Source organism: Strix aluco, chromosome 3 (assembly GCF_031877795.1).
Source record: "Strix aluco isolate bStrAlu1 chromosome 3, bStrAlu1.hap1, whole genome shotgun sequence".
Taxonomy (NCBI): Eukaryota; Metazoa; Chordata; class Aves; order Strigiformes; family Strigidae; genus Strix; species Strix aluco.
The window spans coordinates 123,294,449-123,366,537 of NC_133933.1; positions in this window are offsets into that span (position 1 = coordinate 123,294,449).

Sequence of the window (72,089 nt, forward strand, 5' to 3'; positions counted from 1 at the left end):
TGTTCAGAGAAAGAAAAGCAAGTCTTGATTTTCTACAGTTCATATGCACACTAAACATTTTAAATAAATAAATTGCTATAAATAATTAAATTACTGCAAATATTACTATTTGCAGAGAATTTTGAGGTATTCGGTGATTATTAAAGAAACTCCTATTCCTCTGAACCCTTGCAAGGTGCCATATTAGTGGAGAAGAAACCTTTTTAAAAAATAACATTGTCCTTTCCCACAAAAACTCAGTAGTGTTTTTTCCTTTGGAAATGTGTTTTTCTCTCTCTTCTACCTGCCTGTGTTACATGTTCCATCAAAAGTGAGAGAGGAGTAGTTCAGTTCTTCCAAGAAGAGTGGTCATACATCTTCCTTATAGATGTACACGATTAGGTAATAAAAATCAATTCAAATGTTTCCAAAGTAATCAAATAGCCATTGGTTGAATTTTCACCTGACAGCAGGAAAGTATAATGTATAGCAGAGTATAACACAAAGTGCTGTGTTTTATAGTAGGAATACACGGTTGTTTTTCACTGAAACTAACTCCTTTCCGAGATAATTACCTTGTTTATTTACTAATGATCACTCCAGTTACAAAGCTATGTCTGCTCAAAACATAGGATTTTCATAAGGAAAACAGTGCTCTTAATTTCAGAAGGAAATTTTATATCTTTCTCTATATTTAGAAATCGTTAAACAAATGATTTGTCAAATTGCATGTAATAGATTTACTTTTATTGATGTTGATCTTTCACAATATTGGGAGAGAAAAGTAATAAAGATGAAATCTGTGAAAGATGCCAAATGGAGAACATTTATTTCTATGTTTCCTAATTAAACAAGCTTTGTAAGTAAACAGTCCTAAACTTTATCGCGACCTCTTCTTAGTCAAGATGAATATACTTATAAGAACTGCCATAATAATCTTATTTAATACTCTCTCTGGGCCTGTTATATAAAACTTTAATGAATAATTTGTCAACACTAGACATAAATCTCTCTGCTGATGCATATCTTAATCTTTTTCATAATTTGCAGGTCAAAGTCTATTATGCTTAATGCAAAAAAATGTATCTGAGCAATATTAAAGATACCATATTCAGACAGGTTTATTGCACACAGATGCACCCATTCACACCGGATGTTTCTCATTATTAGCAGATATATATATATTTGCAATAGTAGATTCAAATTGCACCTTTTCTTTCATTACCCAGCTGCATTATAAGATTTCATGGGCTACATTTAATTTATTGCAGCTCTTGTTATGCAAAGAAAGCATCTACTTAAAAAAAATCTACATATCAGATTGTATAGAGACTTCATACTGGGAAAGAGATTATTAAAACATGATTTATGTTTCTGAATCTGAAGTAAATCACCTGATTGTGAAATAGTTTCTAAAAGAAGCTAATTTCTCTTGCTTGTTTTTAACATATTGTAATCTAAATTAAAGGTAAGTTTTCCTGCATTTTGTGACTTTGCAATGCCATTTCGCAAGCTTCCTTTTAATCTTGGTGTTGCTGTAATAATTTTGTTTATTTCTTGTTCAGTGTTCCCATTTAATCCTTCTTTTTTTTTGGTCTTTCCTTTAAATAGACTGAAATTAACAGTGTCCCCTGCATTTTAGGTTATTTTACTGATGTTTTTGCACCAATTAATTTTGCTCAGAAAACTTTTCAATTAAACCCCTGGTGATAGGAGGTGGAATTCTCCAACACTAATCTGGAAATTCCACCTCCCAAACACTGGGGGGTTAATTGAAGGTTTTTCTGTGGAAAAAATTGATTGGTGTATAGCCAATCAGTAAAATATCATGAGACTGTAAGGAATATTGTTAACCTTGGACTATCTAAGGAGAATAATATTGTTTTATTTGAAAGAGAAAAAAAAATCACAAGAAACATTTGTCATACTGCAGAAAAAAATTTATTAGTGAGCTCCAAGACAAATTCTCATTGCGTTTTAACACAACACCTTCCTGAAATGGCTCTCTAATTTCAGCGAGGCATGGTGTGTCCCTGTGCTCCTGTGGGATGACATATGTGAAAAGGACAGTGCTTTAGTCCAAGTCCTTACATAGTGTTAATTGGCAAATTGGCTTCTTTGCCTTTGATCTATAGATCTATGGAGGTTAAAAGCAGTGAAGGTTCTGTTCCCAAAACAGCAGTTTTCAAAGCATTAAAAAGTCCCCTCCAGAAACCGTATTTGCCTCAGACTACAAGCAAAATGGACAATGTCACAGCTCTGAAGAAACTTTGATAGGTTTATTGGGTGGTATGTATGATACAATAAAATCACAGGAACTGGGAAAGATGAGGACTTTGTATTGAATAAAAAAGGATCCTTCAAAACCGAGGAGTAGGAGCTCTAACATTATTGAAATATATTCTATTAAATGCAAAATAACATTTATTCCCCAATCAATAGGCTCCTTGTAAATCATATCCTAGTGTGAATGAATTTCATAGATTACATTACAAACTCTTGATATGCATCTGTCATTCTTTGCAGATCTGCTATTTTAGCTTAATACATTGATCAGCTGACGGAATATGGATTCAAAAAGAACTATATTCTTCCATTGATTTTCTTGTAGTTTGATAGCTAACCAGAAGTAGATTTGCTTATTCTGATCCACTAGGCACAGTTTCTAATAAGTCTTTTACCTGTTTTTCAGCCATTTCTGAAAAAAAATTTTGGCAGGAGTGAGGGAGGTGTCTTATTTTTTGCAGGTTTTATGAGTGTTTTGCTGGTATTAAATGTATAAACAGCCTAGAACTCTTCACCCTCAGCTGATGAATTAACAACAGATTGGAGATATGCTTCTTGCTCACTCTGTGACCCCATGATTTGCATTCCTGTCTGCACAGAGGGGCCAGTAATGGGAGGAATGGAAATACATTCTCCTATAATACCCCACAGCCAGGTGGCTAATGTGTTTATTCATCATGTAGATTCAAAACCTTCCAGGATAAGAACCTAATCTAAACTGCTGTTCAGAAGGAAAAAGCTACTGCTACCACATCCTCCTTACAAGGAAGCTTTGACCTGCTGTCCACTTCACTTTCATTTTCCAGTTTTATGGGAGCACCCAACTCAGACCTCCCAAAGGCAGGGTTTCTGGTGGTCCTTTGAAGCTTTATCGTTTACATTTCTTAATGCCATGCATTTCTCACTGTTCAGCATGGTGAATGTTGCTAATCTTAGTAGAGACACCAAATAACCTCCTGTCTATGTATAGAGACACCCTAAGGAATGTGCATCAGCCTGATGAGTTCCTCTCCTGGAGCTGAGCACTTAAGGGTGGCAGTGCTGATTACCACTTCATACAGCAATTTTCCTATCAGTGGAATGGGCAAAATCAGTATTTTTCATCTAGTATTCCTGCTAACTCATATTGCCAAAATCTTTTTTGCTATGGAGGATTACTTCATTACCAAATTGCTCTGAGAAGCACTTCCTACACACATTGTGCAATTCATGTTTTGAGAACAACCAGACTTGATGCTGAGAGTGGGAGGTTTTGTAGAAGCCAAGCAGCTGCCAAATGTGGAGGTCAAAAAATATCTGGAAAACTACCAGTGTACAATCACTTTTTTGTTGAGGCATGAAAATTTTATTAAAGGGGTTTTCCACCTTACCTTTGCAAAGTGATGCATGTGTTCTTGACCATTCTCTTGTTTTAGAAAAATCCTGGAAGATGACAGCCTGATAATCCCACAGCCATTCAGTGAAACACTGGAATTTATATCAGCTCAGAAGTCTAAGGAAATAATTGATGATTCACTAAATATACTTCAGTAACAGTAGTTAGAACACATGAGGAAACCATGATATATTAGTATCTCAAAATCCATAGAAGTGATCATATTTCTTAAAATGCTTCAAAAGTTATTCAGGATATACAGTTCATTAAACAGGCTTCTCAACACAATCCCTGATATATACATAAACAATAATGTGTATTCAATAAATATTTAGCCATCCATCTCCCATTATCATTCAATGAGAAGAGGTTGTCAAATTGTTTTTCCTCCTAAGAAATCCCAGAACCCTGTACTTCAAAGAAGGGAGGAAATTATGTAAAGACATTTGTGAAAATGATCATTAGCTTGCATGATAACAGAAATTCACATCATGTTTCTGAAGAGATGCATCATAACATCTGAAATGTTGAATAAAATACATTTCAGATGTACGCTGAAGTGAACGTAATAGATCTGATTCTTTCATTTACTTGGACTGCTTTCTCCACTCATGTTAAATTTATGGTTCAAGGTAAAAGCATCATAAATAAAGTTACTTCTAATCAATCAAGTTCAGTCATTTTTTTCGCTTTGATATCCAGATTTCTTTTTGATGGATTTCATCAAGATATCTGCAATCATTGTCTACAACTTTTGAAAAAGAAAAATACTCTTATCACTAAGCAGTGGATTTACTCAACTTATATTCACCATAAACCAATTGATTCCAGGTTTATTACAAAAATATAATGAGTATGATTCAAATTTATAAAAATATTTGCATATATATTTAATCTAAAATACATGACCAGCTAATTCTGGTTCAGCCAAAGTTGCCTGTCCCAAACACCATTTTCCTACATACTCAGAGTTCATACTTACTACCCTGATAAATACACCTTGCAGCTGCCTGCAGATCTTGTGTTATACTTGGAAGCTCTTCTCTGTAGAAGTGTTTCAAATCTGGACCCTTTGTTCACAAAACTTACTAAGTTATCTCTGTGGTTGTCTTGGTTTGAGCTCAGAGGGCAACTGAGCACCATGCAGCCGTTCACTCCCCACCTTCTCCACAAGCTCTGGGAAGGAGAAAATAAAGCAAAAGGCTCAGGAATCGAGATAAAGACAGGGAGGAATACTTAACGGTTCTGGTCATGGGCAAAAAACAGACTCGCTAGGGAAAGAAAAAGAACAATAATTTAATTCAAACACTACCAACACCGCTTAGCAGAGTAGGACAGTGAGGAGCATTTCAAAATCCCTTCTTCCTGGGCTCAGCTTTGCTCCTGATTTTTCTAACTCCTCACCCCAAGTGGCACAGGCATCAGGGAATGGAGGGGTTGTGGTCAGTCCCGCCGCTACTTCCTCTCAGGGGGAGGACTCCTCGTACTCTTCCCCTGCTCCAGTGTGGTGTCCCTTTCACAGGAGACAGTTCTCCATGAACTTTCTCCAACATGAATCCTTCCAGAACACAGGCCACAGCTCTTCCCGAGCTGCTCTGGCGTGGGTCACCTCAACATGTTGCAGTCCTCCAAGTGCCAAACTACAACCATGAGGGCTTCCCACAGAGTCCTGGCCTTCTTTGGATGCAGCCATCTGCTCTGGCATGAGGTCCTCCACAGGCTGCAGGTGGGCATCTGCTCCACCGGTGACCTCCATGGGAGGCAGCGGGGCTGCCTTGCCATCTCACCATGGGCTGCAGGACAGTCGCTGTGCTGGCGCACCTCCACCCCTTCATCCTCCTTTCTTTCACTGACCTCAGTGTTCACATAAGTGTCCTCCTTGTAACTATTCCTCACAGCTCCAATTCCTCCTCCCAGGTTCCCCTTCTTAAATATGTTATTGCAGAGGCACAGCCGCCATCGCTAATGGGCTCAGCCTTGGCCAGAGGTGGGTCCAACTTGGAGCCGGGGGAGCTTTGAGAAGCTTCTCACAGGGGGCCACTGCTGTAACCCCCTCCTCCACTACCTAAACCTCACCACAGACATAAACCCAGCACAGTTCTAGAGAGGGAAAGCTTGAGGGGTCATGGGTTTTAGCACTGCAGAGGAAGATAGGAATTCTGGAGTAAATTTATCCCTATCTTATTACCAAACATACATGTTTTGCACTGCTAAACTTCAGGATTTTTCCCAGATAACTACAAACTGTACACTTGAAAACACAATGCTGCAATCAATCAAGCATGAGGCTAAGACTGAACAGAACACTGTTCCTTTTTGCATGGTGTTAATTTAAATTGTACATCCCATACCACTTATTTGAACTCCAATCAATATTTAGTTCTCTTCCAATTTGTTATTTTGATTTTCAAGCTACATTTATTTGACATCATAAACCCAGAATAATTCAGATGGGAAGGGATGTCAGGGGTCATGTGATCCAACTTCCTGCTCAAGGCAAGGCCAACTTCAAAGTTAGATCCAAATTCAATGTTAAATCAGGTCCCTCTGACCCTTGCTTAGCCATGGATGGATATTCCACAACCTCCCTGGGGAATCTTTTCCTCTTCTTACACCATTCATTGCAAAAAGAAAAAAAGGAAATAAAAGTCTTCCTAATATCTAAGCAGAATTTTCCTTGCAGAAAATTGTGTCTGTTGCTTCCCATCCTACCACAATGCACCCAAAAAATATGGCTCTGTCTACTCTGCAACTTCCCACCATGTATTCAAGACAAAAATATGATCTTCCTTATACGATAATACAATAATCTGTATTTCTCAATCTTCCTCCACCTCTTCTTCCACAACCAAAATTTTATTTGAGTGATTGTAAAAGAACTTTTTTTATACGTTTTTGCAAAAAAGCTTCCAGATGTATGAAACCATGATGTATTGCTTGAATTAGGTATAATTTAAAAGTTAGCTATAATTGCTCAAATTCAAGTACATAAAGGCTCTGTGATCAAGAAGCTGTTACTTCTGTGAAAAATAAAAGGTATTTCTAAAATAAAGATACTGGTTTGTTTTGTTTTGTTTTCAAATAGCTCTATGCAGTTATTCTTTCATATGCAAAAATGACGTGTGATGAAATACACCTGAGAGTGTCAGCTCATTGTGATTTTAATTTTAATAAAAATTGTAATTTCCAAAAAGCAAACAGCAAGTGACTGTTAATGTAAGACCAGTTACAATTAGATATTCTCAAATGTAAATTTCTTATCAATATTTTAGATGAATATCTCTGGCTATGTTTTTTAAAAAGGTTGTATTTGAAATTCAAATCAAAGATAAGTTAGCTGACTTCCCTGAAAATCTCTAATAAACAATAGCAAATTTATTTTGCTATTGTCAAACAGAATTAAGCAGACACAGACAATATTGTTATTTTGCATTTTCAGAGGTAAATGTAAAGTAACATATGGTGATGAGCTTATTATTTTCTGGGATATAAAAATTGTTCCACTAAATAAAAACATCTTGATTTCACCTTACTTTTCAGGTTGTCGTTTTCCATTACTAATGTTGTAACAGAGATATAATCTAACACCATTGACTGTTTTGCAGAAAGCCTTTATTAAATGTTACAGCAAAATAACAGCTATTTTCATTGACTGAAAATAGAACAAATCATACTTAATCCAAGCAATCTTTTAGCAAATTCATTCAAACAAAAATCTACCATCATTGAACCACTGTTACTGAAGCCATCCACTAGAACATGTTTTTTTTGTTGTTTGGGAAAAAAAAACAAACCACCTTATGAAACTTGCTATTGTTAACAGTCATCAGCCATTTTATCTTTCATTTTAAGAAGCACAACTAAAATGGACAAAGCTGTGGTCACATTTCTCTCTTATTTTAACTATGTATTGTGAGACCCATCAATAATGAAGAACAGCCATCTAGACTTCCATGTTCACCAGTTAATGTCCTTGTACATTTCTAACAATCCTGCTTCCTTGTTGCTTGATGACAGAAAATAAATCAGGATCAATCCATTCAAATGATATTACAATATATATTCCTATGTATTTATACATGAATTAAAATTATGAGACTGCAATAGTAAAAGTAAACATGAATAAATAGCTAAAAGTTAAAAAGGTAAACTGAAAGGCTTATAATAATATCAATTCTACCTCTGTGTCTATAACAAAACTACTTTGTAATCCTTAGGTAACTAAAAGCAACGACAATAAAGACAACTTGCATAAATTATTAACCTCATCTACAGAATTTTATCACAGGAAATTAAATAAAGCTTTGGAGAAAGTTAATTATTTCACTATTTTGGTACTAGAAATAAGTTATTTTTCTATTCTCTGAACTGCAGTATAAAGAAAAAAAAAGGTTATAACATTTCCATTTTACATTTCAGTTCTGGTAGAATGTACCAAGAAACCTATCTCTAGCTTGTACTTCTGAAATCCTACAGGACAGATGTTAGAGGATCAGCCTGGTAGACAGCAGGCTGACAGCTTCTGATAACAAGTCACAACTGATGACCTCAGGTTCCTCTGGAGTCTACGCACAGAGGTCATGTTAACATGCATGGCCCAGATCCACAAAAGTATTTACTCATCTAATCCCCATTTGGATTTCTAATTTGCTGTTGAAATCCATGGGTAGTTAAGGACCCAAATGTGAGTCTCTGTGGCTCCCTGGGAGCTCTGAGGTGGAGCAGCTGAGCTGGTCTAGCAGCTCCCAGCATAGGAAGATTATCTCCCACCTCTTCCCTCCAGGTGTCTAGCCACTGACTGACCCCTTAGTGAACTGACTCAGGTCATTAGGTATGTAGAAAAATACGAACCTTTTTTTCCTGTGGAGTTTGTTTTTGTGTTGTGTGTGCTTGTGGATTTTGGTATTGTTTTGGGGTTAGGTTGGGTTTTTTTTTTCTATTTCTTTTACCAAATCACAACCTTTAATAAATGAGTTTAGGGGTCTTTCTTTTACTGTTGTTCAAACTGAGAAAGCTTTCTTTCTGGCATCTTTTCCTTGTGAACTTGAAAGCTGCTCAAACACATAGATATGCATAAGGTTACACTTTCACACCCTCTAATTAGGGAATAAAATGGAGTATGTGTCTCAGATCACAAAAAAAGCAGAAGGCGAGATTGTAAAAGGGAAATGAGGCACTTGTGATGACAGGGTGTTCACAAATCTTTGACTCTCAAAGTCTTTTTTACCAGAACTTCAAAGCCAGAGATGCTGCTGCACTGTCATCTTTATTTCACTCTTTCCAGGTGAAGAAAGAATGGTCAGAAAGCTACTGATACTGTGATCAGTCTTCTAACATATCTTCTTCTACCATGTTGCCTGCTGATGCTAGGAGTAAGGGTGTCATATCCCTTACCTTCACTTATCAGGTTTTCTGTCTTCATTTTTCCTTCAATTCCTCACACAAAGTGGGGATTAAATTTACAGTAGGGGCATGCTACTTCTCTTCCTAGAATTGAAGCAGAACATCTCTAAGACACCTTGACTCCAGGAACAGTCATGCCTAAGTGAGCAGTTGAGGAAAATACTCACTACATTTACCACAAGGAATGCACACATGCATGTGTGAAATATAAATTGAGAAATACCGAATAGGGAAAGCTGGCATGACTGGACAAAGCAAAAAATTCTGTGATGACTTCCATGAAGTTAGGAATCTATTTGTGGTACGCTCTTCATGTAGTGAGTGAAGAAACGTTCCTACAGAGCCAGACTTTATTAAGCAAAATGCCTCTCTGGAAGTATCCAAGCCCCTGAACTGAGTTTTAAGAATTTAACCACTCATTAGGAAAAATATTGACTAAAAATAGATGTTCATATTATAAACCTCTATACCTGAGATAGTTGTCAAAATTAATATCATAGTGAATAGAAGGAAAGTGGTACTTTCAAGGTGTGTTTCATCTCTTCTTACTATGGACATCTACCATAGGTTAGATATATTGCCACCCCACATATATTTTTCTCTACAAACAGAGTCTGAGGTGACGAACTGAGATACCGGTGTTAGGCAGGATGAATCCTACCGTCTGTAGTAAACAGACAATCTGGTATTTTGATATTTGGATATTGAATGTGTTCACACAGCTCTGTTTAGAGAACTATGCCTATATACGAAGTGTATATTCCCATCTACACAACTTCCTATTTTTCTATATACTTCACTCTAATTATACTGTAGAATAAGGGACAATGCTGGGGACAGAGATTTTATTTCCATAATATTTATTACCATGGGATATCACTGAGGCCAAGAACACGGCGGGATCAAAAGGAAAAAAAACCAAAACAAAACAGGATAAGTAGCTATATGGATAACAAGAACATCTGCAATTATATTAGATTAAACAAAAATTCATAAGGGATATAAACCTTCATGCTTCAGAGCATAAGCTAATCACTAACTGATGGGAATTAAGAAACTTCTGTTATGGAGAGGTTAATCCTTAATTGCTCACTACAGTATTTCTTGCAACATCATCTGAAGCAAATAGCACTGGCACTGGATACTAGACAAAACAGACAATTAGTCTGATGTTATATTGTAATGTCTATCTTGCTGTCTTGTGACTGTAATGTACAAAATGCAAATCCATGTTTAGCCTGGTTTCCTAAAGAAATGAAGCTTACACAACCACACTATCTGCTATCTGCTATACCTGCCTAATAACTTCTGAATCCATTTGCCAGTTTCAACATTTGTCATAGGTGCTGAGGCCTGGAGGATAATAAATTTCTGACACATTCAGCAAAGTTGGAAGCTTGGCCAAAATGAAAGGCCCAAATTATCGTCCCACTGTCAGGAAATCTTCAGGAAGAGCTCAACATCAATTTGGTTGGTTGGCCTGTTGTTAGCCAACCATCCCATTAATCCTGGCTGGCTGGCCAGCCTGTACACCACTCAGAAGAAGCTTGTTCATGCCGTCTCCTTCACTGCCAGGAGTTAGAGGAAACAGGAGCAACAGGACAGTGCTGATGGAAGAGGTGGAGGTTAAAGATGCAGATGTGGGTGGAAGGAACATCTGAAGGGCTAATGGGCATCTGAACAATAGAGGCAAAATAGTAGAACTCTATGGTGAACAGATGAATGGATATAGAACAGCAACACAGAGAAGATCTGAGTTCATTCTTTTTTCCTTTGTTCTTTCAAAAACTTGTTTGAATGTTTGAGAAAAAATATGTCTGAATCATAAAGGTGACATAAGGCAGTTCTGAATGAGTCAGTGCACCCTCAGCCTTCTCAGCATCTTCTCCCCTACCTTACTCCCTTTATTTCTGCATCAAAAAAGGGAGATCCATAGTGACTCTGATACTTTTATGCATGAACAAATATTCTGTCCTCCCTTTTTCCTCTCCACAAAAGATATATGCCATGGATCTACCTTTAATTTCTGCTCAGCACCCACAGACAAAAAGCTAATACATGAGAGTTTGCTTTGTTTTGCTTCATTCTCAAAAATTGTACAATTAAACATGGTCATATTCCTGTACTCAGAAAGGAAGATAGGAAAGCCAGTAGTAGTACGACCTCATTTAAAATAGCTTGAGGGCTCTTCTAAGTTACAGCATTTTTATGAGACCACTGAAAGACTCTCTTTCTGCTCTGTTATTCATTCTGTGTATGTCCATCCCACAGGGTTGACAAGGTATTTGTGGGAATCAGCTGTGCTGACTTTATACAAGTAGAGAACTTCCCTCTGCTGGGAGCACTCTCCACTTGCAGATGAAATGCATTCACTGTACTGCAGAGCAGCGCAAAATGATTAGAGCTGAACCAAGACCTTAACTGACACTCATTATTACGGTATGTCTACACTGTAAGAAGATGTGTGATTGCAGCATGTATCAGCATATTCACGCTGCCTTTAATTTAGCCAGTGAAGATACCATGACATGGAGCTTGAGGCTGAGTTTTACAAGTCTGTTAAAGACCATTCTTATACGGTTCTTATACTGTATGTGCATATGTGTGCATATTTGTTTATATGCACGTATATATATCTATATGTAAAGGTATATATTTGTAAATATTTACATAGAGTAGACTAATAGCAGAAAATTAAATCAGGTCCAGGCACAGGCAATGTATTCAGATGTCCATTGTAGTAAATTACTGGAAGGGCTTCTGGTACAGTTTTGTTCTGAGATCTAGCACAATTCCTCAGCCATGTACAGGAGTTAATGTGGCTCAAGAACTGCAGCTAATAGGCAGTTTTCATCCATCTGTTCCCCCGTATCCCCAGTTTTGGAGGCTAACAGAGTATGGACACAGCTAGGATATGGCAATTGGCCTAAGGGTAGCAGAACAAGCTCCAACACTCTTTTATTGGCATGGGTGCAATCAGTGAGAGGTGGACAGTCATGGTCCCCAAAATGACTAAAAAATAGTTATCCCTGATACACCTATATGCTCCACAGGTCACTGTCCTAATGACTGAGCAAGCAGATTCTTGGCTAGGTGAGGCACTGGTGGCAATTATATTGTTCTCCTCTTTCCATCCATGTGCATTCAAAGGATTTTATAATTAGTATTCCCTGTTTGCCTTAGATCCTGGCTGTCAGATCACCATTCTCTTATTTTTCTCTGTGGCAGAAAGATTCCTGTAAGATGCTTAAATAACACTTCCAAGAAACAACTCGAGGTGTGGGCAAATTTAAATGGATCATCATTAGATGCAGGAGTGAGTTTGCTGATCACTCTTCAGGATTTTGTGTAATACTTGTCCCTGTAACCAGGCTTTTACAGGAGAAAATGGTGGAGAGAGGAAGGTTTCTGTAAAGAGTATATGGGTATACAGTGAAAAGACAGCTTTCAGAGTTGATCCTATTCAATAAATGTCATTAATTGCCTGCTGCACAGATATGGTATACCAGGAAGAAAGAGGGAATTGGTTAATTTGGGGAAGAAAGAATATATTCCTATATATATCTTAAGCATGAGGTAAAAGGAATTCAGCACCATCCCTTCAAGAGCACTGAGAGCGGTCCTTACTTCTCCCTGAGTAGCTAGGTTGGCAGTCTTCAGACAGGAGGAACAACACTCTTGCCAACTGTCAGTAACAAATTAAAAAAATGACAAATTCAGCTTTAATAGAAACACTTGCACCGGGGAGAGCAAATAGCCAAGGAACATATGTACAAATTTTAAAGCATATGGGCTTCTTGCTCTCCTAGTAATTAATATAATACTGTGAGTGCATTTATGTTCTCTCTTTCTTCCTCAGTAAACTGTGTATATAGGAGGCTGTTGGGGACATAATTAACACTTGCTGCTGTTATACATTATAAAGGACACTTGAAAGACATGTATTGGTAACTGGATGCATTAAATACCAGAAAGATATAATAGAGCAGTAGATCCTGAAAAAGAAAAACATTATTAAAGAGCAGATAATATATCCTTCAAAATACAAATCACCCACCCAAAACTTATAAACAAGAAACCAGAAAATTACAGGAGAGAGCTTGACTCAGGCTTTCCCTTGCAAACCACACATCCCATTATTCTCTTGTAATGTTATGTTTCAGACGAGTGAAAACTGACCACTATTTCTAGAGAATCCATGGACAATCTGTGCTCTGTAAACATATCTTACCCATCCTACAGAAACATTTAACCTAATCTTAGAAAAAGTAAAAAAAGTGCCTTTATTCACCGTGCGTTAGATTACTTCATGATGTGAAAGAATTCCTGAGATGTTTCTGAGGTGAGAATGATTAAATGAGAAAAATAGAAAGAAATTTCTATGTAGAAACTGAAGAAACCATCACCATTTTAAACTAAACAGGAGATGAATTAATGATAAAGAAAAGTTAAAGTCTGAGTTTGAAAAACTTTCTTTTAAAGAGAGGATTTAATTAAGAATCAACCGCAAATAGTACTTGCTTTAGGGTTTTTAATAGCTTGACATATACAATTTTTAAAGAAAGAGATTTTTAGTTTAATTCAAAATTTTATCTGATTCCAGTAATTTTTAAATATGTGTATCATGAAATCTACTTGTCTAAAAATTTGGGGTTTACTTCTCTATTTCCTATACCACCTCCACCCTTCCAGTCCAAAATACTGAAGAGGGGACTTGCACTTTCCACACAAAGTTTTCTGGTTTTAGTTTCTCTTCACTGCAATTTGCAACTCTTTCTTGAGACTAGTAAAAGTCTGGACTATCAGAAGAGAAAATAAGATTTTATAACTCTGACTTTTGGAACGGTCACCCCGGACAATTGGAAGCATTTCAGAATAAGAGACAACCATTAAATGAAAGAGTTTTGGACTGGCCAGGTTATAACATAATTGTCCATAAGAGGATTTCTCATTCTCTTTATCTGAAGTGTTTGATATTGGCTTTCTGTCAGAAATATAGTATCAGACTACCTGGACAATATTTGCTATAGTATAGTAATTCCCATGGCCCTGTATCATCCTTCAAAGTTCACAGATTCCAGGTACACATGCATTTCTTATAAAAATAGACTTAAAAATGCCTAGCACTGTTTCCTAATAGTAGACTTGAAAAGTGCAACAGCAGTGTTTCTGATCACTCTGCAGATTTTTGTAACTTTTCAGGTTGGGGGGTAGCAGCAGAAAGAGTTACACAGAATGCTCACAGACAGCAGGGTGATGGGTTTTACTGCCACAGTTCCGAGAACATGTATAGCACACATGAATTTAGATGCTATTTTGATGCAATAACATCTGTTTCTGTTGAAAAATATTTCTTTTGTCTTCCACAACCATGCTACTCCCACTTTGTCAAAGACTGAGGGAAATAGTTTTTACTCATCCAGAGTGCAATAGAAATATGAGGTTTTGGTGAAAAATAATATTTGGAAGAGTACTAACACCAAGTTCATTGAAAATATTCAGAACTGTAATGCTAATATTTGCATCTCCAAATTCAGTGTTTATAGGCTCAAATATTCTCCAATATTTGCTTAAAACTGACTATTATCACATGCATTCTGCCATTAAATTCACTTTATAGAATATTCACGAAAGACAAACACAAAGGAAGTAAAAAAGCTACTGCGGAGAATTCAATTATTTTACTTGAGTGTATACGCACAGAAATATTTGGTAAGTATTCATTCAATATTGGCACCCATTGCTATGTCAGTAAATCAAATCACCTTTAATCAGCACCATTAAAACACCATCACCTTTTCTTTGCTAATTTATAATTGTAGTTCTATTTGCTATATTAGATCAGTGCTCAGTTATCACTCAGGAGCAAACAAGATCCATTATTACATCATTCTTAATGAAATGTGAAACTGTTGCACAGATAGTGTCAGTATAAGGATCAGAAGCCATGGCATGTGAGAGTTGTCCTCCTCGACTTGACAGCTGGAATAGAAAAAGTTAGTTATGTTTAGGTGAGAGTATAGGTACCTTCTTTTTCATCTTTGAGAAACAGACTTGAGCTTTCCAAGTTAATGAGAAGAAAATGAAGTGACCTTGAAAATAGGAAATTAATATTATTGAAAGAACATAATTGTCTCTTCTGGAAACAGGTGACAACTAGCACTAGCAACAATCCAGTGAGATCCTTGAGTTGTTTCAGCATTTATACTCTGTAAGGCCAGAGTAGTGAAGTATAAAGAAAAATATCTGTATGAACTTGTTAAAACAAGGAACTCTGAAACTAAACCACTCTGCAGAGATATTGGGGGAAAAATAGTTTTAACTGATAAATGGAGAGTTAACAGACTAGTTGGGATACATCTTCTCAAAATATGAAGAAATTCTAGAAACTTTCCGAGTTTTGATAAATTAGCAATTTTATTAGAAACAGATTATATCTCCAAAAACTTTCCGACACTCTAAATACATGTTCTCTCTCTGAAGATCTCTTTTGTGACTCCACTGTGCTCTAGGGATGAACAATAAAGCATCTCTTCTCCCTTCAGCCTGCTACTTTTAATGCTTTTGAATCTAGCCCATGCAGTGAAAATGGCCTTTTGCCTTCTTTAACTTTCTGCAGTTCATCAACTGACTGTTGCAGCATAATAGGTCCCCCTGCAAAGAAAGGTGCTAGAGAATTTGGGACTATAAAGATGGAACCTCCAGACAGTCATTCAAACAGGCTTGCTAAAGACCAAGTCTTTCACGTTACTACCAAATTACCTGGCATCCCAAGGGGCTCAATTTAACAACAGTGATCATCAAGTCAGTTTATTGCTACCTTCTCTCTGGAAGTTGAAAAAGCTCTTTCCTCTTTTCTTCTGTGAAACTCTTTAGCTTCAGAGTATCTGGTTTAACAAGCTCAGCTCAACATGGAATTAGCTATAGATGTATTTCTTTATTCCTCTCCCCTCTGCCTTCCGAAAATCTTATTAAGGGGGTAAAAGCTATCTGGGATTAACCACTGCCTCCCAACAAAGAAAAATTTTAGGAAAATACTGACTTAATAATTATTTTGCAACATGCCAGTTGCCTTATATGTATTTGTTTATTTGCTTTTTCTGTGCAGAATTTTGTCTGTGTTTACACAAGAATCTCAGCCTTATGACTCTCAAAGGTTGGACTTTGAAAAACTAAAACTGTTCTGTCATAATTAGGAAATTGAAATAAAACTAAACTGAATCTCACTTCACTAAGGACACAGCAGGTGGCCAGAACACTAGCTACTTCTATCATTTTCTTGAGAGTATAATAAATCCTCTAATCTTTTAGACCTATGAGACTGTTCTTGTGTATTTCAGTCAAAACAATTTCTCATCTAGTTGCTTTTAACATCACCAAAGTTTGCTAGATTTTCATTATATTAAGTATCACCTTGTAGCATTGTCCTGATCCCTTTATTTTTTTTAAACCATGAGGAACCCTAGGGTATATGAAATTCAGCAGAGTAGCATGCATACAATATACACCTATGATTGGAGGCAGGAGCTGCCTTATTTTACTAGCAAAATCAACTCAGCAGCACAGAAGTAGCACACTCCCAGACGTAAGGATAAGAGACCTTCCTCCAGGCTATGGATTATAGCTCATGTATTTGGGTTACATTAGCATTTCACACTATAGAGGCTTGATTCAGCCATAAATTCCACCAGTGTAACAGAGGATGAAGGGTCTGAAGCTACAAAAAGTTTACCCAGCATGGCCTGCACTCCCTCCTCACTAGTCTGGCATGGAGGGATGTACCACAGCTGCAGAAGTACAAGTCACAGACCAAAGGAGTACATGCCTTCAGCATGGATCCTGCCTCTTCACAAACACTCATATACTCAAAGATATCCAAACCCTTTACCTCAAGGCTAGGAAAAAATGTTTTTAAATGAGCAGGGCTCCATCTATATCACACGTTGCTGACCACCAGTGCTTGCTTCTAAATCCTTGAAACAGTGGAAGTATGTTCCTCAAGAATATATTCCCTTTCCTTTCTCCCTCTGGTTCAGCAAACCATGCATGTTTCAGTCTAGAGGAATAGGATGTCATGTCTTTGCTTACCTCACATATCTTTCCATTTCTTTTTCACCACTGAATCAATCTGACCTGTGCATTAGAAGGGGCAGTGCCCGATGAACAATGAAGTTACACAGCAGTGACTATGTTCTTCACCCCGTACACTCGTGCTGCACTCAATGAGGACTCATAGAGAAAATGAGATTACTGCTTCCCCCCTTCCCCTCCCAAACTTCCACTTATCAAATTTGCACCTGGGTTTGCTCTGGCAGCATAAGACCATTGTTGCATTCTATCCAGCAGGTACTGTGAGGTGCTGATTATAGCGTTTGGGATTGCTTCTTTTCCTGTTCTTCCTGCAGGAGGGGGAAATGTTATTTGTAAGTGAACACAAGAAGTAGTAATTAACTGTTATATAAACCTAATTTCAGCACTGGAAAACATAATAGCAATCTTTATATTCATTTCCCTGTTATCAAGATTTCAGACTGCTGAGATGCATTTGGAGGGTGTGTATATACCAAGGGGTAGCACAGACAGTCTGCCCCAGGGCCAAGGATGGTGGGAGCCAAGGAGGCTATAGCTCTGGGGAGCACATGAGTGGTGGGACTGTCCTGGGAATGCTCAAAGACATGGATCCATAGCCCTGGAGCAGACGATTTTGGCATATGTGCCCTGAAGCCAAAGACCCTGAAAACTGATAGTAGCAATGAAGCTGACAAGTAACATCAAATTCAATGAGCAGCTGCACAGTCTGAAGAACTTTTGATTCATCAAAACTTGAAAAAAACTTGGATTTACATACATATTAAAAAAATTAAATAGATGAAATGACATTTTATTGAGACTCAGAAACCCTTTTTATGCCTTTGTGAGCCTGTATCTGTTTAATGGATTTAAATACAGCTTGCATCTCCTAATTTTCTGTTTTCCGGACAAAACATTTTTTTTTCTCTTTTCCTGACAATTTATCTTTTTGTTGTCTTTTATTATCTTTGTTGATCTCTTTTAGACTCTACAGAGTTTACCAGCCTGCTTGTTAATGAGTAGTGCAAATTCTAGAAAGTTGAACTAGATCAAAGACCTTAGTAGTTCAAGTAGAATTAAGTAATTACCTTTTTAAGTCCTGAATGCATCTCTGAAATGAATACACTTTAGAATGATATTGTCTTTCTTATAACATCGTATATTTAACCCGTATATGTTTTACAGTTAACTACAACTCCCATTTTCTATATAACTCTTTTGTTTTCCCCTTTTTTTTGTATCTTACTTTTCTTTCCTCAGGATACTTTGTAGTCGCCTTTCACAAATTTCTTCTTATTGATTTCAGACTATTTTCTGTAATATACCATAATCTCTGAGCTACTCTTCTGTCCTCTAAAGTGGTATAACCACTCCCAGTCTGAAGTCCTTCAACTTTCCTCAAGTATATTCACTCTTCTGTCAACACATGTCTTTAATGAAAATATTAAATAATATATATCCCAGAACTGCCATATGTGAGGCCAATTTGAAAGACCCTCCTGGTTTGGCAGAAAACTAGTGATAACTCTGCTCTGAGTATTTTTTTCCTGACCAGTTCTGCGTCAACTGCATTTGATCAAGACTGCATTTCCCAAAATTACTTGTAAGAATGCCCCATGCATCCACATCAAAAGAGTAACATAAGTCAGACTGTCAAACATATCTACTGTTTCTAGAATATCTGCTTGGCCAGTTAACATGTCAAGAAGGAAATTAGACTGGCTTGGCATGTTTTGCTCAAATCCTGACAAATCCATATTGCCCTTTTCTTAGCACCTTATTATCTACCAGCTGCACAAAAACAGCTTAACTATTTTGTTTCAATATCTTTTGGGGTATCAAAATGAGGTCAAATGCTTTTTAAGCCCTTGGGATCTCCTTTCTCCAATTCTAAATATTGGTATTATGTTGTTTTCTTTTCTCCTGTTTTCCGAATCACCTCTTCTTCATACATTTATGGAAATAATTTTTGGCACTTTGGCTAATATTTTAAACTATTTGAAGGCATTTTTCAGCTATGGAAAGTTAGCTTATACAAGTAACTCTGACCTCTTCTTTCCCTATATTGGCCCATTTTCCTGTTCTGTTGTTAACTTAATCATGACTAATTTGTTTTCATAACAAACTTATTTAAAAGAGAGGTCTTTTCAATATGATCTTTTCAGTATCATACACCACTTACTACTTTCTGCACATTTTAAAATAAAACCTTTTCCCTAATGCAACTTAAGGATTTTTGGAAAATATAGCTGTGCACAGATAACAAGTCAATGAACTAGAGCTAGAACTAACATTGGAATTCAGTCATCTCCACTGGTGAATTTTATAATGCCCATGCTTTTGGTCAGATCCAACTAGCCAGATAATTTCTGGATCCAGTTCAGAAGTTAGTACAGGTCGGGGACCATTCCCAAATGGCAGTGCAGATCTGACCATGTTGCGCTGGAGGCTAAGAGAGTTTAATAGCATGGATGTGACTAGACTGTGCCAATTGGCCTCAATGTCAGAGAATGATCCCTGGCACTGTTCAGTTTATTAGTACAGATCTAGCCTTTATCTCCTGATATTTTCCTTATCCATCAGATGTTAAGTTAGTTCAAATCCCTCAGTCCCATCAGACCTTACAGTTAGCTGTCACTGTTATGTGGTTAATAATTCCCCATCAAAACGTACTCTGGACTTGGTGCTCTATAGGAGTCATGCATGCCTTTTACCTTAGTCCATGGATATGTAATTATTCCGTATCTCACTTTCTTCAGATTTAATGTATCTTTTTCCTCGATATATAAGGTAATACATTTCCCATTTTTCTTTCCTTTAGTTCCAGGGCAAACAGTTCTCTTTTCAATCTGTCTACTTTTTATTTAAAGCCAGACAATAAGAATTCCAGTAGTCTGCTGTGGTGATTTGATGAGCTGGAGATACAAGCTGCAATGAAAGATTCACTATTAATTTTATTTGCTTTTCTTTCAAATAGTAGTACAAATGGGTTTCTGAGAAAATTACTTACTTCTTGGATTTGATATTTGATCCTTTCTTCTTCCTGCAAAGTGACAGAAACAAGAGATCAACATTTTTACTCATTTGTTAATTATATATAAGTTATTATTGGAATTTAGTACAATATTTACCTCTGCACCTTTTTCGGATATATTAGGCATTCCAGTGCTTTGCTGGCCTGAAGGCCCCCCTGAATATCCATGGGGATCTACACAGGTGCAAAACAGCCCTTTCAAGCACAGCATATTGAAGAATGTAGACCTTGGAACAGTAACCATGTCATCAGGTTTAACAATAACAGGTGTATTTAAAATGCATGTTCTGGAACCCCTAATTAGCAAAAGATTATAGCCTATTCAAACTGGTATGGAGGGGAAAAAATGACATTAAAACTTACAAAGAGAACCCTGAAGTTTACTTTTTCCACATCCATACACACACTGGACTATATATGATGGAAGGAGAGAAAAAACCCCAGGCCCTCAGTAACTGCTGAGACATTGAAACAGTTTTCACAACATCATAGATAATTACAATTATCCTTCTCTTAGGGACATTCGAGCTGCCAATTTTCTGCAATCGAAAATAAATAAATAATTCAGAACAGATGTTGACTACTCATCCCAGTTTAGTAGAAAGCTTTAGGCAGGCATGTCAGCATTAAACTTGAAAAGAGTGATAGAACTTGAAAATATTTTTTCTCTTTTTTTTCCTCCTTTTTTTGTTTTCCTCCTTCTGTTTTATCTTTTAATAGTTGGCCAGGGTTTCAAGTTTGTCATAGGGTGATTTAGTCCAGTGGAAGAAAAAAACCCAACTGCCTATCAATTACGTTTGGATTAGAAATGTAAGTCCGGAACCTATTTAGTAACCAGGAGAAATACCAAGTGCCTGTGGGTGGCACTGTAGGTATTTGGTCATTAATTATTAACAGAACCAAGCAGTGACTGTTGTGCTCATCACACATCTGTATAGTGGAGGTTCTTCAGCCTCTAATCAAAACTAACACAACTGTGACACTCACTGGAAATGAGATTCACATGACCAAAAGGTTTTTGTTCAGCTTTCAGCTAACAAAGGTATCAATACATTTAATTGAGTATTTCATGTGATATTATCAGCTGCATCTTGCTTCTGTGGTGTTGGTTGTTTTGTTTAGATCAGGATAAATATTCTTCAGTCACTTTTAAAGTGTGTTGGCCTCCATGAGTCTTGGCATTGTGATATCACTTATCTTTGCCTGATGCTTTAGCTTTTTTTTTCTTTTGCTTTTTTTTTTTTTGTGCTTGCTACATGCAGACACATTCTCTTCCAAATATGCAATTTCCAAGGAGTAGTGTCATCTTTCTGCTCACTGTTGCAATAAATAAAGCAAAGAAAACCTGCTCAGACTTCTGCTTACAGCTTACAGCCAAACACAGTTTTTTGTTTAATTTTGGTGGGATTTTGCTGGGGGTTTTTTTGGGGGGGGGGGTTGTTGAGGAGAAATTTGCAAAGGTAAAATAAAATGTTCTTTTACTTTTAGCCAGACTTTACATGTTTCAGTTATAGTAGATACTACAGTTAGGAACTTTGCTATATTATTACCCTTTTAGAAATTAAAGTAGGATCCTTTCAACTTCTGAAAAAGCTGGACTACTGCCTGTATGTCAAGGCAACCAATACTGAAAATACAAGGCATTTGTCCTATGACCCAGCAGTTCCTTGGTTCAGATGATCAGCCTACTGCTGGATGACTGGGGATGTGTTCTGAATATTACGTACATCTCAGAACTTTCAGCTGGGATGTGTCATGAATTACTTGTGACAGTTTATTACATGCACCTGGGGGCTATGTCTATACCATCAAACTAAATAACATCCAGTACATTTCTGGGCTTTCCAATACAATCATCTATATTATCCATACCTCAGCTGTTAAACTGCTAGAACAGTCTCTGTCTTGTTTTGGGTTTATCCCAATTAGCAATTTTTTAAACAGTCCTTGGGAACAGTACATTTCTAGGCACCATTTCCAACAGGCAATTTGCATGCAACCACCCTGTTTTCAGAGGCTGAGATAGATGTGGGCTCCTCCCAGCCAGTTGGTCGGGAATTTTCCCAAGAATATTTAATTTATTAGTGTAGAGGTGGGCATAGGAAATCTAACCTCAGAAATGTGTCTTGAGATATTTCTTCAGGTGAGATAAAAAACAACCCTCCCTCCTTCTGTTTGTTCTTCCTCTCACTCCACTCCTTACAGCTCCTTCAACTGATGTAGGAGACGTATACATAGCAGTATGTCTTTAAAGGATACTTAGAATATATTAAATAAGTGCAAGTTTCGCTAGCTGGATATCTGTTTTTAGAATAAGTTAAACATCATAGTTCTTACAGATAGAATATGAAAGCTATGAATTTCCCAGGAGAAGAAAAAAAATCCAGAAGTATCCATTCTACAATGGTAAACATTATTGGCAAATTCTATTGCAATGTTTTACAAGAGTAGATCAGAATAAGTCCTTCTCTGATCAGCTTTCCAGTCTGATTGCTTCTCCTCCCTATATGCTTTTTGCCAGTAGTGTTATTTTCTATAGGTTAGTCTTTTTGGGGGGTGCAGTAATGGAAGGAGTAGAAGGAAAGGGCTCACTCAGTGTTCTATGTAATTCAGGCATCATACTTGGGTGAGAAGTGTTATAAAACAACCTAACATATCGATATAGGTGCACAAAGGAAAACATCCTTTTTGCTTGCGACTATATTATCAATTGCAGGTACCTTAAAACTGGGATGATATTTAACTTTACACTAAACACAGGAAGAAATTAAAAATAGGTTTTAAATACTTTTAATCCCTAAATAAAGCTGAAAATACATGCAGCAGGTCAGGAGATTAGATCATGGGCTTCGGCTGTGATTGGGAAATAAAGCATATTGACAGTGTGTGTTATAGGAGTACTGCTGTTACGGTATGTTTACTGTCAGTGATTAATAACAAGTACAAGCATTGCATATGACTTCATCCTTGTCTTCTCTCTCTCATCTGCAGGTATGTCAACTGAGCCTGTTTTTTCTGTCCAAGATGCTTGTAACCATGAGTTTTAGTCCTGCCATCAAATTAACTCCTTCATAAGGAACATTTATATTTATTAATTTTGATACTTTATTAAATTAAGTAGCAAAATGCTTTCATTTGCCAAAATTAACACAGTATTTTGCATACACTTTGAGGATAAGTTATTTTTGTGGAGACAAATTATTTGCAGACTTTTGGTAAAGAAAAGTCACCAACGTGGAGAATGCAGTGATGGTGAAATGTGCCCTCTGGTATTTTCAAGAACACCCTCCAGTGTGTTGATTTACATTATTCTGGATACAGACTGGAACGATTGTAGCACTAATGCTACTTGAAAGGTCAATATTTATCACACTGTGCAGTGTTCCCAACGTTTTAACTGCTTGTATAGCCTGTACTGTGACAGGTTATGAGCCTTTTCAAGCTTCACTGCAATTATCTTCAGAACACCCAGTGGGAAAAGAAACAGGTTTTATGCCATTTCTACATACCAGGAATGAAGATACAGGAAACTAGCTTGCATTGTTAAGCGCAGATCTGCAGTAGGTATGTTTATACAGAGTGTGTTCCTCCCACTGCATCCCTGCTCTGCTGTTTTCCTCTTACCTCCCTATCACTATACCATCCTGACACAAAATGAACTTGCATCAACTCTCCTAGCAGATCTGGAGCAGTTGTCAGTAATATTAGGACATATTTTCCTCCATTCTCCTCCTAAATGACCCATAAAATGCCATTTATGCATGATAGCTCCATAAATATCCTTTCTGACCAATGCATCTGGGTTTGCTTTTCACAAAAACATGAGTACGAGAGAGCAGAAGGAATAATTTACACTCACATTTTGTCTGGACACACAGATGGTATGCAGCCAAGGCATGCATTAAGACCTGGCAGATAGAAGACTCCTCGCATCGTGTTGGTCCCCCAGTCATTCAAACATTATAATCAATGTAATTATATACAAAAGGGTCTATGATTATTTGCTAATTTTGTGAGGAAGTAAAAAGTTTACTGGAGAGTGAATTGCACTGTATCTTCAAGGGCTAGAACAGGCTACTCAAAGGCAACTGTATAACATACTAAATATCCCTTGAAACTAGCATTTTTGTAGTAGGATAGTCTTTGAAGGAGCTGGATTTGTTCAGCCTTAAAAAGAAATGGTTTCGAGGGGAGGTCGGTGTTGGAACAGGCTGCCTAGGGAGGCTGTGCAGTCTCAGTCCTTGGAGGATTTCAAGACCTGACTGGAAAAAGCTCTCAGCAACCTGGCTGGACACCACAACTGACTCTGAGCAAAAAGTTGGACTAGAGGCACCTTGAAGTCCAACCTGAATAATCCCATGACTCTATATAACGAAAATCTCATCAATGAAATGTTTTATACATCCACACCAAGGTAGTTATGTAGGAAGAAGAAATAAATATTGTTAGAAATCAGACAAAAGATGATGGAGAGTTACACTAAAGAAGCAGCAAAAAGAGAAACTCCATGATTGGACATACTGATTTGTAGCAGTGCTGGTTCTGCACTGTGTTCCAGCATGGTATAATTGATCAGCTTGTGAAATAGAAGCTTTAGGACACCCACTGGCTAGCCATAAGTCAAGAGGCCCAATTTGTTGTTGTTTTGCATGTTCAAAATTTGTATATGTGAACTTTATGTAAGACACCATTAATTCAAAACAAGTGTTTTGCACCAAGTCTAAATGGATGTAAATCACTTCCTAGCCTAGAGGCAAAAACTGAATCAGGACCAATGAAATAGATGCATGGCTTTCTTCTAAACAACACCAGCTTTTTAAAAATAGAATCATAATAAACAAACTTCAGGAACTGCTTAATGTAGTAGTGGGTTTCCCCAACCATTTTTCTAACCAACCAGATTGATTTTGTTCCATTTTTTTCATTAAACAGATTACTTCAGACTGTGAGCTCCTTTGCCAATTTCTAGCCTGCAGAGAATTTAAACGACTGAGTCATAAACCCCTCCAAAAATGGGATATATAATGGAAATGCTAAGGGACCCTTAACTAGAGTAAGTGTTGTGCTATGCTGCAATAATAATAAACAATCATAGTAATATTAATAAAAAACCACAGTTTTATGTGAGCTCATAAAAGGCCATTTATATGATCACTGTACAAATATTTAAAATTCCAAAATACTGCATTTTTCACAATTATGGGGATGCTACAGACTTCCTAGACTCTTCCGAAACCTTTGGATCTCGATGTGTTTCATGCTTTCAACTCTTAAGACAGGTTAAGAATATGCATTGGCAGGGCTCTGGGCCTGAGACTACTGATTAGCTAAAAGAACATTTTTTTACTAATTTTTTTTTTTTTTTAACATTTCCACTATGTATATTTTTAACATATAAACCCTTAATGAGAAACCAAACATTAAAAGTTTCAGGAAGTTCTGAAAAATCCTCAAGTACAAATCAATGGTAGCAAACTATTTAATAAATTATGAACCTAAAAAATAATCAGTTAATATTCATTATCAAAAGGCAATATGTTATAAAGCAGTTTCTCTGTGTCCCCAGGCCATAAAACTTACTCCCTGGCTTCCCACTGTGTGGAAGTTTCAATTAGAATTTCATGTTGAAATGTACGTTAACACCTTCTTATATATATTTCCGTAATGTCTGTTTAACTCTGGCTGTCACAATTTGGAATGGATACTTTTTTTATTTTCCAATAAACCAGTTGAAAAAAAGGGAGAAGATATTGAATGGTTCATAAATATATAATGCTTCCCATTTGTTATATTCTGCAATCAGAGGCAGCAGCTTTAAACTTGCATATCAGTGCATAATTCCACAAACTTAAAAAATTGATCTGCCAATGTCTCCCCTCTAGCAATCTTTTAATTAAATGAACTTCACTCACCTTACTGCTAAACTCCTTCAGTTGATTTTATACTGAGATTTGACATATTTTTCAGTGAAATTTTTGGTTGTTTTTAAAAAATGGTTGTTTAGTAAAAAACTGTTTAATAATGTATACAAGGTGACTGAACATAGATCAATGCCAATTATTTATTCACAATAAAAAACTTGGAAGTAATGAGGTTCTTTTGTATTCTTGCCAGCCAAAGCCAAGAAGAGTAGGTCCAGTTCTTAGCCACTGTAAATGAAATTGAGCTTTTAATGTGTAGGAATTTGTGTTGATTTGCACCAGCTAGATGTCTGCTTTAAGAACACTTTTCTCCCCATATTCTTATATAATAATGGAATTTGTAGTGATGGCAGTTCTGTTTAACTGTATCAGTAAGTTAGTAGATGATTCAACAAGGAAAGCCATGGCAGGATCAGTAAGAACCTAAATTATTGTGGATCCCTCGCTATTAGTTTGTGAAAAACATATCTGATCAAATACACTTAACAGCTCAGATTACAAAAGTACAGGCTGAACTACAGTTAAAAGGAGTGGCAATTCTGTATCTACAGTGGGTCGCAGTAGAGGCCCTAATTATTAATGTAGCATTTGTACAACTTTGAACTTTTTAAATGCTGCAAGGACACGCTCAAATGCAGGAACATTGGGCAAGAATCGCACAAAGAATGTGTGTGGATCTCCCAGACTGCTGTTAGACGTGTATGACTGCAATTGCACCACAGCCCCTGGGCTTCAGGAACCAATACATGGGGCTATGAAGAGTGAAAGCTGAGATGAACGTTGCCAGCATACACACAAGGAGCAACATTCATTGCCTGCACCCAGGCTGCTGCCCATCCTGTCACTGCCAGGGTGTCTTTAGTAAACCCAAATCACTGGAAAACCTGCTGGCTTCACTGTCTTGAGGGGTAGGGTAGGAAGTGTAGGAAAGATAAGAGCACCTTAGCTTTTCCCCATGTAAACTACAACCAGCTGCCAAGAGGAAAACAGAAATTCCAGCTGACTTTGTGCCTCACCAGTTCTTTACTGTCCTCATTTTTTTGCTGTAATCAAAGTGAGCTGTATGAAGAACGTCAAGGGTGGAGGAAGACCAGGTCACTTTTCTTCCCCACCAAGGTTTTGAGATGCTGCATAAGGAAATCTTCCACTGTTAACGCTGGAAGACAGCATCAGCAACTGTATTTCTCTCCCTGTCGTATATTATAATGCTGCCTAAAGTTCCACCAGAATCCAAAGAATATTTATATTTCTAAGCATCCCACATGCTTGTAAATCGAAGCAGCAAAAGTTAAATGCACCTGCCAGTGGTTTTCAATGCCCATAGAAAATATTGCTCTATTTCGCCTTCCCCTCCCCGAAAGCCATTGCTTCTAAACCATTTGCAATACTGCTAAGGAATTATAACTGCAGCACCAGACATTACATGACAGCTGTTTGAACAGAAATACTAATTGCTTTCATATTTAATTAGCTATTGTTTAAATTAAAAATACCAACAAAACAGTCACAGCAGGCTCATTTTAACAGGAGGTTTATTGGTCCAGGCACTAGCTCAAAGAGCAGCAGGCATTGGATTCGTGCACTAGCTCTCTTTAGTCCTGAGAAACTGCCAGTGCATTCCTCACTCAACAGCTGCTGGTTCATCCCATTGGCCTAATCTTCTTCCTAATGTTCTTTTCCCTCCTGAAAAGGGAGAAATTGAGAGATGTCATCCAAGGCAATGAGGAATTATCTCACCTATCTTTAGATATTAATGATGTATATTCCTAGAATCCCTTTACTAACAGTGGGGAGTAGTAGTACACCCATTTATGCAGCTAAAGAGTGTTGTACTTTGATGCCAGGTCGTATCATGTCCACACTGCTCAGGGCTGCCCACTTTAGCAGAAATAGTCTGCTTCCACATAGTAGAGAATTTGGCCCTAAAATATCATGATTATTTGTGTGATATTTTTCCAATTCAAAGTGACTGAAATGGCACAGTGGCTGTGTCACAGGGAACGGTGTTTTATTATCAGGAGGATAACGGTATGTTCTCTGCACTCTGCAAGGTGATTTGGGGCTGTGACGCCTGTATTGTTGAATTTGGGAGTTGGGTCCACCGTAATCTGATATTGCCTATATGAAATGTCTCTGGGGCTTACTATCCCCAGGTTGACCTTGGGTGTCATCTTGGAAGACAACAAACTCAGGTGAAAGGACACTTAACTGGTTTAGATGAAGAAGGTAAGAGGTACTGGGAGCAAAGAGGAAAGCTGAGTTATTTGATCATGTAGATGAACACTTGTAATGCAGAGACACTTACAAAACATAACTCACTCCTTCCTAAGGTCCACTACAGGTTTGGGTATGAGAGCTTATTTTCTCTATTCACTTTAAAGAGAGTAAACCAGGTTAGGTGCAAATACCTAGGCGACAGAAATCCAAAGTTTAGCAGGATGAATATCAAACATTGTGCCATATAGAAGACTGCTCTCAGAGGCTGTCATTCTCTGACCCATTCAATCTTCCCCCTACGCCCTTCGCTTCAGAAAGAAACACTGCGAGCCTCACTCCAGTCAGCAGGAGAGATGCATAGCTGTGCAAGTGCAGTGCAGGACCCCAGTGTACTGTGTAGTGCACAATGTGGATGTCCCAGTGGCAGGTCAGTCTAAGAGGTCCAGAGTTTCTTCTCTGAATGTGAAGATTCTGGATCATTATGTACTTGAGATATCATCAAATGGTAATTGTGGCATTTTTCAATTGAATGTGGTGCTACACAATGTCTCTCATTCCCATCTTCTTCCTAGGGACATCTACAGAAGTTATTATTAATATATTTCAAACTGCTTTGCCAGCTCTATGACCATTCACTTCGCTGATTCTGAAAGATGCTGGCAAGTATATTGCAGGTACAACTATTTACTTAAATATTTGTGTGAATTTTCATGTGAGATTCCATTTATGCTGATATTCATGAAAAGAAAATTGTCTCACCCAAATATACATGAAAATCAAATATTTAACTGTTGCAAACACTGCCAAGGACAATTTTGTTTAAAATGTGTGCAAATATTCATGACAAATGTTTTGTGATATTAACTCAGCTCTGAATAATTAACAATGCTTAAATTGCAACACATGTAACAAAACCTATTAGTTCTAATAAGTCAGTACAGTGGAATTAATCAGGTTTTCATTTAAGCAAATGTATTACAAACTAAATTGTTTCATAAGCTGTCACAGAATCACAGAATCGTCTAGGTTGGAAAAGACATCGAAGATCATCCAGTCCAACCATCAACCCAACATTAACAGTTCCCAACTACACCATATCCCTAAGCGCTAAGTTGACGCTACTCTTAAACACCTCCAGGGATGGGGGCTCCACCACTTCCCTGGGCAGCCCATTCCAACACCTAACAACCTGTTCTGTAAAGAAATGCTTCCTAATATCCAGTCTAAACCTTCCCTGGCGCAACTTGAAGCCATTACCTCTTCTATCACTTATTACTTGGTTAAAGAGACTCATCCCCAGCTCTCTGCAACCTCCTTTCAGGTAGTTGTAGAGGGTGATGAGGTCTCCCCTCAGACTCCTCTTCTCCAGACTAAACACCCCCAGTTCCCTCAGCCGCTCCTCGTACGACATATGCTCTAGACTCTTCACCAGCTTCGTTGCTCTTCTTTGGACATGCTCGAGTCATTCAATGTCCTTTTTGTAGTGAGGGGCCCAAAACTGAACACAGTCATCGAGGTGCAGCCTCACCAGTGCCAAGTACAGGGGTAAGATCCCTTCCCTGTCCCTGCTGGCCACACTATTTCTGATACAAGCCAGGATGCCATTGGCCTTCTTGGCCACCTGGGCACACTGCTGGCTCATGTTCAGCCAGCTGTCAATCAACACCCCCAGGTCCCTCTCTGACTGGCAGCTCTCCAGCCACTCCTCCCCAAGCCTGTAGCGCTGCTGGGGGTTGTTGTGGCCAAAGTGCAGCACCCGGCATTTGGCCTTATTGAACCTCATACGGTTGGCCTTAGCCCATCGCTCCAGCCTGTCCAGGTCTCTCTGCAGAGCCTCCCTGCCCTCGAGCAGATCAACACTCCCACCCAACTTGGTGTCATCTGCAAACTTACTGAGGGTGCACTTGATCCCCTCGTCTAGATCAACAATAAAGATGTTAAACAGGAGTGGCCCCAAAACCAATCCCCGGGGGACACCACTCGTGACCGGCCGCCAACTGGATTTAACTTCATTCACCACAACTCTTTGGGCCCGGCAATCCAGCCAGTTTTTTACCCAGCAAAACGTGTGCACGTCCAAGCCGTCAAATGCATAGAAGCACAAAAGTTTGCATTCGTTTAACTCCTAAGTACCAGTGTGGTACATGGTGTTTAGGGTTTGGTTCAGGTTCTGACTGGGAACCCAGCTCACACATCGGGGTGGTGGTGATTTCATTTGAGAAGGCAAACATTAATACAAAGGGAGCTCTTCTCCATTCAGCGCACAAACACCATGTCAATTGAAATATACATTAGTTGGCAAGGGAACAAATACTTGATACTGGAGAAAAACAATGTGGAAACAAAATCCTTGCTAGTTGTTGAGGAAAAGTTTGTCTCTCTGAGTTACACATTATAACCAGCAAGCTACAGGGTGATACGCTGATTTCCAGCTATTGCTTTGTGGAAGGCTCTGACAGAATACAGTTAGATTGCAGTTCACAATAGAAAATTGTGTGCTATAGATGGAATCCTGGTAATGCCAGCCAAATTGTGCTTGCTCTACCTGGACTTGCCACACATTGAGCACCTGGTATAATTAGCAGCCTCTTTCTTGGCATACCAGTAGAACATGAAGGCACATTGTGCTTGTCTTCTCAGTAGACAAAGTGCAGATAAAGCACAAGCTGTAGTTTCTCCCTAACATGATTCCTAAACAGTCATACAAAGATCTAATGCAACTGTGGATAGATCTGGATTTCAATATGATTAATTAATCGAGTTTTTATTTTTAAACACAATGGTTTCTGATTTCTGATTTTTAAAATAGCATGACAGAAGTGTTCGGATGCTATATCAATGAGGGTCATCTACATGTCTAGAAAGGTGAGTTGGAGATCTACATTTTTTACAAATTTTCTGCATAACATTGGTCTTATGCTAAACTTTAAAATGTCTTCTGAGTTTGTTTTTTTCAAATTAATTTCAAAATTTGCCATCAGCAAGATTTCAACTCAGTGTAAACTAATTTGTTTTTCATTAAGTTCTTTATTAACAAAGAAATCCCTTGATTATTACACTTCTCTGACTTTTTGATAATCTCCCTTGCAACCAGTCACATAATGCCTGAATACTTTTCACTGAAATATTGTTGAGCCAAAAGAGCTGATGGGCCCTGTAATTAACTTCCAAATCATACCAAAGTAATAGGATGTTGTAAATACTAGGAGACAGAAATGGATTCGTGCCCTGTTCAAGAGACCCGTGACACTGAGCACAGCCTTTGAGCAGAGGCTCACCTGCCTTTCCTTCCTGTTCTTCACTCATACTAACAGCTGCTACATTTTCAGTGCAATGCAATTTACATTTTACAGTGCTTTTCCCGACTGCACTCTGGGATACTTAACACATTCAAATGACCACAAGCTATTCAGTCCTGATGGGCAAGATGAAGCACAGTGATGCCTCCTCAAACTTACTTCCTTTCCAATTGCAAAAATAAATTAGCTGAACCTAACAGCACAAACGTGAGAAATGGATATTGCAAAGAAGAGAGTACCTTCAAGCTGGGCTGAGAGTGATAATAATCTAGCCCATAATTAAGAGTAGAAATATGCTTCAGTATTAAAACAGCCATTGCTTCATTTGCAGTTGATAGGAAGAGAGTGAACTCATTACAACAGCAATGTAAGGCTTTTCATACAAGTGCCATAAAAAGACATTACAAATATAAGTTAATTAGCCACATAACTTGCCTTGATGACAAGAAATTCCTGTCATAATCCATTTTATGGAGAGATAAGAAAAGTCAGAACTTGCTCAAAAGTGGAAAAATACCTGCAGGATGAGGAATATAAATCAGTATTTCTACTTCACCTTGAAGCTGTAAGGGTTTATTGCCCCATACACAATAAATGAAAGTATAGGTGTCCTCAATAACTTGGGTATCAAAATATGTTTTAAGTTTTCTTCTGCAGTAACCACAGAACCTCTTCATGGACCATGCATGTATACTTTGCCTCCAGAGATGGGGCAGAAATGTGGGAAAGGAGCAAGAACATTATTTTTACTCTACTTGCTCCAATCTACTGAGATCACTCCATGCATGTGTATGGAGAGCTGGAGAGAAAATGCAAGCAGAGCGAAGGACAAGTCGGTCAGGAACAGTAAACTCTCATTGATGGTACCCACCAGTAACCTCTGAAAACATTCTGGTTTTGAAACATCTTGTTTTTTTCAGGAGTTCACAACAAATGAACTTCACAGAGAGGGATTTATTTAACCAGTAGATATAACCACAAGCAGATTTTTTACTGTTATAGGGTCTCTTTCTTTAGCTTTCATCACTGCTTCTTTGGAGCAATTAGACCCAGGAAACAGTATTAAATATAAAATGAAAGCCTGAGGCACAGGTTCAAATGCAAACTGGAACTCAGTAACTTTTAAGGTTATTTCTTTTGTCTGCTTTTAACATTTTCTGTCTTACCCAGCAGACTATGTTCCTTTTAAAGCTGAGATTTTGAAAATGAAAATGTAAAGTTTCCCCTTTTCAAAACATGGTTGACATTTTCAAGAGTCCTTCCTCCACAGCTCCTTCTGTATTTTTTAAAGCAAACAAAGCTGCTATAAAAAAATCAAATAATGAAATTCAAGAGAAAAAGAAAGAGAAAAATAGAGACACATAATCTTTTATTCCATTTCTGACCAGTTCTGAACTGCTTGTTCATATTTCCCATACTCTGTCAAAATGACCAGCTGGTAATATTTGTTATTAAGAAGACAGTACAAATGGTTCATAAACTTACTTGCTGTTCTCCAAAATAGGCTATGGACATAAGAAAATATTCTGATTCAGACTCAGAATTTTACTTCCTACAAAAGATTGTGACATGTAATTTCTCAGCAAATTTTCTTGTCTGTCAGAAATGATTAAACAAGACCATAATCCATTAATACCAAAGCAGAGTCTTCTACTGTGTGTTGTAAGTACAAGTCATTTTGTTTCTTGCTAGATTTCCCTATTTACCTGCTTCCTAAACTATCTGCCTAAGTAAAAGTAACTCCCTATCTGACCAAGCTTCCAGTAGCTAAAAGTCCTTTTTACAAATCAGAAGGAAATGCTAAACAAAAATATTTCCCTTAACTTCAGTAAGCAATCACCAAACCTTTGGTGGAATCAAGAAACATTTTTTTTATTGATTTATCTACTGAGATTATTAAAAGCCTGTAAACACCTTTAATACATTACTAGAAAAAAAAAAGTAATAAAAAAACATGCTAAATGAGCCTGAAACTTTTAGGTAATATTCAGGCTGATATTATCTATATAATAGGTTATATAATAGATTAATAACATGACTGCTAATCACTGCTTGGGTTAATGCAAGCCACAAAAGACAATGAATTTGCAGACCATAAAATAAACGTTTACAAAGTCTGATCTCTGCCTGGATCTACAGCGTGTAAATAATCCCTTATCCTCATAATCACTGGAGTTCACCAAAGGGTAGCAAGGGAAATGAAATGGGAATGGGAATGAAACTAATCTACTGATGTGACTCTGATTTGAGAATAGGGAGCTGAAGCAGAACTGTAAAGTATCATAGTTCTGAGCAGAGCTCTGGAGGTGCACCGAGCATAGCTAGGCATACCCTCCAAGAAATTAACAGCATAACAGCCTCCTTAGTGTTAAATTACGCTGTGCATTTCCTAGGGTAAACAGTGGTTTTCAGAACCTGCATACCTTCCACCATTGACTTCTTCAAGCTTCTGTTTCCTCTGTTTCACATTCATTGCTTCTAACTCTTTATATTTCCAACTTCTTCATTTTCCACTCTTCTTTACTGTTTCATGCTTTATTTTGCTCAAAGCTCAAAGAGAGTTCAGAAAACTTTCACCAGGACAGCTCCAAGAAGATGCTGGTCTCTCAGTAGCTGCCTATTATCTCTCAACCCTGCATGACAGACAATGAATGCAGAGCACTCGAGCTCAGAAACGTCGTGCACAGTATTGAATCATTGTAACATCAGTTCATTTTGCAGTGACAAGGATCCTTAAGATAAGGGTTTAAAACTTCCTTAAATCCAAACAATATAGGTACCTGTTTCAATGAAATTGAAGCTTATTTCTAAGTCTTTTATAATCCTTCTCATTTCTCATGATCTCCTCTTCTTTCATCTTTCAATCTCTTTCAACAACCTTGCATATGAGAACACAATAAAAATGCTCTGATGTCCCTCTTGGTAAATAAAAAGCATGGTGAAAGCAGTGTATGTATGTGTGTACTTTACTCCTAGTATTAAGCTGTTAGAGCATTCTGAGAAAAAAGTAATTATGAAATTATTGATCTGGTATCAGCTATATGGTACAGGTTTTTAAACTGTGCAATATCCCTAGGTATGAGTTCTAATATGAGGCAGATTATTTTAATTTAGCAGCAAAGCTTAATGGACCAAACTATCAAGAACTATTACAAGATAAAGATTTATAAAAAGCATTTCTTGCTTTTTTTTTTTTTTTTTATTTAGACTGTAATAACTATTCATGTGGTCATGGTGTGAAGTTAGTACATAGGATGAAATATTACAGTAGATGGAAGTCTATCACAGCCAGACTTTAGCTAACTTCAGTTTGCTCCTTAATGTACAACTTCTCTGTTTTGTTTTGTTTGAATATTGAGGCCATTTATACCAGTATTATTCATGCAGAGTAGCGTCTTACCACACAGAATGTCAGAAAGCTCTCACTAAATTTAAAGGCTTTTGCAGTCACTCATCATCATAGTGCCCAAAGCCAGGATTCAAATCAAGACTAAGGAACTTCAATTTAAGTGTTTGCCCATGCACTTGAAGGTTTAGTTACCTAAAAAGAAAAGTCTAGTGTCGTTTTAGCTGCCTGATGGTGTTTTCTCTTCTACTTCTCCAGAAGGATCAAACCTCTTGGAGGTTCTTTATGATACCTGTCACATCTTTGGAGATCTCTTGGATACCCCACAACAAAACTAGTCTGACGCTGGCTCTCTATGTTGATAACTGAGTCACAGCTAGGTTTCTAAGCACCCAGTGCAGTCAGTGGAGATCTAAAGAACACTGTGTAAAACCTGAAGAATTGCTCTTGACCAGCTATGAGTGCCCAGTACTATTGCTCACACGTAGATATCAGATATCGTTTGAGAAGCTTTGAGGTGTCCTTCCTGGCTCAGGATGGTGTCTTGCACAGACCCTCTGTGAACTCTGCCCACCCCATTAGGATGTCTCAGACTCTACAGGCAGCTTGATTGGCACTAGGTGTGTGTGTGTACAACTGAAGCGAGTCCTTGATGTCCACTGTACATTGAGCTGAATCACTGCCTGAAGGACTCAAGGCTGTCTGAGTCACTGTTAGCTCACACCAAGGGCTGTTCCCAGCAAGAAGAACAGATGCAGCCATGCCAATCACGTGGAAGAAGCTACATGGACACTAATCATTCCTAACAGTTGGCCTCAAGGCCAGGAAACAGTCCCAGGCACTTCTGTCTTGCTTAGTACAGGCATGGTCTTACTGGGTAGACTATTATTTTCAGTCGTTTTGCTTTATAGCATCTCTTGCACAAACTAGGTTGAGACAAGTTCACACTTGTGAAGGTTTATTAGGAGGCTCCATACCTGATATCACTCATCAGCTCTAAGGCTGAAATTTACTTCTAGAGAAAATAAAAAATCAAAAGAGGAGAGAGAGAGAGAAAGAGAGAGGAGAAGAAATGGGAGTCCCCAGATAAGCATCTTCCCTTGGGTTCCCATCTAGTGCAGTTGGTGTCCCCGTAATATTTTACCACAGTAACAGTATAGTTTTCATTAGGATCCATTCAGACCCTCATTGGTTGTTCCTGCTTACGATGCTGGAGCACGTTTTGATTAGCAATAGGGGTTGCATGCTGAATTGCTACTAAGCTTTATGCTTCTGTGTTATTAGGGTCTCTAAGGTAACTCAAAAGTTACAACAGAGGGGAGGAAATGAAGGTAAAGCAGAGATGATTCTCATGCTGGTGGCAAACACTTCCCACAGCAGCAATATCAGTATATGCAGGCAGAAGGCCATGAGAATAATGATGTCAGGAAAATGGCAGGAGAACAATGTCAGGAGAACAAGGGGAAAATGCTGCTACAGAGAATCTGGGGACAGCGCTGCCATGGCAGCTTGGGTGAAAGTGTGCTGAGCTGCTATGGGCAAACAGGCAGCAGAGCTGCCGGTGGAAAGCCCTTAGCACTAAAAAAGGCCAAGGCACCTACATGCAACTTCTCCCTCAGTGTGATCACTGATGATGCACTTCTAACTTTTAACTAAAGCACCACTGAATTCAGAATGGTGTATCCTTTCCTCTTTATTTTAGAAACAATTCTCAATGTCAATTTAAGCACATGTATGGCTTTTGTAGGAAAGTCATGCTGTTGCAATACACTATCACTAAAATGACTTAGAGAGATCTATAAGTATGTGGCATGGCTTACATAAATCAAAGTACATTAGGTATCTGGGCAAGTTTTTTCTCTCACACCACTGTAAACTTGAATTATGTAAATGAGTACCAATTGAATTACTCTTGATTTGTCTTACTGTAAATGCACCAGTGTAATCCATGAGTCAGCTTTTTAATTAGAAATCCTAGGGAGACTGAAGCTGGACTGGCATTTTTCACATTAATTATGTTTTGTCAAGGAGACTTGAAACTGAAAAATACTCCATAATTTGGATTGAAATAAAAATAACATTAAAATATCATTTGTTAATCTATAATCTACATTGCTGTAAGTGCTTTTCAGCCTCCAGCAGTGAATTTACAGTATAAATGAAAGGCTGTTCCAGAGGCTACAGAACTGACAGATCATAAAAAAAGCCTTAATAACATAAAAATAATGAATAGTATTGGAAATAAAGTAAAGCAGGCAAGCTTTTCTTAATTCTGCATTTGGAAGTTGTATGAGACAGAAGTCAGCATGAATCTTTCCATTGATTTGACTGTTCTGTCTAGTCTCATACACAGCATCACAAACACAAACTCTGTATCAGCACTGAAATCTGTACTGCTGGGCTTCTGTGTCTGCAGGAGAATAACAACCAGGTCATTTTTAGTATATGAAAGACTTTAAATGAAGAAATATAGTACTGTATCCTACACCTACCTACCATTTTCATGCAAAAATTAGGAGCTTTATGGTTGTTTCCACTTTTGAATTGCCTCTACCTCCCCTCTGCAGGACTGCAGTCTCTGGCATGTCTCTCACACGTAACATTTTTCCTCTTTTTGCAGGACACTGACACGAAGTAGAAGATACAATGGCTTGTGAATGACATGGCAGTCTAATATAACATGGCTGATGGCTTGGAATTGCCCAGAGACAAACCTTGGCTTCACTGGGGAAAAGGCAGACAGACTTTCAGGAAGAAGATCGTGTCTCTAATAATGTTCAGTCCATAAAAATAAATGGTAAAAAAATTATCTGAAACAGATGTAGGCATAAAACCACCATTACACACAGATGGGAATGAGAAACCATCTTTAAAACCCTCAACCCTGCAGCTGGTCAAGCTTAACACTGGAAAATCATTCAAAGGGGAATTTGGATGGTTTTTGGCCTCTTCAGAAAATCAAACAGTATACAATAATCCCTATCTCTGTCAATAAGGACAATGTTAAATAATAGCAAAGCATCTGCCTTGTTGACTTTCTCACTAGTCTTGCTACCTACTTTCCTGATGTAAAAGACTGTGGATTGGCTTTCTTTAGGAATGACTAATAGAAAAAACCCTCTTGTTAGAAACAGAAACTCAGATCTAGAATGTCAACAATGTATTTTTGCGAAAGACCCTGTGGCAAAAATAGAAAAACATTAAATGGTCAGGGGGCAGGTCAATATGGTAAAGAAAAAAAGGTCCCAATGACATGTGAAGATGGATATGTATAGATGAGTGATAGAAAGCCCGTACTTAGAGCAAAACAGTATTTGTTAAAAAAGTCAAAACACAATTAAAATCAGATGGATGTTAGGCAAACAGAAGTGATCTTTCAATTGGTTAAATACAGTCCTCCCACCCCTTTCAGAACCAACTGCTGTACCAATTCAGCAGACTTGATGGCATTCTCAGGCAGAATGAAGATCGCTGCTGTGTAATGTCCACCATACCTCTGGCCATTGGAACTCAAGAGCAAAACCAGCCAAAAAACTACTGGGCAGAAAGATATAGTTGGGTCTGACCAAATAATAGTTGTGCTGAGAGCAGATACAATTAATGTTAAAGATTCTAATATTTTGCTGAGAATGCATTTTCCCTTATTTCAGTTCTCTAGACTTCTATGACCCATCTGGTAACCCAGCCCAAAACATAAGCTGTTCTCCTGACGTTCCCACTCTAAGCAGGCTGAGAAGATTGTGGGTATTCTTTGTTTTTTTTCAATAAGATTTTCACACTATATTTGGGAATCCTAAGAAGTCCAGGTTCACTACTGATTTTGGATTATTTAATGTAAAATGAACACAGTCATTTCACCAATGTAAGGCTTGCTCACAACTAGTTAGAAGATGAACTTTGATGCAAAGATCTGGGCAATTAAGAGAAATAAGAAGAGGTCAAACTGTGGGAGGTGGGATAAAAAAAAAAAAGACAGCAGAGTAAAACTATGTAGAAAACACTACTTTTTTCCTCATTAGAAGTTTTGAAAGATCAAGTGAAAATGTGAATGAAAATCCAAAATCTTGAAAAATGCAATTGTCTGAAAAGAATTCTGTATCAGTCATTCAAATGTTTAATTTTGTGAACTTTCTCTTCTCTGTGCCTGAGGGAAGCTGTCTTCTTGGCTTTAGCAAACATTTGAAAAGGTAATTGACAAGAGACAATTGTGGAATAAAAGTAACAATTTTCTCAAATTAGAAATGCTGACACTGTCCAAAACTTTTATGGCTTGTGGTATACATTGTTTCCCTCTTTGGGGAGATACTTGCTGTATAAATTCTGCAAAGTTTCTCCCATTTTCTCACCACCTCCTGACACAGAGCACATTGCCTATTGATGTGATCCAGTGAGACAGATTCACGCCTTCCCTTAATGTCAGGCCCCTTATTTAGCCACCTACTCCAGGTTCTTCTTCTGCCTAAAGCCACTCTGCCTATATTTAAGTTGCTCATAAGGAATGTCACATGAATCAACACAAATTATGACCTGACAAAGATTTCCATTTTCAGAGTCTGCTACATATTCCTCAGTCCAGTTGAGAAAAATATGGACAGCAAGAATCAGCTGTTCTTGCCTGTGCTCATTGTCATTGGAATCAAGAAAATAAAGCACAGTATCATTGCTAGTAAAGCTTTGATAATGAGATAGCTGGTGGTAAGTAGTGGTTAGATATATTTAAAAAGCAGAAAGTCAAAGCAACAAAATGTCTATGGGTAAGCTAATGAAAATAAAGCTACCTGAATTCCCCACATCTTTCTGCATGAAATGTTTATTGTCATGTGAGGGATGAATCACCCAAATATGTTAGAGTACTTGTTAGTTGGAGGGCATCCTTGTTGACAAGCAAATTGCATATGATCTGAGTCTTTGTAGGTGAAGTCAGCATGCTCTCTTCATTCTCAGAGGGAAAACGAAGTAGGACAGAGAATTCCTGATGTGTCTGAAATAATAGAAACAAAGAAGTGGATAAACTATAAGAATTACTGATTTATTACAGCATATCTTGAGGTCACTAGCTTTATGACTGATGTCACTAGTAACTTTTGCAAATACACTCTTTCTGTTAATTTATTTTCTCTTTATAAATTTAATAATCTGATGCTTTGGGTCTTAAACTGGCAAGTGATCCACCATCCTACCACCTCTGTATCTATACTGCGTAGGTAGACAAACCCCAGAAAGGAGCTGTGCTTTACTCTGGGACAGTTTATCCCACCTTGAATTCAATAAAATCTGAGAAAAGAAAGAGAGTTTTGGTTAAATTTAAAGAGTTATGATGATATCTCTTTATTTGCATATTTGGTTTTAAAAGAACAGAGATTTGCAGGGGACAAATACAATTTGCTGGAAAGTGCCCAATGCAGTGAAATCTTAGCTTGGAGTCCATAGGCATTGTCTCTTAAAGATAATGAAAAACAAAATAAATTATAAGTCTTTGTATTTGTCCCGGGATATGTAACCTTCATTCTATTACCTATGATAAAGATAATGGCTATTGACTACCTCTGCAATATTCCCTCATGTTTGCAAATGACCACACTGGAAATCAAGTTAGAACAGACAAGAAAAAACCTACATGTCTGTGAGTAGTGTGTGATCTGTGGGTTAAATGAATCCCCAAAGAGAAGTAATCTGTGAAACGCACTGTAGGTTAGTGCTTGAGTGGTGGCTCCCAAATTTTCTGCGCTGAAAAAGCAGAAGGTCTGATGGCTTTAAAATCATGTAAATAGCACGAATATATCTCAGATGGCAGGAAATCATTTGCTCTCAGCTGCAGACAGCACTATCCAGCCAGAGGTAATATGTTATGCTTAATTAATTAAAAGGATACTGTTAATATAAAAATCATAGTTAATTCTGAAAATGTTTTAACCAATGTTATAAGAAGTAATACTTTTTACTGCCAGGCATTGGAAGAGATGAGGAATTCTTCCTCTCTTTCTCACATCCATATACTTGGCAAGGACATTTTGTACCAAGACTGATCAGATATTTTCTGTTGCAACTGTGTTTTTACAGATTTTTTTTGTTAAAAGAGTGAAGTTCGATTTAAATTTTGTACCAAATCTCTTCAAGAACAGTGGGTGTTCTTAGAAAATAAATGTCTATTTACATGTGACATGAAGTTCCTCTGGAAAAGAAAAAATGTGCAAAATTTTCAACTTGCTCTTCATGGCATAGAGACAGTTCTGTGGGCACCTTTTGTATAGTCACTCATTCTGTCACTATCATCCTCCAGTCACTTGGTCTTTCACACAGCAATAGAGAAAAAGAAATATGGTTTAAAGGTATGAAAGTGTGAATGCAAAAATATAACACTGGCAGGATGTCTCAAGGTAAATGCATTGGCAGAAACTGCATTTAACTTCCTTTAAATTGACTAGATTTCAAGCTGAAAGTTTCCCATTAGTGCTTGAAATTAATATGTCATTCAGTTTTCAAATGACAAAATACCATATAGCTCAGAAAAAAAGATGCCAGAAAGAAGCAATATAAAAAGAAAGAAGAATAAATGCCGCCACTCCACAACGACTTCTGAGACAGTGATCAGGCTGCCAACTGTCAGGCTGTATAACCCCTGGTTCCCAGAATTCAAGAAGAGAGATGGTGCTTCAGTTTGACATTTATGTCGAGAGCAAACGAAGCCAAGTCCAAAGCTACCCACGCTATTGTGCGTTCATGTTGGAAATATATCTCTTGTTAGGGTGTTCCTAGAGGTCGTTGCATCTGAATTAACATGCAGGGAAATGAGTTGTCCATTGAAGAGCAGAACTTGTGTGAAAACAGATGGTATAATCAATATTGTGTTCTGGTAAGGACTGTCCAGTCACAACCCCTATGCCTTGAGTATGCAAAAGTGACACATACATGGCTGTCTCTTCTTTTCTTGTTTATTGAGAGTTTAACTTGGAGAAATGACCTAGGTGTATGATGTAAGGCAGCAAGCTTTAGTTACCTTTCTATACCAGTTGAAAACTATATTCTTTGTATTTTTATTTTTTAACTTAACACCATTGATTCTAGGAACAAACATAACAAAATTATGCAAAGTCATCTTCAAGAGAGTATTTAAAAACTAAAGAAGGGAAAGAAAGAGCACATACACAAAAAAAGAAACATCTCCTATAATATTAGAATTGGACAACCAGCTCAAGTTATTCATGAAGATGGCAATACAGTCAGGTATATACCAGAATATCTTTTTTTCTGGCATAGAGATAACAAAACATTATACACTCTCACTTAGTACATATTTTCATGAGCAAAAGTAGGGAGCTAATATGAGGATAGTAAATCAAGAGTCCAATTCTCTGCTCACTTTTTTGATGTAAATCAGAAACATCTCCCCTTAAATCAGTGAAATTTCACTATTTAAAACCAGGGAGGGAAACAACAAAAAAACCCAAGAATGCAGAAGACTAAATCCTGTCCTCTCTAATAGTACAGGTGTTTGGAGTACAGTCCTGTACTCAGGATGTGACCTATAGGAGTTTGCCAAACTGATGATAGCAGCAACACATTTGAAAAGAAAATAACAGCTTCATGTGTTTCTTCCTGTCCAATTTTCTTCCTCTGTAAATCTTTTAATCCAACTAGTATGATTTTTGTGGATAATCCTTCTTCTAAAATGTTTGCATTTTGAAGCATTATCTAAACAGTGCTGGCAACCAACAAAAGTCTCCCTGATGAGGGCCCATTTGATAAGGAACTGTCAAATATTAACTACTAAAGAGCCCTTTCCCATTTTTGTTAAAAGTTTGTTCACTCTCATAGTGATAAAATTAAATAGCAATAAATATAGCAACACACAACACTACTTGAATTGTCCTCATCTTATTCTCACCTCTTAAATCACTGAACATTCCTCAAAGAAAGCTCCATATCCTTGTCTCCAAACAGGGGAGGGAAACCAAGGTCAGGAGGGAAGCTGATACGCCCATATTGTTCAAAGCAGCAGGCAAGCCAGAAATGAGCCACGAGAAAAACATTAGTGCCACAACTTTCATTTATGGCCAGAATTCACATCCATATCTCCCAAATTCAGGCCAATGTCTCATCCAGAGCAATAAAAAGCCATTTGCAGTGAAACAATGAGAAATTACCAACTTCACATTATAGGTTCCTGTATGGTGTGCAAACTGATCACACAACAGGAACATGAAAAAACACCCTGGAAATGATGATGATAGAAGAAAAGACTGATTTATGAGCAGAGGTGTGTTTGGTAGATTAAAAGAGGCTTAAACAAGAGAATCTCTAAACAAGTGTATGTTGGAAAACTATAAATAAAAAGAAGCATATAAGGGTTTATGAGGTCTAAAGGAGTCTAACCTGACACAAAGGAATGAACTAAAGGGCTTTTCACCTGAGAAGAAGAAACAAAACTTTTAATATGAAGATCAGCTGTGGGGACATATATACTATAAAAAAACCACAAACAACTTCTAAGCTTTTCCTCTAAAACAACTAAGAGGAGTCTGGGGGATAAAAAAAAAAAAAAAAAAAAAAAAAAAAAAAAAGAGTGTATTGAATTTCACAGTCTTCAGCTATCTTTGAACTCATTGCTGATCTCACATGGCTTCAGCTGTGTTTGCAACAGGTTTGGAATGCAGACACAGTTCTGGATACAGCCGGTGATACTGTTAGGAGGCAGTGGGCAGATGTTGCTTCTGTCAGTGTGGAGTGGGCAATAATGTGGTGGCACCAGGAGATTGGATCCTTCCATCTGGGTGCTTGCCTAATAGCCACGGAAAGCACCCAGCTTGGTAAGGATCGCCCAAGTCCTCCTGATGACAGAAGTGGGTTTGATTTGCATGTCATTGCTAGAAAACCAGATATGATTTATTGTCATGATTCAGGCTGAAGTGATCAAGGGTACCTGCTGCCCTGCAGGTACCCCCCTGGACATCATCAGTCAAATGATTGACAAACTGTGCTGTCCCCTTTCTTATTTCTTGATACTCTTTTTCCTTGCACCTCTCTATCTTTGTGCTAGTCAGCTCTCAGATAGGCTAATTACTTTTCCTACTCACCAGTTTTCTTACAGCTGTATTTAAAGTTGGTATTTCTGATACCTTTACCTAGATAATTACATCCTTAATGGTATTATTGATATGTTAACTGAGGTTCTTCCTGATATGTTAACTGAGGTTCTTCCAAGGGTTCCCTTTTCAATGTTTTGCTCACCAAAAGGTCCCCAAGGGTACTCTCCAATTATATGTGAGGTCTAGCTCTTTCTCACATAACTCTCCCTTAACTTCATGTGAACTCCATTTATTCCTCATGGATACATCTGTAAATTTTGTCATCTTCTTTCATTGTTACCAGTCACATCCAGCGATCCCTCATGTCATAAAATCATAGAATAGAATAGAATTGTTTAGGTTGGAAAAGACCTTTCAGATCATCAAGTCCAACAGTTAACCTAGCACTGCCAAGTCCACCACTAAACCATGTCCCTAAGCGCCACATCTACACATCTTTTAAATGCCTCCAGGGATGTTGACTCAACCACTTCCCCAGGAAGCCTGTTCCAAAGCTTGACAACCCTTTTGGTGAAGGAATTTTTCCTGATATCCAGTCTAAACCTCCCCTGGCAAAACTTGAGGCCATTCCCTCTTAACATATTGTTTGTTACTTGGGAGAAGAGATGGACACCTACCTCACTACAGACTCCTTTCAGGTAGTTGTAGAGCACTATAAGGTCTTCCCTCAGCCTCCTTTTCTGCAGGCTAAACAGCCCCAGTTCGCTCAGCCACTCCCTATAGGACTTGTTCTCTAGAACCTTCACCAACTTTGTTGCCTTTCTTTGGACATGCTCCAGCACTTCAATGTCTTTTCTGTAGTGAGGGGTCCAAAACTGAACACAGTATTCAAGGTGCGGCCTCAGCAGTGCTGAGTACAGGAGGGCAATCACTTCCTTAGTTTTGCTGGCCACACTATTTCTGATACAAACCAGGATGTTATTGGCCTTCTTGGCCACCTGGGCACACTGCTGGCTCATGTTCAGCGGGTGTCAATGAATACTCCCAGGTTCTTTTCCACAAGGCAGATTTCCAGCCACTCTTCCCCAAGCCTGTGGCATTGCATGGTGTTGTTTTGGCCCAGCACTGAGCCTTGCTGAATGTCACACAGTTGGCCTCAGTCCATCGATACAGAATGTCTAGATCCCTCTGTAGAGCCTTCCTACCCTCAAGCAGATCAATGCTCTTGACAACTTGGTGTCATCTGAAAACTTACTGAGGGTGCACTTGATCCCCTCATATGGATCATTGATAAAGATATTAAAGAGAACGAGCCCCAATACTGAGCCCTGGGGAACACCACTTGTGACTGACCACCAAGTGGATTTAACTCCATTCACCACCACTCTTTGGGCCCGGCCATCCAGCCAGATTTTTACCCAGCGAAGAGTACACCCGTACAACCCATGAGCAGCCAGTTTCTCCAGGAGAATGCTGTGGGAAACCGTGACAAAGACTTTAGTAATGTCTAGGTAGACAAGATCCACAGTCATTCCCTCATCCACTAAGCGGGTCACCTTCTCATAGAAGGAGATCAGGTTAATCAAACTGGACCTGCCTTTTATAAAGACATGGTGACTGGGCCTGATCATCTGGTTGTCCTGTACGTGCCATGTGATGGCACTCAAGATGATCTCTTCCATAACCTTTCCTAGCACCAAGGTCAGACTGAGAAGCCTGTAGTTCTGTGTATCCTCCTTCTGGCCCTTCTTGTAGATGGGGGTCACATTTGCTAACCTCCAGTCAACTAGGAATTCCCTGGCTAGCCAGGACTGCTGATAAAGGATAGAATGTGGCTTGGTGAGCACTTCCACCAGCTTCCTCAGTACCCTTGGGTGGATCCCATCCAGTGCCATAGACCTGTGTGTGTCTAGGTGGTGTAGCAGGTCACTAACCCTTGGATTATGGGGGCTTCATTCTCCTCCTTGTCCCTGTCTTTCAGCTCAGGGGGCTGAGTACCCCGAGAACCACTGGTCTTACTAGTAAAGACTGAGGCAAAGAAGTCATTAAGGACTTCAGCCTTTTCCTCATCCTTTGTCACTATGTTTTCCCCCACATCAAATAAAGGATGGAGGCTCTCCTTAGCCCTCCTTTTGTTACTAATGTATTTATAGAAATGTTTTTCATTATCTTTTACAGCAGTAGCCAATTGAGTTTTAGTTTGGCTTTGGCCCTTCTAGTTTTCTCCCTGCATAACGTCACGCCATCCTTGTAGTCCTCCTAAATTTCCTGCCCCTTTTTCCAAAGGTCATAAGCTCTCCTTTTCTTCCTGACTTCCAGCCAAAGCTCTCTGGCCAGTCAGGCCAGCCTTTTTCTCCACTGGCTCATCTTTCGGGACATGGACCTTTAAGGTTTCCTTCTTGAATAATGTCCAGCCTTCCCGGACTCCTTTGCCCTTCAGGACTGCCTCCCAAGGGACTCTGTCAACCACTCTCCTAAACGGGCCAAAGTCTGGCCTCTAGAAGTCCAAGGTAGCAGTTCTGCTGACCCCCCTCCTTACTTTGAGAATTGAAAACTATAATTTCATGATCACTATGCCCAAGACAGCCTCCAACCATCACATCACCCACAAGTCTTTTCTCTGTTCATAAACAACAGATCCAGTGTGGCACCTTCCTTAGTTAGCTCGCTTACCAGCTGCATCAGTAATTTATTTTCCACACACTCCAGGAACCTCCTAGACTGTTTCCTCTCTGCTGTATTTCCAGCAGACATCTGGTAAGTTGAAGTCCCCCATGAGAACAAGGGTTAGTTATCATGAGACTTCTCCCAGTTGCTTATAGAATATTTCATCTGCTTCTTCATCTTGGTTGGGTGGTTTATAACACACTCCTGCTGTCATATCTACCTTGTTGGCCTTTCCCCTGATTCTTACCCATAAACACTCAACCCTATTGTCACCATGTGTTGGGTTTGTGTGAGTGGTGGGGGTTTTTGATAGCGGGGGAGGGGACTACAGAGGTGGCCCCCTATAAGAAGCTTCTCAAAGCTCCTCTGGTTTCAAATCGGACCTGCCTCTGGCCAAGGCTGAACCAATTAGCGACAATGCCTGCGCCTCTGTGAAGGGGAACCTGAGAGGAGAAGTTGGAGTTGTGAGGAGGAGTTGCAAGGAGGATGCCTGTGTGAACCACAAGGTCAGTGAAAGAGGAGGAAAGGGAATAGGTGCACAGATGCAGAGACTAACTTGCAGCCTGTGGTGAGAGGACAGGCTGTGCCCCTGCAGCCCATGGAAGCCCAAGGTGGAGCAGATGCCCATCTGCAGCCCATGAAGGATCCCATGCCAGAGCAAGTGACTGTGCCTGAAGAAGACTGGGACTCTATGGGAAGTCCCCACTGTTGTAGTTCGGTGCTGGAAGGACTGCAAAAGGTGGGGGTGACCCATGCCAGAGCAGCTAGGAAGATGCTGCAACCTGTCTCCCATGAGAGGGGAACCATGCTGGAGCAGAATGCAAGGAGTTCCCCCCACTCGGAGGAGGAAGAAGTGGCAGGACTGACTGCATCCCCCATTCTGTCCTCCCTGTGCCACTGGAGGGAGGAGGTAGAGAAATCAGGGGCAAAGCTGAGCCTGGGAAGAAGGGAGGGGTGGGGAGGAAGGTGTTTTTAGGATAAGGTAATGTTTCTCACTGTCCTACTCTGCCTGTTAAGTGTTGTTGTTAATGTCTGAATTAAATTTATGTTCTTTTTTCTTCCCCTAATGAGTCTGCTTTTTGCCCATGACCATAATGGGTTAGCCACCCCTCTCTGTCCTTATCTTAATTCCTGAGCCTTTTGCTTTATTTTCTCCTTCCCAATGCCGGAGGGGAAGGGAAGAGTGAGTGGCTGCATGGTGCTCAGTTGCCCTCTGAGCTCAAACCACAACACGCTATCATTAAGTTCTACACAATCAAAACACTCCCTAACATACAGGGTTACCCCACTGCAGCCTATCCCTTCTGAAGAGTTTACAGCTATCCATTGCAGCACATGTCATGTCCAATAGTTTTCCATGTCCTGTTCAGTTAACTTAATCTCATGCCAAGGCCTATTCAGCAGCCAACTGTAAGGAACTGAAGGAAGAAATGCCTCAAACATTCATCGACACAGAAAACCTCAAGGACAAGCTGTGGCCTTTGTGATTAGTCTAAGGAATGTCACCCAAGAAAGCGGGAGTGTATTGAAGGATGCACCCCCCACTCCCTTGCAGTTTTATTGACAAACTCCTTAGATAAGCCTCAAAGGGGGGAAACATGGACTGAGTGAAACCAAATGTTTCTCATCAAGCACTAGGACTGCTAATCAGTGGCTCCATTGTGTCAGTCCAAAGAGGTGACAAGGCCTGATAAGAGGTGAGCATTTCTGCCCTAGAAACCAGATGATTGCTCAAGAAACATGAAGTCAGCAAAAATCTGTGGCAACAGAGGAAAAAACCAAAGGTGGGCAGGGTGAGTACAACCACCAACTCAATTGGACAAGGGGTGGTGCACCCCATTTCCACCTCAATGCATATGCAGAACCCATGTTCCTCCTTTTTCCTTGTCTCTCAAGGAAATGAGTTTGTGGAATACCTTCTCCTCCTCATCTAGTATGCTACTTAACTGATAAGATCTTAAAAGGCAACAGAAAACTTTGCTCTGTTCACCCACCACCCAAGATTACCTGAGACAGGTGTTGTTTCACCTTAATTTAACCCAAGGGGTCACAGAACTGCTGTAACTCTCCGGGCTCCTAATCCAGGTCGTGACACCAACTCATTTTCCTACAGCCCTAACAGATACAAATCAGATACCCCAAATGCAGTATTAAAGGTTGGGCAGTCCCCATAGCCCCCTTGCCTGCCCAGCATATCTGCCCTTGGTTTAATCTCTTTGATCTGATCTAAGTGGAGATCAGTGCAGATGAAGCATGCTGGACTTGGTCACCAATTCTCTATGCCATCTTCCACAATTTATTTACTCTCCTTGAGCCCCAGCTCACATGTCCATCAAGTAGGAATACATAAAATATAATTTTCTATAGCCAAACATGTTTTAAATTTTCATGTATTCATTATCAGAAATTTCTTGCCACTCTTTAGAAAAAGGTGGTCACATATACATAAAGTGATACAAAAGAAAAAAAAATTCCTCTATTTTAGGATTCTTTGCAAACATGGTTGTTCCTGTGCAGTAGTGCAAGAACTCATCACTGGAGCTTGGTCTCATGTAATATCAGTTAATCTATTTATTGTCTTTTATTTATTTATCTGTTGTGCTTATTCTAAAAACTTAGATTACAGCATGTTTGCAAATATACAATAACAAACTTTGAACAAACTTGAACTATCATTGACAAGTGTATAGTACAATATATGATCCAATTTCCACGGTGTTCCTTTACTAAGTCACAGAAATCCAGGTTTTGCAAGTGGTTTTCCAACTACAATGACCCAAATTAATGAAATCTCACTTGTGTTATTTCTAACTGACAGCAACTCTTCCCTTGTGCTGTTAGTTGTACAATTGATCTGACAGTCAATGGGGAAAAAAATCCTACCATCTTCTCCTGACCACACAGTTTAACATATTTGTGTCTGGTTTTATCTCCAATTTTAATCTTCTAATTTTAAACATTAGCTTCAGCAGTTTGTTGGACTTCTGGTATTATTAAGGACAGAGGCTTAGTCTCCGTAATGACCCTCATATCTATCAACACTCTAAAGGGTAGCCAGAAAAGTAAAGTGCCTTTTAAAGTACTATCTTTGCTAAGAGCAATGTTTGTTTCGGATGAGATGTGTCATATATCTTGTGTGCAGCACTGTCTGTCTGATATGTCTTGTCACATTACTTCCTCTATCATGTGTCACATTATGTAAGGTCATGCTACTTTTGCTAACAATAAGACACAAAGGACTAGAACAGCAGTAAACTGCTTGCCAGAGACTCCTCCTTCACACTTCATGCTGTCTCTTGCGAGGAAGAGCAAATCAAGAGCTTCAGCACCAACCTATCAAGCCACCTAAAGTAAAGGAAGAAAATTACCAACTCCTCTAAGGACAAGAGTCAGCAGACTGTTTGAAAGGTGATTTAGAGCCCACTCCTGCATATCTTACATAGCCTAACCTCCCATTAGAAGCAAATGAGTCTACACAAACTGAAGGAAGATACAGTGTCTTTTCCAATGAGTTTACAATTCACAGCTCTTTCTCCTGCCAATATTCAGGGCATCAAGCACCGCATCCCAGATTACAGCACTCTAGATAGATTATGCATTTCTTTTACCTCTTATTTAAAGTGAGATTGCTGAGGACTAAATCCATCGAAATTAGTAGTACTATACTGGTGTGAGAGGAGAATGAAGCATGTGTCTTTTCTTCCTACTTGCATTTCAGCTATACAGCTACTTTTCCAGAAGTGCAAAACTGTTAGGTAGTATGCAAAGCAGAAAGAAAAATCCCTGCATCAAGATCTTAAAAAAGAACAGTTATTGTGGGTCAATGACATGGATATGTAAAAAAGTCCTCTTCCTACATCCATGACCCCCCTAATCATCACATAGCACTAAAAAACATTTCTGTTATTTGAGTTATGATTTCCAGCAGGGCATTTGGTACCTTACCTGTGTAATTATCTGGAATGTGAATTCTACTATGGTATCCTTAGTAGGAAATTTCCAGCATGTCCTTTGTGATCTGTGACTGAAAATACTGGAATTGGTAGTTGCTGGAATTTTACTGGTCCTGTGTACAATGAAAAATCTTAACTGAATTATCTCAGTTTTTCAGTCTGAGAATATTCCCAAGTTACGGCTGGGTAACCACTAGTCCTTTTGTAGATAATTGCATCTGGGGAGAAATAACCCCAGGCACCAGTACAAGGAAGCCAGCTGGCTGGAAAGGAACTCTGCAGAGGAGATTGAGGTCCTGGTGGACAACAAGCTGCTCATGAGCCAGCAATGCATCCTCGCAATAAAAAAAAGACCAACAGCTTCCTGGGCTGCATTAGGAAGCGTGTTGCCAGTAAGTCAAGGGAGGTGATCCTTACCCTCTACTCAGCACTAAAGGGGCCACATCTAGAGTAGTGTGTCCAGTTCTGATCTACTCAGTGCAAGAAAGACACACAATTACTGGAACGAGTCCAGCACAGGGCTACAAAGTCAATTAAGAGACTGGGACATCTTTCGTATGAGGAGAGGCTGAGAGAGCTGGGATTGTTCAGCTTGGAGAAAAGAAGAGTCAGAGGGCATCTTATCAATGTGTGTAAATACCTGATGGAGGGGATATGAAGTAGAGAAAGCAAGACTGTTCTCAGTGGTACCTATTGACAGTAAAAGAGACAATGGGCACACATTAAAAACCAGAAAATACCACCTGAGCACAAGAAAGCACTTTTTTTTGTTTACTGTGTCATTGATCAAACAATAGAACAGGTTGTCAGAGAAGTTGTGGAGTCTCTGTCCTTGGAGAAATCCTTGGAGTTGGGAAAACCTGACTGGACACAGTGCTGGGCAATCTGCTCTTGTTGACCCTGCTGGAGCAGGAGGGGGTGTGGAGTAGAAGATCTCAAGAGGCCCTTTCCAATTTCAACCATTCTGTGATTTTGTGCTGATGTGGTGATCAGTCATTTTGTTTATATGTTACACTCTTTCCAGGCTATGCCTAATCACAGTAGTAGTTTTCTACTGAGGTTGTTTCCTCAATGATTTTTAATAAGAAGGAAAAAGGAGGATAGAGAAAGCAACAACATTTGAGTAAAAAGCAGTGAACACTGACAGGCTGACCTCCTGCTTGGAAGTTCAGCAGAGCTTCCAGACCTCATATTGGCATCTGCCAGTAACTTAATACATAGACAAGTTGCAGCTAAAGTTTTTCAGACCTGACAGCCATATAATGAGAAAAGCATATGTAACATGCTCTCAGTAGATCACATCACCTTTAGCTGCACCAGCACAGTCAGAGAAACCAGCTGTTGAACTCTAACAGAGGACAAAGACTGACAAATGAGACGTGATATTGTAGATTTCACACTGGCCAACTGAGGATGAGGAAAACTAAAGTTGAAATATAGATCTATAGTTCATAGAGATCATTGGAAAACTGTGAATCATGAAAGCATGTTTCCTTGTTATCCTAATGAGAAGGGGAATGTAGAAAGTGTAGAAAGTGTAACTAAAAGTAAATCTGCTGAACTGCCTTTCTACAGAAAAGACTGACAGGCTTTGTGGGGTAGGAATACATTATTCAGAGAAAGGTTTTGTGTATGATTCCATCAGGGCTTTTTAAGAAAAGCATACTGATAGACGTCTACATTTGAATTCACTTACAATGCACCTTACTGCACGGGTGGAAGGGAAGGAGCTGACCAAACATTCCTAAGCTTTTTTCTCTCACATGATCAGCATAACACTGAGGCTGCAAATTTAGTTTTCTTTATGTTATTCCTCTGTTCGTATTCCCTGTATGTTGATTTCATTTATTGTCCTATTTAGAATACAAGCCTTTCTGAAGGTAGATTCTCTTCCAGCAGTACATAACTCTGTCAGAACAGGCTCATGAGGCTGTGTGAAATGCAATAAAGCATAATAAATAACAACCCAAATGGCTAGCAGATTTACCATTTCGTAGACCTGCAAGATGCTAAACACATTCTCCTGAATATGAGAAGTTTCTTTGCACAACCACAGATCTTCAGGTTTGTCATTACCTAATTTTATTTAAATTTTTGAAATTTAAAGACTATTAAAAGCAAAGAAAATATTTGTGAATGTTTAACATATAAACCCCACATTTTCTTAAACAGATAATCCAAATGCATCACTTAAAAAAAAAAATCAGTCTTTTAAAAAAATACATTCTTTTGCACTGAAAACACAGTGGAGTAGCATGCTATAACTGCCTTCATGCTAAAAAAACCCTTGGAAAAATAGTCATCTAAATTCAGTATTGAAAATAATGTTTTATCATCATACACTAACTGGATTTTAATTAAATATTGCTTTAATAACTTTATTATGAGAAACATTAAAAAGTAACTCAACACTTGCCACTGGTTATTTTCTTAATAAAACTGTTTTGGAAAGCTTTAATCTTTTTAAAATGTTACATATTATAAACCAAAAATTTCCCACTTAAACCATCCAAACTATATACATGGAATATCTAAACCAAGGAGCTGCCTGAGAGTTTTCAGGTTAGATTCATATTTTAACAAAGAAGAACTAAGAATAAAGTTCCTAGTTTTTTTCACCAAAGGGATTCTTTGTGTAAGTACACACACACACACACATATATGTATATATGTAGGTGTATATATGTGTGTGTATATACATATATAACAATATATATAAAAACCATTTTCCCAGGGATGACTACTACTGACATCAAGACAGCTCAAAGTGCATCATGTCTTTCTTGCCCATGCAACTCCATGGAATTAAAAATCTAATCCAGTAAAAATCCATTGACTCCACTGGGAGCAGGATTGTATTCTTGCTTGCTTACATTAAAGATTTAAAGCCGCTATGGTTTTTGTATTGGCACTATGTTCATTCTTTTTTCATTGATGTTGCTGGGTTAATTCTTCAGTCAAGGACATGCACCTTAAAAATTATGAGCATTTCATGTACTCATCTAAGACAAAAAATCCTCTTCCGTGTTTTCTTGCAGTAAATATTGTCATAGTTTATCTTTACTTGAAGTGCTACAAAACAGAAATAGTTTTTCTGACATTAGTGAATTTACACTGGATTCTGTGTAAAAGAAATAATATTAAAAGAAAAAGAATATTTGTGAATACTTAACATACAAATCCCACATTTTCTTAACCAGATAATCCAAATGCATCACTTCAAAGAGTTAGTCTTCTAAGGAGAAAAGAACCATTTTTTTTAAGAGTCTCCCCAAGCTCCTGCACAGTAGCAATATTTCACTTAATGAAGTCACTGCGCCTATTCTTATGATTGCAATAGCACATATGCTAATAAGGCCATCTTATTTACTTTATGCATTGGCCATCTTACTTACTTTATGCATTAACCAGACACCTTTGCACAGAAATTCTTGTGCACTCTTTTCTCTTAGATTATTAGTCTTTTTTCTTAGACACTCTTGTGATAGGGCTTCATGTTTCCATCTGCAAAAGTTTAGCCTCTGCAAGGTCTTTGGGAGTCTTTCTCAGCATCCACTTGGCAGTGGGTCCTCTTCTGGCCTCCTGATCCTGCTTAAATTGGATTTTTTTTGTCCAAATCATACTGTTTCCACAGTGAGTCACACCGTTAAGTGGGACATAGAGGAGTGTATTCATACATGCTGTGGAGTGTGATAAATTTAAAAATAAGGTGCAGAATAAACACATAGTCCATTATAAAAGTAGCAAATACTAGTGGTACTTGAACAATGCCTTAAATTCCCAGCCACAGACTCTCATTATACCATCAGAGAGTGCATATTTTGCAGTCCTTTTATGCTGCCTCCACAGCAAATAAAAATTGTCAGTGAAGCTAGTTGGGAACGGTCAGTCAGAAGGATTGTCTGATAGAACATGCCCTTCTTACAAAATTGATTTTGGTTTTTTATTTATTTTGTGAACAAATATTCCATTTTTCCACTGGGAAAAATCAAACTGACAGGTCTCCAGGCTCCTCACCTGGAAGGTTTTTGTCAGCTTCAACTTTCTGCAGGCAGAAAGTAAATTTGACAAGTGTTGGCCAGGCAGACAGTCAGAGCTGAGTACCTGAGCTCTCTGTCTCCTCCAGGCTGGGCCACCTTTCCTCAATGCATTGGTAGGAGGGGTGAGAACACAGAAAGCCTGAGTGCTCCTGCTCATCTGCCCTTCTGGAAAGTTGTTGTCAATCCACCATCATTGCAATACTGAGGGGAGCCATTCAGACAGTAGGAGACAAGTTGTAATTTTGTTTCAGTTCAGGTGGTTTTGTTTTGTTTTGTTTTGTTTTCCTGGAAATACTTCTTATGTATATTTATTTCCTTTTTTTTTTCCTTTTTTTTTTTTTTTTTTTTTTTTTTACTTCTTTTTACTTATTTTCTAATTCAGGGCAAATGCTATTTCACTACATTATATCTAATTACATTATATCATATATTAGATATAATTATATGAGATATATGATATATTATATACAATATATTCTTAGCTGTTTGTATGTGTCTATGTATGTGTATATATATACATATATATAAAAACTCTGCTAATTTTTACAAATTATGTATACTGGTTACCTCTTGGAGTCTTTGTTATGTCCTTCATGTTCAAAAGCAGAAATCTGTTCTCTCTAAACTTGTTACAAATTGTGGCATAAATGAAATGCAGCAAGCTGTACTTTACATTATTAGAAAACAACGGAAATCTCTGCATTTAAGGACACTAGCAGAACTAAAATCTTCAACACTGAATAAAATGGATTACAATTAAAAACACCAGTGGTAATGTCTACCTCACACATTAATTTACATAGCTGCAAATAACTGTAACATTTATCAGAACATAAACGTAAGTATAGACTAGAAGACTTGCTGCTTTTCCACCTCTACAACAGCTTCTTCACTTCTTTCGGTAAGAGCTGACCAATTTTCCACTTCTATCCTGAGATGATCAATACTCCATAAGTGAGCCACCTTTTGAAGTACTTCAGGACACATTTAGCTCCCTCTTTGATCTTTCCAAGCCTCCTTTTAGATGTAATGGATTTTACTCTACTGAGGGTTTATCCCACCAGCTCCATTTTTATTATCCTTTAGCTGACTTTCCAGAAGATAAAAGCAAGTTAAAAGGATAACTTTTCTTAGCAACAAAAATTAATCATACAACCCCATTTTGTGGAGCATCAGACACCTTGGAACCCCAGAGAAATCCTCATAAAAATGCTTCTTTCAACATTTCCTTCTGTGATTGTTCTTGAGGAACACACAAAGCCAGACAAGTGAGTAGATTTGAAACATCTATTCATGTAATCTTTAAAGCTCAGGGCCTCTTCCTGAGTAAAAGGGTGTTCCTAGTTGTACAAATCCAAGAAAAAAAGAAATGGAGAGTTGTGATTCCAACAAACAACATCTTCCTTGTTTCTCCTTTTGTGTGGATCTTCTACCCTGTTATTCCTCCATGCCCTGCTGTGTGTTCCTCCCGTCTCTCTCCACCAAGCCTGTAAGCAACAGTCACATACAAATAAGATTACAACTGAAGCAGATTTGAGAAAAGAGGGTTACTGGATGCCACCCTTCATATCAGATTTCCTTGCTGCAGAATCAATTTATGGATCCCTTGCTAAAACACATGGATACTACTTCTCATTTTATTGTCTTGAATTTACTGTATGAAGATCTGCATCTCCAGAAAATCTACAGTGATGTAGCTTTTCTATCCTGCTGTGGTGTGGCACAACACAGTATCTGAACTCAGACACAGGTGAAAGCACAGCTGCAATATGTCTCTGAATGATGACACCACCAGCGTGCCATGCACTCAACTGGATTTGGGAAGAGGGACATTTGCTGCATCATTGAGATATCTTTCCCAAACCTCACATGTTTCTCTGTCACATTGGAAGAGAATTTGCACCATAAGTCTTTCCCTGCCCTCACTTCTGGACTGGATAACTCACCATCCCTTGATGGAGGATCATATTTATCAATCTTTGTATTTTCACTGGCATATTCATGCTACGTACTGTGCAAAAACATCTCAGTTTATCTAAGCAGACAGATAGGGGATTTTATTTGTTTTTCCTTCCTTTTTGAACCTAGAATAGACAAAAGTATTCAGAGGAATATACCTACAAGAAAATCTTCAACAGCAGAAGCCCTGAAAAAAAAAAAAAAAACCTAGAATAGCTTCTTCAAATTTGGGAAGAAGAAAATTATTTTTCTCCTCAATAAATTTTGGGAAGGCCTTCTTTCCAAACAAGCAACCTCTAGAAAGCTGAATATGTTTGTTACTAGCAGGAAGATCTCAAGACTAGAAAAGAAAATTGCCTTTATGGACAGCATGAATTTTAATCCGCAGTAAAAGTGGAAGTCAACAGAACTGATGAAATAGAAGGTAATTTTCTGAACAATACTGTTCTACCTAATTCATAATCTGATAAATTTTTTTGTGTGTAAATGAGGCAAACTCTCGCACTAGATTAGTGTCAACATTAGAGAGACAAACAGGAGAGGAGGAAGAAAGAGAAACCAGCTCAGACCCAAGGCTCCCATTTAGCATCCTGCTATTTTATGTGCTGGTGGAACTGAAAAAGACAGAAGTGGTAGAGCGAGGGAACCTGAAAGGACTGATGAAGTAATAGTAAAGCTAACCCAGTGTTAACAGGGCTCAGGAAAATGTAAACTCTACCTCTCTCCTCATTCCCAACACTGGATTTGCAAGGGAAACTCTCCCAGAAGGATCCCAGCTCTCAAGTCTGCTGAAGGGTCCTTGGAAATCCCATCATATAAAGCTTAGACCATACACTGATGTAGGGCATGCCCTGAAAGTTCTGGTCTTGCCAGAAAGGGTCGCCCTTACGGTCTAAAGCTGCATCTGACTCACTGAGCAGCATGTTACGATTTAAAGAAAGTTGCATGAAGACCTGATCTCAAAACTGAATCACCTGAATGTCAGCAGCATGTGGGTTTACTCTGTGTCCATGTCTCTGTGTGTGCCATCCTCCACAAACTGGTAGAGGCTCATCTGCAGTATGTTTTTTACGCAGACTGAGTTAAGTAGAATTAGCTGTTGAACACTAGCTATAGCTGAGATGTGCCTGGTGTCTCAGACTGAATTTAAGGCTAACAACACAATATATATATTGCTGACTGTCCTGGTTTTGGCCAAGATAGATTTAACTTTCCATGGCTGAGAGGGAGCACAGCTGGAGGGCTGGGTTCTGATTGATCACTGGACCATTCCATGTCATGTGACATCAAAGCTCAGTATATAGGTGGGCGGTGCTCTCTCACAGGCATTGTTTATTTTGGTTTTGGTTTCCGGATCGGTGGGACGGGATTCTCTGGGGGGTTGAGATTGCTGCTGGGGACGGGGTCTGTACCAGTCACCGTTTGGTGAGCCACTACTGCATTTTACCCGTTTTGGACTACTATCATTACTGTTGTTCTTTTGCTAAGTAAATTTTTGTTATTTAACCTACATTTTTTTTTTTTTTTCCCCTGTCCCTCCCCTATTTCACCGGGCGGGGGGAGGAGGAGCGGGGTGGGGGGGGGGGGAGGGGGAGGGGAGTAAACAACTGGCCACGTGGCAATTTGCTACCGGCTGGGTTCAAACCACAACACTGATTTAGAACTAAGGTCTTTCTCTGAATGCCATTTGTTGTAGAGAAGTAATGTGTATACTGCAATTGTGTCACCGGTGTAAAAAGTAGTTCACCTGCAAAAAATAGTAAAAAGAAATACTTGATATGCAGGAAGATAGACCAGAGGAGTGGATTCAATTAAAAATGAAGACATCAAATAGAGATGTCTAAAGGAATGTGCACACAGGTGAGCTATGTGTCTAAGTTGCCACATAATCAATAGAGACATAGTCAATACAGTCATTGGTTTTTAGGGGGAAATTCCTCTGACAAGCGACTAGGGGTGCAATTCAGTTTCCTGCACACAGGCACAAACACCAATTGAGAAGGATTAGTACATGCAAAACATCTGCCCAAGGTTGGTAGATATAACACACAGAACCTACATTAGATCCATGGCTTAGGCGTGGTGATTTGTGGCCAGTCAGGAAACCAAACACACCTTAGTTATGAATAAATATATCTCTTCAAGCATTCTTTGTTATGAGGGGGGTGAGACACTGAAAGAAGTTGCCCAGAGAAGTTGTGGCTGCCCCCTCCCTGGAAGTGTTCAAGGCCAGGTTGAACAGGGCCTTGTAGATCTAGTGGAAGCTGTCCCTGCCTGTGGCAGGGGGGTTGGAACTAGGTGATATTTAAGGTCCCTTCCAACCGAAATCATTCTATGATTCTATGATTGATTCTATGATTTGAATCATACACTATATATCTAGCAAGCTGAATCATTATCCAGTCTCCTCAGACCATATGGGTTAAGACTGGGATTCAATATCCTAAGCACAGGGTATGAATTTATTTTAGGCACTGAGGAGTATCTTACCTGGCCTCCAGCTACTTCCCAGAAGTCCCTGTCATATATGCCAGCCCATGAATGGTGTTATGAGCACCAAAGGGCATCTCATATGGCACCAGGTGCCTATATTTGGGCAGCTTCAACATGTACTTGCAGGGTCACTGTCTGGGGTCATTCACTAGGCTCCACTGCCTGGCTGTCCATTGACTATAGCATGAGTCAAGCACATGTCTACATCTCTGTTCAGGTGTCTTAATTTCAAACTGCACCTGTAAAAAGACATGTGGGTTTAATTTTGTAGTACTAAAATTCTTTGGTTGTGGAATTTTAGATTAAAAAATCCTACTTTGAGGTTGAGAGATCACTATCAGTGACAGTTTTCAACACCCCACTGAGTGAATAAATTGTAAATCTTCCCATCAATATCATCATGCAATCAGCCTCTGTCCTTATCACGAATAAATCATCCTGGTAACAGCCTGTATCACCAGCAGCAGATGTTATTTTGTCTTGTGCCAGTAAAGGCCTCCTTACCCTTTCTTCGCATTTAGAAGATGCTAATATTTCATACCTGATCAACACATCTAAAGACAATCATTGGCAAGAGAAGGGTGACTTCATCATGCCACATTTGGTTCCACACTTGAAATACCTCTTCCACTTTGTAACGTCTCCAGGATCAGACTAGCAATATGTACAGCTTCCCTTTGCAAGATGGTAGAGGAACTGTAAGAGCCCATTTTTAGTGCTCTGCCTCTTTCTCTTGGTTCAGCAAGTCTAAATGTGTTACCTCTGCCCCTTCTGCTCCACTGACTCCCTCCCGTTCCTTTGATACAATACCTATGGCAAGACTACTGTTCTCTAGATCTATCTCAATGATTTAACAGCTCCTCCTTGTTTACCTTTCCCATCTCTCTGCCACAAAGGTGCATTCAGTCATTTGACATACTTTGTTTCAGATGCAAAAAGTTCATTTTAGATCTTCCTCTCTGACTCTTTAGGCTCCAAAGGAACAGACCCTGCCACTGGGAAAAGATATTTATCTTATAATCTGTAGTGCTGTGTCTGCTGCAAAGAGCAGTTCTGTCCATGTTCTGCTTCACTAGTAAAAATGATGTGACAGGCAAGCAGAGTTGTGGGAAAGAAATCTTCACTGTGCATTTGAAGTGATCTTGCTTTCACGGTGACAGCTTCTGAACTAGCTATTACTGTTCTGGAAAGAGATATTGAAGGTACAGCAGGTAGCTCTATGAAACTATTAGCTCAGTGTTTAATGGATGCCAAAAGCAGGCAGAATTAAGAATTACTTGTAAAGGAATAGAAAACAAAATAGAAGATGTCATAATGCCACTGTTTAAATCCCTCAGGTATCTTTAACATAGTTCAGTGTTCCCTTGTCTCCCAAAGAATACAGTAGTGCTGGGAAAGATACAGAGATGGACAATAAGGAGGACCAATGACAGTGAAAAGCTAAACATAATAACACTCCTTATCTTGGAGAAGTCACTGAGGAAAGGATACGACAGATGTCTGTAAAAGAGCAGTAACACAGAGTGGGTGAAATCTATGCTAAGACCATCAAATAAAACTAACAAGTAACGGATCAAAAGCAAAACATAGATGTACTTTCTCATATGTGTGGCTGCTACAAGACAATTTGGACGCCTAAAGCTTACCTGGATTCAAAAGTGATGAGACAAATGAATGAAATAAAGTTGACAGGATTCAATTAAACATAAAGGCATCACCTATCGTTCAGGAAGTCCCAGAGGCATAAGTCACTGCTGGCAAAGGAGTGTACCAGGGAGCTGTCACCATATGTTACCCTGTTCTTACATGCCTCCCTATGCATCTGCTGTTGGTCAGTGCTGAAGACAGAGCTAGGTGGATTTTTGCCCTGACCCAATAACAGTGTTGTTTCTGTTCACACAATTAGTGCTAACCTCTGGGGAAGATATTTAGGCCAGCTACTGTTATTGCAATGCTTAAAACGTACATTCAAGACCCTGGCAGCATGAATCAGAACACATCAATTAAGCACTGACTCATCCTATACTGTCAGTGCAGGGAGAGCTGGGACCACCACATCAGGGCTCTCCAACATTTTTGCACACTTTGTTTTTGATTTTTAGTTTAAATAAACGTATTTATGTTCATAAGAACATTTTTTTGGAAAAGGGACGTGTTCTCCAAAGAAGAATACAGGAAGAAAAAAGTATTCCCTCTCACTGAGTGGGGACTAGAAGTCATAATCTCAGATATCATTAGCACCATTATTGTATTGAGTGGCAGTATGGTACAAAATATCATTGCTACCACTTTTTAATCTGGTATAGATGATTCATACAAAGTCAGATAATTTCATCCCTGATAATATGATACAAAGTTTTTACTGCATGAGTCAGTTTCCAGTAATGAAGGATAAAAATATACCGGAATTCACTATCTAACAATATTAGGGCTGTAATACACTTCTCAGCATAGCCAAGATAGACTTGGAACTACCTCCCATGTTAAATTAAAATGCTCTCCTTTTGTTGTTGCTCATCATTAAACGTGTTGAATACTGTGTTCTTACCTGGGGGATTGTGGGAATCTTGTAATATTTATAAAGAGAAGAGCCACTCATCTCAGGGCCATTTCTGTTGTATGTATTATTTATTTCCTGATCTATCCCCTCCCATGTTCACTGTCTTTAAGAACTATGATTAATAAAACATTCCATGCTGAACAGTGTGGGTTATATTCCCAAATATATATATTCAGGCCATTTCTATGCAAATGTCACAGGAGAAATTTTTCATCACAAAAAATGTACATATTCTTTACTTGATCCATTCATTTTACATTTATTTTTTAGATTAATTATTCTATTTCCCTACATGACTGCTTTTCAGCTGGGCACCCCAAAAGGGAATTTGTAACCAATGTAGACAGAGTTTGTTCTTTAACACATATGAGAAGTAACTATAGAAAAAAATTAAAGGGAGTGATTTAGAAAAAAATATTTCTTCACTTTGTTACTTTGTTTTCTTGAACAATATTTAATGCGTTACTAAAGTATAAGAAAAAAGAGGAAAGAATGTCATAAACTTCTTACAGCATGATGTAGTATATTAAGAAAAAAGTATACATTGTCTTCATCTAACTTTAACCAATATTCCAATAGACAGGGGAATGCTATTGCTACAGAGACCTACACCAAAAGTCCTTATTGTGGCAACTGTCCTCCTGATGTCTGTTCATTGATGGGAGTGTGACTGGGTGCTTTTAATCTCATTTTCTGAAAAAGGTAATGCATTAGTCTTGATTCAAGAGAACTAACCCCCCCCATATTTCGTATTATGCAAGAGATCAAATTATGTAACTTAGTTTGATTTTGTTTTGGTTTAGGTCTACCTTTTCCTCGTATCAGGCCACCTTGTCCTAATACAGAAATTTATTACTCATTTTCAGCAAATATGCATGTATTTTACGGTGAATATGGCAGTAATAGTCCCTGATTGTTTTTATTTTCAGTTTGTATCACAGGAATAGCTAATGGCCCCAGCAGAAGAGCCGTCCTTCTGTGGCAGCACTGCACCAGCAACGTATAGTCCTCATTGTCAGAATCCAGACTCTAAGGCTAGGACAAGAAGCAGGTGAAATAGAAGGATGGTGAAATAACTATAAAAGAAAAAAAAAAAATATTCCTACTAATACCAATGAAAAACCCTTCTATTGCCTCCAGTGAGGCAAGTTATATCTATTAACTTATGTATAAGTAGTCATGATACCCAAGGCACAGCATAACATCCATGATAAGCACAAAAGGGCCAGTGCACATGGTCTTAACACATTTTTGGATGCAAATTTATTCTCAGACAGTTTAATTAATTTGATTTTCAATCTTGATTGTTAATTCAAATCTTCAGTCTTGAGTCAATCCTCAATTCAAGCAGGATACCATAAGTAGGAACAGGTTGAGAGAGAACAGCTGAACTGGGCCTCCAGTCTGAAGTGTGATTCTCTTCTTAAACAGGGTGTTACTACAGACCCAGCTTTGACCTCCAACATCAGTGCACAGCACTTTCTCCAACTGATTAAGAAAAAAAAGTATTAAGAACTTCAACCCCTTCAAGACAAATTTCAATGAACAGGAAACTTTGTCCTCCTGGAAATAGAAACCTCGAGCTACATACCCCAAATCACTATTGACTTATAAGCATCTTGCTCCTTGTCTCTGTTCAATTGCTAAGTCTTTGAGGTCTTAAAAGTTAATCACAAATTATTGTATCAGAGCAAGAAGGACATAATTTGACAGGTAGACAGATGCCAGGTTACAGTTCTAACTTGAATGACTTTATACAAAAGTCATGAGCAGGAATAAATATTGACTCTCGGTTCTTCACCTGATTTCAGTAGGAGTTACACATATAAAAGGACTGCAGGACTTGACATATTGTTGCAGGACTGGACATAAGATAAGCAAAAAACTTATTTTCATAATAAGTAATTATCCAGCACAGAAAAGGGACTGCCTGTTAAATAGGACGGGAACAAGATAGAGTTAGGACACCAGTTTCTAGAACTCTTTGTGGAACAAAAAAGTTATTTGGCTGGCTCATCCCAGAAGATAAACTGGATGGATATTGTCAATTCTGTTGTAAGCAAGAGTGTACAAACATAGAGATGACTCACAAAGTCTAAAGAAAACAGTGACTGCTTAGAAAACACTAACTCAATCTTTTTTCTCCTCAGTAGTAGTAGTGGAGAATATTCTTAGGAGGAGGAATTAGCTCTTCTAGTAAACTAGTATGGGGGTGTAGGTTTATCTTCAAGAGTGTGGATGTGTTCCTCTGTTAGAGATTAATGTGCTGACAAGTTAGGTATTTAATCTGGTCACAAGTTCCATACCACATACAGTTGAGGTATCTCCTGTAGTCTAACAGCAGACCTCTTCTAAAATTCTAAACGAAGTAAAAAAAAGGGTGGTGACTTTATAAAGTTAAGTATTTTCTTAAATGATCATTCAGGATCACCCTTTTGGTCCCAGTTTGAAAGGTCAAGAAGAGTTTTCATTATGAGAAAAAAAAAAAATCATAAGATCTAGTAAACTTTTCAACAATTCCCCATTAGTGCTTTTTGTTTTGTTTTCTTCTTTATAGTCAATACTATAAAGATTTGAGAAGTTCAGATTAGATTCGGATGCTTAACCTGATTCATAAAAGGGATCTAACTTAAAGAACATATTTTGTCAGACTTTTCACCAGAAAACTTGAGTAATTTTTGACTTATTGACCAAGTAAGTGGTAAATTCTCCTGTCACAGAATTTCAAGTGGAAAATGCTAGCTAAAAATAGCACTCTGCCTTTTTACATTTTGAACTCCAGTACTTGTCTCACACATCATTTGTTCTTCAGACTTTTGTAGAAACAAGTCTGATTCAGCCATAATATTTTGCTTGATTGTTTGTGATATTAATTTCTAGAATACAGAATATCATGATACATATGATATTCTGGGTTCGTATTCAACTCTGTTATAAAATTCAGACTGTCTGCTTATGACACACGTTCATTGAGGAGGGGTTTATGATTTAGCACTGCAATTACAATCTCTAGGGAAGATTGTCTGGCCCTTCCGAGGAAACACAGACTGGTTAAAAAATTATGTTAAGGCAGGAATGGGAGTGCAACAGTTTCTATAGCTGAAATACCCAAAACTGCCTGAGTGGCATTTGCCCCAGACAAGTAAAGCTAAAAAGGAAGATGATCATTATCTGGTTTATTTGCAAAAGGACTTTTGGAAAAAAAAAAAAAATCTTGAAAAAATATATTAAAAAATGTAACATTTTTTTAAAAGTGGGGAGGAACAATGAGTGAGAGACAGACAGAAAGAAATAGAAAAGCAGTCAAAATCTGGTTTGGCCCTGCCAGAAGTTGCCCCATAACATCACCGCCCTGCCTAGGCCAGGTTGAGCATCCTCCTCTAGGATGTCATGATGAGCCTGCACCTGGCCAACAAGGGCCAGGGAGGGTTGCAAGCAGGGACCCTTGTGTGTGTGTGTGTGACCTGGTTGGGATTTCTTCCCCACATGTACATTGGGGGTTGCAGCAAGCAGCATGGGCATATATATGGCTGGAACATCTACATCTCCCTCAGAAGGGGGATGCAAGTAGGGACGGCAAATCCCGGAGAGGGTGCTTGTGCCTGAATCTCACACAATTTGTGAGAGGTGTGAGGATATGTATGTAAATATGAGCCTGTGCATGTTTGAGTGTAATTAAAAGTTTTTGAGCTTAGTTATAGAAAAGTGTTTAGAAATTTGTAGGTGGATATTTAACAATTTTGACAGTGTCTAGTATCACAGTTTATCTGTTGTATTATCAATATTGATCCTGAAGGTATAGTTCACTAAATGTTGGTTAGTTATGTGCTATTAATAAATAAATAAATTGCTTGGATCCTGGTTTGGTTCAAGCCACTTGAACTGGAAAAGTTTTCCCTGTGACACAAACCTGTTTTACTTTTTAAGTAGTAACTTGAAGATATTAATAGGAGCTTCTTATTACATGAATCTTAAGGACACATTAGGTAACAACATTGTTTAAATGCTAAAATAATCACAAGCACAATTTGGAATCTTTAGAATTATTAAAAAACAGAATACAAGTCAACAAGGTTGGAGATACCTCAATGACCTGAAGGCAAAAACAACATCAGAGTTATTAAACTAGAACTAACAATGTCATGGTGCTAGTTGAACCGAAAAGTCATTCTAAGCTTTCTCCTCCTGGGAACTGATCCCTATCACTTTCTATCAGATTGCTGTTATGGTAAGACTACACAAGTAATAACCCAGGAATAACAGGCTCTAAACATTTACATACTTTATCAAGAGTGCTGATCATAGTGACATGCTCCTTAACCAAACAGTAAAAGAAAGGAGGAAAAGGGCCTTCTATTTTCTGATCTCTTTTGCATATTTTCATTCTTGCTTTAACTCATTTGTCCATAAAAATATCTCTGTGACAGAGAATGCCAGATGATAATGAATAAGCACAAACCATTGACTAAATGACAAATTGTGTGCACCCAGCAGACCAGGCTGCTTTTAATTTTTTTTGCCAATTATTTCAATGTACTGCAAGAAAGGACATCAGCTATGTGGCCATACAGCCGTGATTGTTCCCATTAAGTATGCAAATGGATTATTATCATATGTCATAAACCCCACATCATCTTCAGCACAAATATGAACATGGTACTTCAAGGGACTTCATAGATTAATGAGTTCAGTCTCTGCTTTTACAAGCAATTATGTTACACATCCCACTTCATAAACTAATCAAACTTTTAAATTAATTAAGCTTTTTACCCTTTTTGTATTGGACACTTTTCCAGACTCCTGGTTCTCAGAAGCCTTCTTTTAATTTCCAACATAAATTCTATTCGGTTCAGTTTATTTCCATTTACTCTTGCACCAAGTAGCCTTTCCCCTCTTGGATGTTTATCATCACTGATATATTTACAGAAAGCTAGCATAATCCCTATTTAGCCTTAATTTTATAAGGCTAACAAGCTAAGCTGTTTCAGTCTTCTTTCATAAGAGAAGTTTTTCATTTCCTAGTCATTCCTGTATAACCTACTATGCACTTAATCTAGTCTGAGTTTTACTCCTGTGGGATACAACGATTATCTCACTTGAGACATCCAAGGATGTTCTTTGCTTTTTTTCTTGGCTACATCATATTGGTCATAGTTGGTCTGTAATCAGTCAGTTCTACAAGGTCTATCCCTCTATCATTACCAGCTCACAAAATCCTAGTTTATAGCAAAATTGTTATTATTTCAACAGTGCATGGCTTTGTATTTTGTACTTCTCAATTTCATCTCATCCTTGTTATTCTAGTCCTCAGGGCCATCTCTCGTCTCTTCCTTTCTGTACAACAGAAAAATATTCCTCTGCATTAATGATGGCTCCAAAACTCACAATGTCAGTAAATTTTATCAGTATCTCCCCTGCTTTGCTGAGGGAACTAATGAAATCCCTAAATGACACTGATAACTTCTTTCTGCTCAATATTTTCCCTGTTTATTACAATTCAGACATATACCCTCTATTACAATGTTCTTCACTTTCTAGTATAACTCTTTATTTTCTTCTTGGCACCATGTCAAATATTTTGCTGAAATCCATATATATTAGAACTATCATCTATTCATTTGTCTATCAAATCTCTTTCAATAGAGTGGCATGATCTATTTTTGCTAACCAAGTTATGTGCATGACTTTATATTCTACTTACCATCCTTTCTGTATTTTTTAAAGAAAGAATTATAAATCCTTCTGTATAATGAATATTAGATTAACAAGATTGTAGTGGCTTAGACCACTTCACCCTCTTCCTTTCTTAAATATAGGTGTTAATTTGTTACTGTCAAATAAGGTGTTAGATTTATCTTGCTAGATTTATTCAAAATATTTGCTCCTGGGCCTGTAATTTCATGTCCCAGCTCTTTCAGAAATGGGGGTTAGAAATTATCCAGTCCATCCCTGAAAACATGAACACATTCAACCCTGTTTATTTTTTATTCTCTCTTCACTCTATTTCTTTCTCATTTTCTTACCATTTCTTATTGAGGAAGGACACCTTTTCTGTTTCTTTTAATAGTTTTACAAGTCTATCAGAACTTGCCTTTGGGAAACCTCTCTTTTACTTTCTACATGTCATGTCTTCTGCAACACTACTTTTATTAGGCCCTTTTTTTTCTCATGTTTTCTAATTTCTTGATGATATTTATCCAGTTAAATCTTTAAGCTATAGAGTCATGTTTTTCCTTCTTTTATTTGGGACACTTTAGCCACTGACATTGTAAAATTCCAAGTCTCTATTGTATTTTAGTTCCTGAGCTCTTCAGTCCAACTAATTTTATCGGTTCCCTTAGATTCTCAAAATATTATTTTTAAATATCAGGAACCTTAGGTATGGGTCTATTTTTGAATATTCTCACATTGAGTGAAAATGAAATCATCTTGATAACTTTGATCCAACTATATTTTCTACAAACAGAATAGTATAGTGTTTTTCTTTCCTATCACAGTCAGTTAAAAAAAGATCAGCTGTTAAGGACCAACAGTTTTTAGGAGAAGATAATCTGCAAATTTTCACATTCAGGAATAATCAGACTTTATCATTATTAGTAGCATTTGGTTTTCAGTTCATATCTGGGAACTAAACTCTCACAAAGTAACAAAATTCATATAGACATTTGTGTATATCTAAATTAATGGTGACACTAAAATATTTCTAAGAGGTAAAATGTGTGAATTCAGGGAAAAAACTCCTATAAACTTTAGACACCACATCTGACACAGATCTGGCCAGCTGAGTGTGAGAAGGTGAGCTTCTGTCCATCTGCACCTGTTAATAAAATCATACGTTTTATTTTAGCAGTGCCATAACAGTGATTTCTTTCTACCTGTATCTGACCTCAAGAATCGAGAGGAGTCTCCCAGAAATAACATGACCAAATATCTTTGCCATTCTTCCCTGAGAATTTTCACCTAAGCATATGCTCTTTTATTTTCCAGAGGTATTTGGAATTCCTAATTCAACCTTCTGGATCTGATAACAGATTATAGAGCACACCTTCAGTACTGGCCACCTATATGATAGCAGCTTAAAGCTGGTTGGTGTGATCATTCTACTTTAAAATGCAATGAGAATTGAGTTTAATCTAAATCCATGTTTCAAGCAGATCCAGGTGATCTATCATGCAAAAGTCAATCCTCAGGAGAAATCTAAACATCAAGAACTAGGACTCTACAAATTATAAGTATGATGTGGCCAAGTCCTGAGCTCCTTGACCAGGAGACTTGTTAAGATGAATTTATTACACTCGTTGTTATCTTTCACCTTCATGTATTTATTTTGCTGTGAAATTGATGACAGATACACTATAGTGGCTAACAAAACAGCACAAAATAGCAAAAGTCTCCCTGATGAGATAATAATTGCCTGAGTACTCCTATAAAAATCCAGAATAATTTCATTGCGGAAAAGCACTTTTGTGTTTACTCTTCAGCACAATCAAGAAGCAATACAGTCATGCCATCATTCCTACTGAATGCCTCAGGAAAACAGAAAAAACTTTACATCATTACAAGATACCAATATTATATCTCCTTGCCTATAGAAGAGGCTGATTAAACATTATATTTGTCCAATTTCCACATGTATTTACCAGTTTAGAAAGCACCCATCATGCAAAGGAAAAATATGGGGAATATATAAGGTCTCAGAGTTAGGAAACAGATATTACAATAACTACCTAAGAGTCAGTAAGAAAACCTTCATTAAAGATTTCACTGGAAGTTGTCCACAAAGAAATTTCTACCTTTTTTTGAAACATGCGAGAATAGAATTACTGGACAGTCCATTTTTATGGTTCAGCATGGCAGCTCATGAGTTTCTACTTTTATGTAAATGTAAGGTTAATGCTTTTTAAGCAAGCCTAAGCACAGGCAGCACATTTTCTGTGAATGATTGTTCCAATTTGAAAATAAGAAACTTTTTTTTTTCCATATTCCTTTTGTGTTTGGTTCATACAATTATTCACTTGAACAAGTTTATTTATTAAGTAGAACATACACTGAAACCACTAACTTACATTTTTAAAAACAGTTGTGGAAATCCTGAGCTGTTAAGTAAAAGTATTCTCCCTAGAAATCAACTCACAAAAGCTACATGCTTCATTTCAAGCTACAGAAACAAACACTGTGACCTCTGTGTACAATCGCAGTAACCAGGATTTTGCATATCCACAATGAACTGTACAAAAATCATCTATCATACAAGAATCCTTTGGAGAAATTGTTATTGAGTGCAACTTTAAAAAACACATTTTGCTTTTGCTTAATACTGAATGCTGAGATTTAAGATTTATTGATAAGGATTTAGAGATATAAATTCATACAGTGCTTACTCACAAAATGCTTGGCTCTCTCCTCTCTTTCACGAGTCATTTCTTCACTCCTGCATTTTTATTAATGTTTTAACACTTTTATCCAATGCATCTTGATCTATTCATATGAAAAAATTATAATAACATTTTAGAGGCTGCACCATTAAATCCTGAAATTCATTCAAATGTATTGTATAAATGCCTATAATAAAAATCTCCAAAATTAAAGTGTAACAGATAAAATGAGTGTTACATGAATTTAAAAAAAGTAATGAAATGCAGCTTAATCTTCTGTTAGATAATGTCTGATCACATAATGAAGTCAGGCCAGTACTGCGATTTTTGTAAGCTCATTGGATGCTTGAATCTGGTCCTTGCTGCAGTCTTGAAAGTTTTTTCCCTGTAGGTTTTCAAAACCGCAGCACATGCAAGTCTGTAGTAATCTCATCCCTGTGGAATTCAGTGGAGCTGAAACACAGCCTCCAAGTGAAGTACTTAGCCAAATACCATCCTGAATAGTGTCTTCTTTAATGATAAAATTAGTGTACACCCCAGGGTTACATGTATGTTTAACTGTCCCTTTGAATATTTATGTAGCTGCATTCCAAGAGCTGTTCTTTATGGATTTAATCCTTAGATTTTTTCCTCAAGATACTTCTTTGGAAGAATCACAGAGACTGTTCAGATCTCTTGTGAAGCAGGAGGCAGTTTCATGGTGTGTCACCTGGTAGGGGCATCCCAGGGTGTCAACCAGCACTGCAACCATGGAATGAGGCCATTGGTGAGGTTCTTATAAGTCTCAGAAAAACAAGGTGCAGAGGCAGAATCAACCTTCCCTATGACATTTCCAACAAGCTTTTTTTTCTAGTTTTCTTCTGCTTTACTGTGTATATACATACATGTGTGCAGGACTGTGTATTAGGGGTGATGGCATGTGAGGCAGAGGTTAGATGTAATCCTGACAAATTTGAATACATGTGTTATTGTGCAGATATTTTATGTAGGCATGACTCTAATTACTATAGAAAACTAGAATTTAATTCTTCAGCATTGAATCTGACTGGATATCTTCAGGAGGCAAAATGCAATACTTTGAAACCTCTCTCCAAGCACTTAAATACAACTTTAAGAACTAAGGTATGAAGTTGACACAAACACTGGAAAAGAAGAATTTCAATATGATAAGATGGCCAAAAAATTAGAAGTGTTTGGTTTTATAAAACAGGGTATAAGAATCTACCAGAAGAAGGTATAAGAACCGTGCAGTGTTGCTCTAATGGAGGGTTCTTACAATATCTTCTGGTACTCACAGAGAGAAAAATGGAACAAAAGTCTGGTGAAATCAAGCCCATTTACAATTGATAGAGCAGATATTTCCCAGAAGTAATGCACAGACTTGGAGCACTCACCCACTTCAAGGAATTCTATAGAATTGCAATAGGTTTAGATGTTTATAAACCCAGAGAAATTTACACTAAACAGAAAAGCAGCTTATATAATGTAGCATGTTACAAACTGTAAGACAGAAGTCAACTACTTTATATCTGGGTTTAAGATATTCTCCAAGGACATAGTATTGCCAAAATATTCACTTGGGAACTCCATATGTTTTTTCTGAAATATGTATTCCTGGTGACTGTGAGGTGAAATAGAAAGACTAACTAAAATAATCTGTTCTAATAATTCTTTTCAATTCCTATGGTTTTTATTTATCGTTTTAAACACTACTCCAGAAAGAAAAAAGAACAGCATTGCAGTATGACAAAGTACTTAAGCATGTACTTATCTCTGAACATGTGTTTAAATATTCTCTAGGGTGGGAACTTTCATCTGGTAAAATATCACAGAATTTGCATTCCTCACAAGGTGAAATTCTAGCACTTGTGGAGCCAACCAAGATTTTGTCACTGATTTCAGTGTTGGTAGGGTTTCACCCTCAAACCCTAGCAACTGGCAACTGAGAAAGTATTTGTTCATCTTAAAAAAAATATGTCTGCTGTTAGCCTTTCATACTACTCTTTTCTGACCTGCTCTTTGTGAGTGAAATCTTTATTCTAGCCCATCAGTTCACTCTTCTCTCAAATCCTTCCTGAACACTCAT